Source organism: Eucalyptus grandis, chromosome 8 (genome assembly GCF_016545825.1).
Source record: "Eucalyptus grandis isolate ANBG69807.140 chromosome 8, ASM1654582v1, whole genome shotgun sequence".
Lineage (NCBI taxonomy): Eukaryota > Viridiplantae > Streptophyta > Magnoliopsida > Myrtales > Myrtaceae > Eucalyptus > Eucalyptus grandis.
The window spans coordinates 60,954,894-61,024,960 of NC_052619.1; the positions used below are offsets into that span (position 1 = coordinate 60,954,894).

Genomic DNA, 70,067 nt, shown 5'->3' on the forward strand with positions numbered 1-70,067 from the left:
GAACCATTGAGTTCTCACCACCATGAAAAGTCTTCGTGGAGATACCACTTTCATAAATCAAATATCAAAATTCTCCTCATATTGCAATTGACTAATGAATATATCTCATTACACAAAGTAAGAGAAGAAACCAAGATGAAATTTACTTACATTAAGAAATGAATATTTCATCCTTCCAATGTTTACAATTCATACTTCAACTACTAAGCTAACATGACACATGTTCGTGTTCACAAAACAAATTCCGAAAAAGAAATAAATCCAACATGTTTTATCTTGTGTAGAAGCATGACATTGGCTTGGTCTTGTTTAAAGAGAACTCTCTCAACTTTTGGCAACAGTTAGTCCTTTTTTGGGATTACAGGCCCATTTTTCTCAAGTTTTAGAGCGGTTCCAAGCAGCATTTTGCCTCACGCAGCATCTGATGAAATAAATCACTAATTGGAGAAGTGCAATTAGAAGAAAATTAGGAAAGAACACCAACTGGAACGTATAGATAAGAATATGGAACAACCCTCTATCTTATTATTCAGTTTGCCTTAGCAAGACAACAAACATGATAACATTGGAAATTGCGACCACTCTTCACTCGGTTTTCATGTACTAAGCAACTCCAGCCCTAGGACAGCAAGTGACAATTAGACATAACAGCAGGAGAAATAAGAGAAGCAAGCATCAAAGCAATGACATTTACTTGCATGAATCACAATTGTAGTACTTCATAGCTTGGCAGTTCTTATAGAGCTTGTGGTCCTTGTTGGAGCACAAAAGACAAAAGAATTCCCCGAAAAGTACAGCCCTCGCAATCTAGAAGTCAATAACTTCGTGAGTTCCCTCCAAATAATCTTTCCAGTAGCTGATTTTGGAATTGAACTAGTAAAAACTACATTCCTCACTTTGTAATAGGGAGCAACTTATAGCTCAAAGATGCATACATTGAAAAGCTTAGTTCATTTGATCATCAAGAAAGATGGATGAAGCCTGGTCAAGAACACACAACAAAAATCATTGACATACTGCTATTATTTTTTCTAAGCGACATAACTTGGGATTTGGAAATGTTTAGTTTGTGGAGGTGTGCATGCAGGATGACATCTAATTCACTTGATGAGAAACCTATGCAACTAAGTAGTCCATGACAGATTCCTTAGAAAGATCGCTTCCAATTCTCCTAACCATGAATGCCAACAGTATCTCCCTCGATTCTTCATTGAGGACACTGTATGTTACAAAGAAAATAAGTAATAGTACATCACTAGATCAACATTGCAAGAAAAATAAGATGTTAACAAAAATTTGACTAAAACATCATATGTTCAAACTTTGTTTTAGTCATGAACATAATTCATAGTAAAGATGGATTGGTTCTTTCACCTTTTTTTTTTTTTTTGGTAAAGGTTCTTTCACCTTTTTTAACTATATTATTTCTCAAAAACAAAAAATGAAGATAATTCACTTGTGAGATAACAGAGATGTTTTGAGTATGCATTTTCTTACTCTCAAATTTACATCACAGGAAAGGAATTGACTCTACTCTCGATTTTCTTGTTCAAACTAGCAAGGTTTGGTTTTTTTTTTTTTTCCTTGCTTACCATGTTACTGCATCATCAACATTGTCAGGAGGGGTACTTAATACGGCCTTTAGATCCACAGGAGCTATCTGTTGGCAGCATAAGATGTCATGTTAAGTTAGATAGTATTATAAGAAAAAACAAGTTTGTTAAAGAGCATGTAAGGACTTGTTGCAATTGATAATCTCTTAGGGTGTCCACATTTGCTGAAGAAGGCTAGGTGAAGATGATCATAGCTTGGTACCTAGCCACGACTTGTGGGGCTCTTGGGAGCAAGTGGCTTCTGGTGGCAACAATGGAGGCGGCCGAGCTCGGATGTGCTCGACGTGCTTTTGGGTGTCTGGGATCACTGAGGAGGCCAAGGCAAAGATGGTCAGAGCTTGGGACCCAGCCATGACCAGCGAGGCTCTTCGGAGCGTGTGGCTCGGGTAGGTGGCCGAGGTTGGACGCGACCGGCGAGCTTTTGGGTGTCCGCGCTCATCGAAGAGGCCGAGGCGAAGATGGTCAGAGTTCGGGAACGAGCCACGACCGACGGGGTTATTGGGAGAGAGTGGCTCTTGACAGCGACGGCAGAGGCGGCCAAGCTTGAAGGCGACTGGTAGAGGCAATCGAGCTCGATGGCAAAGCTGGCCTTTGGGTGTACACGATCGTTGAAGAGGTCAAGGCGGAAATGATTAGAGCTCAGGACCCAACCACCATCAACGGGGCTCTTCGAAGCGAGTGGCTCCTAGCAGTGATGGTAGAGGCAACCGGCGGGCTTTTGGGTGTCCGTGCTCGCCGAAGAGGCTGAGGCAGAGATGGTCAGAGTTCGTGACCCCGCCACCATGACCAATGGTGTTCTTGGGAGCGAGTGGCTCTTGACGGCAATAGTAGAGGCGGCCAAGCTTGGAGGCGACTAGCGGGCCTTCGGGTGAGAGAGATTTTTGAAAAACAGAGAGAGAGCAGGCATCACATTTTTCATGGAGAAAGATGTAGAACATAGAGAAACAATTTTGAAAGAGAAAAGGGGAGGGGAAGGACGCTTCCTTGCGTGTGAACAGGAGAAATGATGCAGAGAAGGACAAAGCATTTAATGAGAGAGAAAAGCGGCAAAAGTTTGACTGAAAAATAATGGTGGGTCCAGGCTCCAAGTGGAGCCTTGTGGCGACACATTTCGCATCCTAATTGGGAGGGCACACGATGACGTGGAGCACCCGGTGCCACGTTGTTTGTCGATGGTAGAGAGGGTGAGAATAGAGTGAGTTGAGAGTGAGACGGAAAGGACAAAGTGAATCTAGAGAGAGATGGCGTGGTTTGGCGTGGTCGAATGATGGAGGCAACGAGAAAATATTAGGTACATCTGACGCTCCAGCCTGGCAAACAAGAAGGCTGTGGGATCGCAACACGTGTCCTCGTGGGACCTACAATTTCAGGCGCCCATTTTGAAAATTTTCCTATATTGTAGCTTCTGGAGAGAGGGTTTTCTGTTGCGCGGGTTCTTTCTTTGCACCTCTCTCCCTACCCTCGCTCTCTCTCCTCGACGAACTCCCTCTCTCTGCCCTCGCTTTTTCCGACCAGCGAACCACCGCAAGCAACCGACGAACCAGGAGGATACCGGCGAGACGACCGCGAGCAACTGACCGGCGTGCGACCTCCCTCTCTCTCTGTCCTCCCTCTTTCCGACCAACCGACATGCGACCTCCCCCTCTCTCTCTCTGCCCTCCGGCGTGCGACCTCCCTCTTTTTGACCGATCGTCGTGCAACCTCCCTCTCTCTCTACCCTCCCTCTTTCCGATCGGCGAACCACCGCGAGCAAATCATACCATGGTTTTGCCGGGTTTTTTTGGGGGGGGATTTTTTTTTTTAAAGGCTAAGGGGTTGGGCTTCTTTGTTTGTGCTGGCCGGACGACGGAGAAGGCAATCATCGAAAGGAGAAGCACTGGAAGAGGAGACCGATGAGGACGAGGAAGCCATCTACGAAATCGAAGTTCCGACAAACAGGTGATTCGGCATTCGGTTAGATGTTGTGTGTTTCGGATGGGTTTGGAGCTGTTTCGCGGGTCGTGGGTGAATTTTGGTTCGGGGGTTTAAGATGCTAGTGTCCGACTTCGGATGGGTTAAAGTCTTTCGCAGACCATGTTGCTCGTAATGGCTATCGAGATGCTGTGTGGTTCGATCTTTTCTTTAATGTTACGAGAAGTGCATCGTATCACTGACTCATGTTCCTTTTCCTTTGGTCTCAGACTTTGCCACCTTCCAGTATAAGTTTCGTCCCCTTGAAGCAGGTAGTTTCATGATAAAGATTGTATTTTTCTGTTCATGAAGATCTAAGTATTTGTAAGGATTTTGTTAACTGTTCTCTAGGGGCAATTCTTAAGTAGTTGATTAAGAAATTTTTATGGTTTTCAATTGGATGCACAGATTGTTCTTGTGGTATCTGTAATTTTTTCTTTGGAAAGTGAATCATATTAAATAAGTATGCTTTATAAGTGCCCTTTTGTTAACAGTGCTCCAAGGAGACTTACTAATTAACTAAAAAGGAAATTTTGTAGTTTCCAATGCATTAGCGTGTTATTTCTAATTACTATTTTGCAAAGTGAATTATTCCAAATTAAGTATGCTTAACATGTCAATGCCACTTTTGAGTTCATGAGATTGCTTTCATTTATATATTTGTTTTGTTTTCTCTACCAACTGTGATTGATGTGTTGGCTGATTGCGCCGTAGTTTCTGTTCTAATATTAGGTGAAGAACTTCAGAGCTGATGAACTAATGGAATTTTATAATGTGGGTCCTCAATAGCTGCTCCTTTTAATGGTCTTTTTATAACTGTCATATTTGTTTTGTTACATATATCTTATGCTTGGAACTTGCTTATTCAGTGTGCTAGTTGATATCTTCCTGTAAATGAAGAATTATGTAATAGTTCCTCATTTTGGCCATGTTGTTTTACCTGTTTTTCGCTACTTTGTTGCAGTCAAATTTGAAATTGAAGAAGTTCTTGCACATAATAGAGAACTCGTCTGTGTTCCCTGTTATCTATGATTCGAAGAGGTATCTTGGTTTCTTCATACACTCTTCTTGTAATGTGAGTTCCATGTATAAATATGAAGTGTGTATATTGATGTTAAGGGAAAATAATAAATAACCACTTAAATGTAATGACATGTTGACTTAGTTTTGATTCAACCATTGCCACTTAAGTCATTAATATTGCAACCTTGAGTTATTTGGGGGTTGATCGATGCATTGGGTTCAATTTGCAAAGAGAAAATAATCTAGGCCTTCAAGCATCTTCTGCCACGTTAAGCCACTAAGTGCTTGGTCTCGTTCATGAGTTGAAGTGAGATCAATTGTTCTGTTTAGGTGTCACTAGTGTTCTCAAAAGCACTGGAGTTGCCTGGGCAAGCACCCAATGTGGCGACTTCAAAAGCACCTCAAGTAAGGCTGGTCATTCTTTGAGGCATTCCCTCAAGGAAAAAGATGAAATTAGGTCATGTTCTTTGACCCTTTTTGTTCCTTTCTCTAAACAAAACTGAGAAAGGAGGTATATTATTTTAGTAAAATGGCAAAGTTTTTAGAAAAGCAGCTAACGACTCTACATTAGCACAGTCGGAGACTTCCAGAGCCTAGTCTTATGCCTATAACATTACGTTTAAGAGAGCCAGGGAAAAAGGTGAAAATGTGTAGTCTTCTATACATCTTTGCTTTTCTTCGAACATTGTCTTTCCTATGTACACCTTTACACTAAACTTAGCAGTCCATTCTTATTTCATCTCTCTCCACCAGTTGCTAGGTCAAGTTTGCTTGTCCATGGGTGACTAAACTGACCTGATCCATTGTACTCTAACTTAAGTTGATTACGGTCAACAGAGAGAAGGTGAAGTGGGTTGGTTCATTTCATCTAATTTCGACTTGGGTGGATTTTAAAAGCGTGAAATAGGACTCTGCATATCATAGTAAGCTGTGCAGTTTTCTTTGCTTTATTTAGTGAGATTTCTGTGATGAAATGAGCTATGTTTGGTGTAGAAGTCTAGAAGAGTAGCTATATTTAGCTTTAAATGATATAAGAGGTATGCATATTTACATATTTATATCTATCTATATAAATCTTCAGTCCTTATACATATAATAGCTTAAATAAAATCATTTGGTTTGACTTGGTGATTAGTAGTGGACTTGTAAGGGTGGATTAGGTACACGACATGAGTTTGATTCTCCATGCCAACTGCAAGTGTTTCATTGTTCGGCCCAGTCACTTGGGCTTTAAGTCTCGTCTTACATGGGCCATGAGTTTAATGGACCCAAAGTTGGGGACCTCATCATTATAAAAAAAAAAAAAAAAAAGGAGCTTAAGCAAGATATATGCTTGATTCATTCATTTAAGTTTTTCTCGAACGGAGTGGATTTATTTGTTAGGTAATTTATCAATTGATTTGAATTGGGCGAATAGGTGAGATATATTTTTTCTATAAGGAAATACTCCAGGAGTCACATTTAAAGTAGTTTAAAATTTGATAAAGAGATATTTTAAATTATTGTTTTTTGTTATTTAGAGCAGATAATGAAAACAAAAATTCATCGAGAAACTACGTGACTAATGTCTTTCAACCAAGTGAAAAATTGTCATTGATATGATGTGGGAAGATCTTACATGTCTTCTTCTATGGAATCACAATTGTGATTTGATTTCTTTGCGCCTTTTTAATTGCTCTCGGTTCGTCTCCTTCCTTGCTATGCACATCATATTGAATAAGCTTATTGAGAGTAGTTTATGGTATGTCATCGGATGAATTCTCTTCTATTTTCCTCTTTCCAGTTTACTAATAGTACATGCTATTGAACTAAAAACAGTAGAAGCCAACTAGTATGGCAACTCTTTTGTTCGGTAATGCTTATGATTCTTTTCTTTTTTTGTTCTCTAGAATAAAATAGAATAGAAATCTGTTTTTGTAAAGTTTTTGTTCTCAAGAACAAATTCATTTCTAGGACTAAATTTGGAATAGAATCAAGAAGGAAAAAAAAAAATTGTTTCTTTGTTTTCAAAAACATCTTAAGAATCAAGCTTGAAACAATTTTCTCTTTTCTTTTCTTTATATTCCTCTTCCTCATCTTCTTCCCCTAGCCGGTCGTGGTCAATGACCTTTGAAGCCTCGCCGACTCTCGGCATGACCAAGCCTCGTTGGTGGCTAGGTAAGGCCAAGTCGACGTCTCCTAGCTGAGTGAGGTTGACCTCGCGATGGCTAGGTAAGGCTTCAGGCGACCTTGATGGCTCTCGTTTGGGTGGTCGCCGACTAGCCGTGGTCGAGATCGATGATTGGCTAGAGGAAGAAGAAGAAAAGAAAAAAATAAAAAGAAAAATGTAATAAAATTATTCAAAAAATAAAAGAAATTCTAAGTCACAAAAAAATTTTGGGTTCATACAAAAGACAATTCTATTCTAGAAATAGAAAGTTTGTACAATTACTAAACATGTTCCTTCTGCTCAAAAACTTGTTTAGGAAACATAAATAGAAAAAAAAAAATTTCTAAATAGAAATTGTTCTCGAGAATAGAAATGTTATTATACGCATCTTGATTATTTAGGTCTATGTTGAGCAATGATATGCTTTCTTAGAATGATTTGAAGTGCATTGTGAAGTTGTTATCTTGGAGTAGTGCTTCTGGATTTCTTTCCTTGATCTTTGCTGCTGTTTTAGAATGCACGATCAGGTTCTTCCAGCCTTTTTGTCTATGGGCCTATGGCATATTTCCTTATGTTGCAGATCATGAATGTTGGCGAGGAAACATAAGCAAGCAGATTGATTTACAATTACTTGTTATTTGGTTCCGTTTTTGCCTAAGTATGTCGGTGATGCTTGGGTTAAGAAGGTATACTCTAAAAAGAAGAGATAAACCATAATCGTATGTAAAGCGCATGTCAAACATAAAACTTTGCACATCCAATCAGAAGGGCAAAAATAAAACAGGTTATATATTTTGATGATACTAATATTTTTTCTTTAATCAAATTACATGATATAGGAAAGAAAATGTATTTTAATAACTCTTAGCTTATTCCAATAAAATTTATTTCACTTTTTGCTCTCAGTTACAAGGAAATTAAACAGAATAAATAAATCATGGTACTCTTACAAAGTAATTAATATTTACCTTGAGATTACGATTGAATCTTTAATAAAATTATTGAGAACCTCAACTTATTAAAACATAGAGCATTTTATTTTATTTTATCAGTTTTATTTCCTGCCATTGCGATGCACTTATGTCTAACAATATAGCTTTCATTGATTCAACAAATCCACTTAATATAGTTTAATAAAATTGAACTTTCAAGTTATTGGGACTAGGGAAATCCCAAGGAATTTTTTTTTTTAAATCATCTTTAGACTAGGTAACTCGCGAGTGAGTAAGTTATATCATTTGTTCTCTTTACTATTTTTACTATAAAAAGAGAAACTATTATAGATAATATTCTCAATAAAGTTGTAGTCTATCATTTTTTCAGTTTATGTTATTTTTTAATTTATTGCAACTTTATTTCAAAATGTTTAATTGATTACTTTTAATGGTGGTTAGGTCGTTTTTGCCTAATCAAATAATCGGATCACTCAAACCAAATCATTTTTCGTTCTTAGTTAAATAGATTTGATTTTATTGAATAAGCTACATTCATTTGACTATATAAATAAAATAAAAATAATTTCTTTATCCATTTTTCAGATTTAGATTTAAATTTAATAAGAGATGGAAAATTAAAGATGATTAAATCAATAAACCAATGATAATTGATCGAATATTAGCCACCTGAGGGAAAGGTTAGTGCCGCATGGTCGGATTCTGATCAAGGTGCATCACTTCACTAGAAATAAATGAATTTTAGCGACTTGGATAATTAAAAACCAATCTGATGGTCAAAACGAATTTATCTTCATGAACTCAAATCACTTTAAGTGTTTGGTCATTAATTTAGAAGAAATGATGCCAAAGTTGCTCCTTTATTTTGGGACTGGGTAGCTCTTGAGAGAGCGAGAATGAGGAGAAGGAATGATGCGAAGAATGGTGAAATTGCCCCATGCTCTTCTTTCGACCACCATCTGAAATCTCACCCTGACTCCTCCTATGTTTGCATTGATCCTTGTCTTCTTCCTCGCAATGTGATGTGTTGAGAATAATTGAGAATTTGTCATTTGGTCAAGGTAATTATTAAGTGTGATTGAAGATGAACTATTATGTCAAACTAGAAAATACGATATCATTAGAAAATGCTGATATTCAACTACCCAAAAAAGGAAAAGAACTACCCCTCTCTCTCTCTCTCTCTCTTTATCAGTATAGATATATGTTATGAAATGTGACGTGGGAAATCGAATTGATGCATAAAGAGAAGTTTAGGATATGGCATCTTTTATGTTACTAGAGAGGAGTAGAGGGGGATTCGGGCGTGCTTCACTTGAAACTATATGGCCAAAGAGGATTTAAAAAATGAAAAACTGCCGCTACCTCCGTAGGCTCCTCTCTACTTGCAGCAATCGTTTTTTTCTGCAATTTTCAGCTCATTGCAACAAGTTTTAACCCTGATTGGTCTTCTCATTGAGCTGCAATATTTAGCCCCTTGTTGTATAATTTGAGCTCCCTTCCTCTCTTCAATTCAGCTCCAACCCTACTGTAATCACCTGCTGCAACTTTCTCGTATCCTGGCTGCAGACTACTTTGTCCAGCTTTTGCAGCCAAGACAGCTTCCATTTTAGGCTTCAATTTGCAGTCCCATCCCAGCTGGCCTCCACCGAGAAATGGGCAGCTGCAAGTCCCCGGTTTTGCCTCCTATTTCCTCTCTAACTCTAGTTCATTTCCTGTTCAAGTTTCCTAGTTCCATAGGGGACTAGATTGTGGCTAGTTTAGGGGCTTAATTATGTGCAAAGGTGTGAGAAAGAATCGAGCTTAATGTGCATTCAAATAATTAATCCAGGAGCTCTGGTGCTCTCAGCGATTGAAATTTTCACAATCGGGTCCAATATCCTAAAATTATCGTACCCCCGATTACTAAGTACAAAACAAACCTGACGAACACGATCATAAGATGACGACAAATGATGTTTTTAATTGAAGCTTGAATTTTTCGATTTGACCAAAAATTCAACTTTTGATTTATACAAGAAAATTTTGAAATTAAACTCTTAAATTTATATGTAACAATAAAAGGGACATTTTTAGTTTGACTGAAAAGTCACCAAAAAAGTAATTTTTTTTTTTTTTGTTTATTTATAAAAGATACGTAAATGTTAATGAAATGCAAAGGATGCAGAATTTGATAATTTGACTTTTTTTTCTTTTTTTTTTGGGATCGAGCTTTGTCGCAACCATAAATCTCGAGCCCAAAGTGATTTTCTTTATAGATATACGATCACTTTTTGGTGAAATTGGAGTGAACATGTGCCATATTGATACTAAGTGCCAACGATAGAACTTAATTATACCAATTAGATAAATTTTATATCTTGATCGTGTTTTAAAATTTTATAATTTAATTACATCTTCTCGATAAAATTTAGAATTTTTATTACACATATCCTTAAAAAATAAAATTGAAACAGAGGGATAAACAAAAGCCTTAAAGATGTATTCCATTGTTTGGTGAATCGTAATAATAATATCAGATATTTTTATATCATATCATGTTCATTGTTAAGTATTCACGTTACCGGTGTAAATGAACTTAAATATACACAAACGGAGATAGTAAAAACTTTCATAAAAAAGTTATTTATTTATTTATTTATTTATTTATAAATGGTACATAAAGGTTAATGAAATGCAATTCTATAAATGCAATGGATGCAAAATTAGATATATTTACTATTTTTTTTTTTTTTTTAGGATCGAGCTTTTGTCGCAACCATAAATCTTGAGCCCAAAGTGATTTTCTTTATAACTATAAGCTTACTTGTTGGTTAAATTCAAGTGTCGACAAGCACCACATTGATACTTAGTGCCAACGAGAAGAACTTAATTGCACAAATTTGATAAATTTTAAATCTTGATTGCATTTTTATAATTTTATAATTTAATTACACCTTCTCTATAAAATTTAGAAATTTTAGTGCACCTACCCTTAAAAATTAAAACTCAAACAGAGCCATAAACAAAAATCTTAAATATGCGTTCAATTTTCTGTATTTCTAATTAAGATATGATTTGATTGAATAAAATACAAAATTCAGGGATTTTATTATATCATATTCATTGTTTGGTGAATCACAATAATAAAATCAAATATATTCATATCCAGAGATGTAAAGAAGAATGAGATGAAGAAAGTAGATTTATTTATTTATTTATTTATAACTTTCATTGCCCCTCTCTCTATAATAATAAAGATATCCTTTTTAAGTTTGAATTCGTTCATTTGAATTATAGGTTCTTGCACTTCATTTTCATTTACTTATTTTTATTGTTAATTTTACATCTCTTTTATTACTATTTTTATTCCATTCCATCATTCCTTGATAAAAAGTTTTATCTAATAATAAACTAAACTATTATACCTAATTGACTAGAGCAAGGGTGGCAAGCACCAACAACACACGGAAATGAAAATATGTCCTTCAATCCCCAAATTCCCCAAAATCACAAACAAATGCAAAAATTACACAATTTTTGGAGCAAATCTAAGAAAAACCGTATCTTTTGAGGCGAAGGTGGAGGCAGCAGTGTGGTACAAAGCACAGTGGAGGCGACAGCATGATTCATCATATGGTAGAGATGACAAGAACAAAGTGAACCCAGCGAGAAAACTATGAAAAGAAAAAGAAACCTTCAAAATGAGACTCATTTAACAAGACAAGAACATTGCAATTCGACCGGAGACATAACACATGCAAGGTCCATGTTTCAAAATAAACCTAAAATTATAAATCGAATGCAAAAATTACACGGTTTTTGAAGTAAATATAAGAAAATCTACACCTTTCGAGGCGGAGGCAAATACGGTGCGGTTCGTGTGAGACGACGGAGAGAGGGCGAGAATAGAGCGAGATGAGAGTGGGACGGAGAGAACATAGCGAGTCATGAGAGAGACGCCGACGGCATCATTCGGCGTGGTTCTTGGACGGCGGAGGCAACCGACGAGGTGGTCACGTGGTTCGTAAGAGGAAAGCGACGACGAGAAGTTGCTGAAGAGGAGTGATGCGAAGAATGGTGAAATTCACCTCTGCTCTTCTTCCTCCTCTCCTTCGACCACCATCCGGTAATCTCACTCTCACTCTCACTGCTCCTTTCTTTGCATCGCCTCTTCCTCTTCCTCTTCCTCTTCTTCTTCCTCGCGTTGTCGATTCCTCTCCCTCCCGTCGCTTTCGCACTTCACGCTCCACTTCTGGACTGACCGATTCCATGAGTCGAAACCAAGTTTTGGAGTTCGTCATGAACCTGTGCAAAGAAGGACAGGTTGGCAAAAGCCGAGGATGCTTTGCATTTCTTCAAGGTTATGATTCGGCTGAACCCTTTGCCTTCGACTCCCTGTTTCGTCCAACTCTTGGGAGCTGCGGTGAGGAGGAAGCATTATGCTGTTGCCATCCACATGATAGAGCGAATGGATTCCATGGGCATATCTCGCGCCATTTCCGTTCTCAACATTCTGATCAATTGCCTCTGCCGCTTGGAAAGGTCCGATCTTGGATTTTCCGTTTTGACCAAAATGTTCAAGCTTGGGCTTGAACCGGATGTGGTGACCTCCAACACTTTGCTCAACGGCCTCTGTGAAGAGGGTAAGATCGCACGAGCCTTGACCTTGGTGGAGGAAATGCGGGGCAAGGGATTTAAGGCCGATGTATTTACATACAGTGTCATCGTGAAGGGATTGTGCAGAACCGGTAAGACTTCTAAAGCCGTCCAGTTAATGAGGAATTTGGAAGAAAGGGGTTGCGAACTAAATTTGGTCACGTACAACACGATCATCGATGGCTATTGCAAGGAAGGACTGGTGGAAGAGGCATTTGGCTTATTTAATTGTATGAGCCACTGCCTCATTAAGCCGGATATCCTCACTTACAGTACCTTGATTCGTGGCTTAGGCTGCATAGGCAAATGGAAACAAGCAAAGGCCTTGTTAGAGAAGATGATTCATGATGGAATCCACCCAAATGTTATCACTTATAATTCCTTCATCCACGGTCTATGCCTTTGTGGCCAATGGGAAGAGGTTCGAGTCCAGTTGAGTGAGATGGTGCGGGGAGGAATAAGGCCAGATTATCAAACCTTCACTATTATCTTGGATGCACTCGGCAAACAGGGCATGACTGATGAGGCGAAGTGCATATTTGACCTGATGATCGAGATGGGTGTTCAGCCAAATGTAGTTACTTATAACTCGTTGATAAATGGTTACTGTCTTCAAAATCAAATGGATGATGCCGCAATTACATTTTGTTTGATGACTGCAAGGAAGTGCAATCCTGATGTAGTGACCTATAGCACGTTGATTAACGGGTATTTTGCGGTTAAAAGAGTTGATGAGGCAATGAGTCTCCTTCAGCAAATGTTGGAGAAAGGATTAGTCCCTAATGTTGCCACCTATGGTTGTCTCATGGATGGCATTTTCCTTGCTGGAAGCCCCAGGGTCGCACATCAGCTGTTTTACAAAATGCTGGCTTGCAATCATATAAATCAACAAATTTATGCCATCATGTTAGATGGCCTTTGTAAGTATCGACAAGTGGACAAGGCAATGGCATTGTTTCGACACATGGAAGATGGCATGGACGATGTTAATATAGTCCACTGCAACATCCTTATTAAGGGCTTGTGTGAGATGGGGGAATTTGGACCTGCAATGAACCTCTTCAATTCGTTGGATGCCAAAGGGTTGCAACCCGATGTCGTGACATTTGGTGCCATCATAAAAGGACTATGTAAAGCTGGCCAAATACGTGAAGCATGCAAACTACTTCATAATATGAAAGAGAAGGGATGTCCTCCAAGTGGTATCATTTTTAACATTGTTGTCCCAGCACTCCTCAAAGATGGTGAGAATGCGAAGGCAATGCTCTTTCTAGGGGAGATGGTTGAGAAAGGCTTCTCACCAAATGCTGCATCAACGGCTAAATTTTTGGGTGCACTGGCTAACAATACATTAGAATCCTGAAAATCCACACTGGGAGCATAAGCTCTCTGTTTTGTTTTTGTTTTGGGTTTTTTTTGTGGTCAGAGACGTAAGCTCTCTTGAATTGCAATTGTGTGCATATAGTAAGTGGCCAAATTTTATTTCAATGAGAGAAAATTGGGCCTGCATCATCTAACACTAGTTAGTTCTGTATAGTCTGAGATTAATTTGTTACGAGGAAGAAAACATGGCGGTGCACGGAAAGTTATCCGCATTTGATGACTTCTGCTTCTTCAGCCATACCAAGGTAGTTTCTTGCAGGGACCTTTCTGTACAGTAACAATTGACTGCTCTTGGTTCTTTTCTTCTTCATCGGTAAGCACATCATACCAAAGCAGCTTCTTGAGAGTAACTTCTGGTATGTCGTCAGATGAATTCTCTTCCTTTTTCCTATTTCCAATTTACCGATTGTACATGATATGGAACTAAAAACAGAAGCAGTTCACACGAGTGACTGATTATGTAGTCCTAGGTTGAGCAATGTTATGCTTTCTTAGAGTGATGTGAAGTATACGGTGAAGTTTTTATCTTGGAGCAATGCTCCTGGTTAACTGTCCTTGTTATTTGCTGTCGTTTTTAGAATGTGCGAGCAGGCTCATCGAGCCTTTTTGTTTACAGCATAGTTCCTTACGTTGCAGATCATGAATTTTGGTGAGGAAGCATAGGCATGCAGATTGAGCTACGGCAAGCATTTATCGAAAAGGGCTTCGAATTTGCTTGCTTGTTTTTCGGTTCTGTGTCTGCCTATATATATTGGCGATGCTTGGGCTAAGAAGACATACTCTACACATGTGGTTGATGGGTCATGGAGTTCTTGAAATAGATTTAAAAATAGAGAGGAGAGAGAGAGAGAGAGAGATAAACCATAATCGTTTGTAAAGCAAATGTCAAACGTATAACTTTGCACATCCAATCGAAAGGGCAAAAAATTAAACAGGTTATTTCATGTGCTTAGCTTGTTGATCGTCTGCCTTAGAGCCTTGTCTACTATTGAGTTTATACTTGACAAGCTGAATCAAGAGAAGTATTCTAAAAACGGTTTCCTGAATATATTTATTGATGATACAAGTTTTTCTTTAATCAAATGATATGATATAGAAAAGAAAATATACTTTTAATAACTCATAGGTCCAAGGAAATTAAACAGAATAAATAAATCATGGTACTCTCACAACTTAATTAATATTTATCTTGAGTTTTTGATAAAATTATTGAGAACCGCGATTTATGAAAACATAGAGCATTTTATGTTTTATTCAGTTTTATTTCCTGCCATTGGGATGCACTTGTTTTTTACAATATATCTTTCATGGGAGAATTACCAAAAAAGTCCTAAACCTATTGCAATTGTGCCAATTCAGTCCTAAACTTTTTTTTTGTCCAATTTAATCCTAAACCTTTCATAATTGTGCCAATTCAATCCATCCGGCCAAAATTGGCCGGCCGGCGCTGACGTGGACGCCGGTGGGGGACAGCTGGCCGGCGAAGTAATTTTTTAATATTTATTTTTTTTTTTTTCGAATTTTTAAATATTTTTAATTATTTTTTTTTTTTTTTTTTGGCTTTCTTCTCCTTCCTCGGCCGGACGCCAGCCGAGGTGAGGGCCGGTGAGGTCAGCCTTGCCAACCACCGCGAGGCTCGCCCCGCCGCCATTGGCGGCGAGCCTCGCCTAGCGACGGTCGCCTCGCCGGCCACTAGCGAGGGCAAGGGTCAACCTCGCCCGGTGGCCGACAAGGCTGCCGTCGCCATCGCCACCTCCGCCACCTCCCCCGCCCCCTCGATCGTCGGCACGATCTCCCCCTCCAAGCTCAAGCGGCCCTCCCCGGGCTGTGACCGTCACCAAAACCCTGTTCCAAAGCATCTCGGGCGATGAGGACGAGATTGAGCTCCTCCGCGAGTTCCTCGTCTACACCACGCAGCGCGGCAAGGCCTCGCCCTCGCCAGTGGCCAGTGAGGGCCGAGCTCACCCGGATGTGGTGAGGCTTGGCCTCGCCCGGCCGACGGCGAGGCCGCCGTCGCCATTTGGCGAGGCTCATCTCGCCCCCATGGCGAGGTCAAGCCTCGATCTCACCCGCCTTCCGGGTGAGGCTCGCCTCCGCTAGTGGCCGGCGGGCGAGCCTCGCCGGTGGCCGGCAAGGTCAGCCTCGCCGACCCTCACCTCGGTCGGCGTCCGGCCAAAGGAAGGAGAAGAAGGCCAAAAAAAAAAAAATTATTTAAAAATATTTAAAAATTTGAAAAAAATATTAAAAAATTACCTCGCCCCGGCCATTGTCCCCACCGGCGTCCATGTCAACGCCGGCCGGCCAATTTTGGCCGGATGGACTGAATTGGCACAATTATAAAAGGTTTAGGACTAAATTGGACAAAAAAAAAAAGTTTATGACTGAATTGGCACAATTGCAATAGGTTTATGACTTTTTTGGTAATTCTCCCTATCTTTCATTGATTCAAAAGATCCTTTTAGTATAGGATAATAAAATTGAACTTTCAAGCTATTGGAACTAAGGAATTCCCGAGTAATTCGAAACATATTCATCTTCAAACTAGGTTATTCCCAAGTAATTAAGTTAGCTCATTACTTCTTTTTATTATTTTTAATATAATATATATTATAGATAAATATTCTAAATAAAGTTGCAGTCTGTCATTTTTTTCAGTTAAGGTTATTTTTTCATTCATCGCAACTTTATTTCAATTTTATTCTAAAATTATTAATTTCTTATTTTTTTTTTTTAAATTGTGGTTAGATCTAGGTTTTGCCGAATCAAATAACTGGAACACTTAAAATAAATCATTTTGAATTCCTAGTTAAATAGATTTGATTTTATTGAATAAGCTACATCATTTGAGTATATCATTTAAACAAAAATATTATATTTATCTGTTTTTAAGATTTAAATTTAGTAAGACATGGAAGATTAAAGATGATTAAATCAAGAAACCAATGATAATTGGTTGAATATAAGCCACGTGAGGGAAAGTTTAGTGCCACATGATGGGATTCTGGTCAAAGTGCATCACTTTGCTAGATATAAATGAAATTTTAGCGACTTAGATGATTAAAAACCAATCCAATGGTCAAAACGAAATTACCTTCACGAACTCAAATCACTTGAAGTTTTTGGTCATTAATTTAGAAGAAATGATGCCGAAGTTGCTCCTTTATTTTGGGATTGGGTAGCTGTTGAGAGAGCGAGAATGAAGAGTTGCTCAAAAGGAATGATGCGAAGGATGGTGAAATTGCCCTATGCTCTCCTTCCTCCGCTTGTTCAACCCCCATCTGGTAATCTCACTCTCACTCCTCCTGTCTTTGCATTGATTCGTCGTCTTCTTCCTCGCAATGTCGATTCTTCTCTCTCTGTCTCCCTTCACTTTTGCACTCACGCTCCACTTCTGGACCGAGCGATTCCCTAAATCAAACCTAAATTTTGGAATTTGCGGTGAGCCAATGCAAAAATGGCGGATTGGCAAAACCCGATGATGCTTCGTATTTCTTCAAGGTTATGATTCGGCTGAACCCTTAGCCTTCAACTCCCTGTTTCGTCCAACTCTAGGGAGCTGCAGTGAGGATGAAGCATTATGCTGCCGCCATCCACATAATCAAGCGAATGGATTCCATGGGGATATCTCGCAACATTCGCATTCCCAGCACTTTGATAAAATTGCCTTTGCCACTTTGAATATGTCTAATCCCGGATTTTCCGTTTTGACTAAAATGTTCGAGCTTGGGCTTGAATCGAGTGGGATGACCTTGAACACTTTGCTCAACGGACTCTTGGAAGAGGGTAAGATCGCACATGCATTGACCTTGGTGGACGAAATGTGGGGCAAAGGGTTTAACGTCGATGTCTTTACGGGTGGTGTTCTCGTGAAGGGACGGTGCAGAACCGGTTATATACTTCGGAGGCTGTTTGGTTAATTAGGGCACGCGTGACAATCATTTTGTTCCAAAAATAATTTTTAGAGTAGAAATAGATTTTTATATTTCTATTTCTAGAAGAATTTCTAAGCAAAAATAACCATTTGATAACGACACAAAATTTCTACTCTAAAAATAGAAACACAAAATTTATTCCTTTCAAACGATGGTGGATCGGCGACCGGCGGCGGCGGCGGCCGGCGACCGGCTGCAGCGGCGGGTGACCGATGGACGGTGGTCGGTGGCAACGAATGAAAGACCGGTTAACAAACAATGATAAACATTTTTATTTCTTATTTCGGTCCAAAAATAGAGAAGTAGAAAATTTATACTTATGATTTCTATTCAAAATTTAGAAAAAACATTGAAAGTTTAAAAACGAAGTTTATTTCGAAACGTGCAGTGTTTAATAGAAAAATTGTTTCGGAATAGAAATTATTAGTTGTCATGCACCCTCTTAGGAATCTGGAAGAAATGGGTTGCGAGCTAAATGTCATCAGCAATTTCTGGGCACCAGTGTCCTGGGCCCGATCTCGATGGACTCGGGCATGGTTGCCAAGGTCTCAGGCCAACTTAGATGGACTTGGGCCCATCCTTGATGAACCTGGGCCCGAGCGCTGGGGATCTGGGCCGATACCCTCCATTGGCTCCTCTATGTTGTGATCACTTGCTGCAACTTTCTCGAATCCTGGCTGCAGACTACTTTGTCCAGCTTTTGCAGCCAAGACAGCTTCCGTTTTAGGCTTCATTTTGCAATCCCATCCCAGCTGGCCTCCACCGAGAAATGGGCAGCCGCAAGTCCCCCGGTTTTGCCTCCAATTTCCTCTCTAACTCTAGTTCATTTCCTGTTGAAGTTTCCTAGTTCCATCGGGACTAGATTGTGGCTAGCTTAGGGGCTCAATTATGTGCGAAGGTGTGAGAAAGAATCGAGCTTAATGTGCATTCGAATAATTAATCCAGGAGCTCTGGTGCTCCCAGCAATTGAAATTTTGCAATCGGGTCCAATATCCTAAAATTATCATACCGCTGGTTACTAAGTACAAAACAAACCTGACAAAAACTAACGTAAGATGATGAAACAATGATGTTTTCGGTTGAAGCTCAAATTTTTGATTTGACCGAAAAATTCAACTTTTGATTTAACAAGAAAATTTTGAAATTAAACTCTTAAATTTATATGAAAGGGATGTTTACACGTAATGCAATACTATGATATATTAAAGGTTGACTTTTCAGTTTGACGGAAAAGTCACCAAAAAAGTAATTTTTCTCATTTATCTATAAATGATAAGTAAATGTTAATGAAATGCAATTCTCTAAATGCAAGGGATGCAGAATTTGATAATTTGACTCTTTTTTTTTTTTTTTTTTTAGGATCAAGCTTTGTCGCAACCATAAATCTTGAGCCCAAAGTGATTTTCTTTATAGATATACACTCACTTTTTGGTGAAATTTGAGCGTTAAGAGGCGCCATATTGATAATAAGTGCCAGCAGAAGAACTTTATTATACCAATTAGATAAATTTTAAATCTTGAATGTGTTTTAAAATTTTATAATTTAATTACATCTTCTTGATAAAATTTAGAATTTTTAGTGCAAATATCCTTAAAAAATAAAATTAAAACAAAGGGATAAACCTTAAAGCTGTGTTCCATTGTTTAGTGAATCGTAATAATAATACCATATATTTTTATATCCTATCATGTTCATTGTTAAGTATTCACGATATCAATGTAAATGAACTTAAAAATACACAAATAGAGATAGTAAAAACTTCCATAACAATTCATTACCAAATCTAGTAAGGGAAAAAAATACATACAATCCTTATTTTTTTTGTAGTAACTATAAGAAAAACTGTACCTTTTGAGGCGGAGGCGGAGGTGGCGGTGTGGTACAAAGCACGACAAAGGCAGCGAGAACAAAGCTAGTAAAGAGAGAAAATTGTAAAGAAAAAAAAGAAACCTTCAAAATGAGACCCATCCAACAAGACAAAAACATTGCAATTTGTGGGAAACATGACATCCAAGTCCATGCTTCAAAATAAAGCCCTAAAATTACAAACTTAATGCAAAAATTACACAATTTTTGGAGTAAATCGAAGAAAATTTGTACCTTTTAAGTCGGAGGTGGCGGCAGCGTGGTTCATTAGATAGTGGAGGGGACAAGAATAGAGCAAGTTGAGAGTGAGATGGAGAAAACAAAGCGGGTCAAGAGAGAGATGGCGTTGTTTGGTGTGGTTCGTTGAACTATGGAGGCAACGGACGGGGTGGTGGCGTGGTTCATTAGAGGAGAGCTTAGTCACGGGTTGGAAGAGTTGCATGAGTGCATGAAGTGGGAGAAAGAGCTTGTAAAGAGTAAAGTGGAGAAATAAAATCTTTTTCATTTAAAATTGAAATTAGGAGAACTTATGACATGATGGGTCAAGCAACACATGTCATCCAATAAATGGATTCGGATTTTAACAATGTGACATTAGAGTGATATCAAATATTTTCTCATTCAACTAGTCCCTTCACCTTCACCTTCACCTTCTCCTTCTCCTTCTCCACTCCAATTCCTTCAACTTTCTCTCTGTCCATTTTGATTACCAAGAGCTCTGCAGACTCCAACAAATACCCATCATCTCCCTCATTTCCCTTGACCGAAAGTAAACCAAATTCCCAGGACAGAAAACCCAAAACCCAAAAAAAAGTAAAAATCTTGCTCTTTTGTTTTTAAACCTTTGAAGCTGTCGAGAGAAAGCAACGACGAGAAGTTGCTGAAAAGGAATGATGCGAAGAATGGTGAAATTCCCCTCTCCTCTTCTTCCTCCTCTTGTTCGACCACCGTCCGGTAGTCTCACTCTCGCTCCTCCTTTCTTTGCATCGCCTCTTCCTCTTCCTCTTCTTCTTCCTCGCGTTGTCGATTCCTCTCCCTCCCGTCGCTTTCGCACTTCACGCTCTCCTCCTGAACTGAGCGATTCCATGAGTCGATCCCAAGTTTTGGACTTTGTCATGAACCTTGCAAAAAGGCGGGTTGGCAAAAGCCGAGGATGCTTTGCATTATTTCAAGGTCATGATTCGGCTGAACCCTTTGCCTTCGACTCCCTGTTTCACCCAACTCTTGGGAGCTGCGGTGAGGATGAAGCATTATGCTGTCGCCATCCACATGATCGAGCGAATGGATTCCATGGGCATATCTCGCGACATTTACGTTCTCAGCATTCTGATCAATTGCCTCTGCCGCTTGGAAAGGTCCGATCTTGGATTTTCCGTTTTGACCAAAATGTTCAAGCTTGGGCTTGAACCGAGTGTGGTGACCTTGAACACTTTGCTCAACGGGCTCTGTGAAGAGGGTAAGATCGCACGAGCCTTGACCTTGGTGGAGGAAATGCAGGGCAAGGGGTTTAAGGCCGATGTATTTACATACAGTGTCATCGTGAAGGGATTGTGCAGAACCGGTAAAACTTCCAAAGCCGTCCAGTTAATAAGGAATTTGGAAGAAAGGGGTTGCGAACTGAATTTGGTCACGTACAACACGATCATCGATGGTTATCGCAAGGAAGGACTGGTGGAAGAGGCATTTGGCTTCTTTAACCGTATGAGTCACTGCCTAATTAAGCCGGATATCCTCACTTACAATACCTTGATTTGCGGCTTAGGCTGCATAGGCGGATGGAAACAAGCAAAGGCCTTGTTAGAGAAGATGATTCATGATGGAATCCACCCCAATGTTATCACTTATAATTCCTTCATCCACGGTCTGTGCCTTTGTGGCCAATGGGAAGAGGTTCGAGTCCAGTTGAGTGAGATGGTGCGGGGAGGAATAAGGCCAGATTGTCAAACCTTCAATATTATCTTGGATGCACTCAGCAAACAGGGCATGACCAATGAGGCGAAGTGCATATTTGACCTGATGATCGAGATGGATATTGAGCCAAATGTAGTTACTTATACTTCATTGATAAATGGTTACTGCCTTCAAAATCAAATGGATGATGCCGCAATTACATTTTGTTTGATGACCACAAGGAAGTGCAATCCTAACGTGGTGACCTATAGCACGTTGATTAACGGGTATTTTGCGGTTAAAAGAGTGGATAAGGCAATGAGTCTCCTTCGGCAAATGTTGGAGAAAGGATTAGTCCCTGATGTTGCCACCTATGGTTGTCTCATGGATGGCTTTTTCCTTGCTGGAAGCCCCAGGGTCGCACATCAGCTGTTTTACAAAATGCTGGCTTGCAATCATATAGATCGACAAATTTATGCCATCATGTTAGATGGCCTTTGTAAGTATCGACAAGTGGACAAGGCAATGGCATTGTTTCGACACATGGAAGATGGCATGAACGATGTTAATATAGTCCACTGCAACATCCTTATTAAGGGCTTGTGTGAGATGGGGGAACTTGGACCTGCAATGAACCTCTTCAATTCGTTGGATGCCAGAGGGTTGCGACCCGATGTCGTGACATTTGGTGCCATCATAAAAGGACTATGTAAAGCTGGCCAAATACATGAAGCGTGCGAGCTACTTCATAATATGAAAGAGAAGGGATGTCCTCCAAGTGGTATCATTTTTAACATTGTTGTCCAAGCACTCCTCGAAGATGGTCAGAAAGCGAGGATTGCTTCTTCTAGGGGAGATGGTTGAGAAAGGCTTCTCACCAAATGCTGCATCAACGGCTAAAATTTTGGGTGCATCAGCTAACACCACATTAGAATCCTGAAAATCTGCACTAGGGACGTAAGCTCTCTCTTTCTTTTTTGCGTCAGAGACGTACGCTCTCTTGAATTGCGATTGTGTGTATATAGTAAGTGGCCAACTTTTATCTTGATGAGAGAAGATTGAGCTTACATCATCTAAGCTTGTTAGTTCTGTATAGTCTCAGATGAATTTGTTACAAGGAAGAAAACTTGGCGGTGTACGGAAGGTTATCCGCATTTTGATGACTTCTGCTTCTTCGGCCATACCAAGGTAGTTTCTTGCAGAGATCTTTCTGTGCAGTTACAATCAACTTCAAGATGAACCTAGTCCTTCCCGATTCTGAGTTTTCGTGAGACTTATTGTCGCAGTGGTGTTGTCTTCGACATGAAAGTGAAAGATCAAGGAAACTTGGTTGGTTAAAATTTAAGGGGCCGCAGGAGAGTAGCTTCCTTTGTATTAGCGTAGAGATTATTTTCTATCTTCAAATTGTTGTTTCTGTTGTTCTAAGGGATTTATTGAGCATACCAGTTCAAAATTGTGGTCAGACCGAGGGCAAACCATGTAGTAATTAGACTCGTGATGCATGTGCACGGAATCAGTCATTCACACAATCCAACTGATTAAAATATAAGATTCGCTTTGTCATGAAAAGCACAATCACGACTATAAGCTGTGCAACCTCCAAGGACTGGAAAATTATATGCTTCAAATCCATCAACGCTACACATTAAGTACACGAACCCTTCATTTTTTTTCTCTTTTCTTTGTGTGGTTTCAATTTTATGGGATGTTTCCAAAGAGACTTTTGATTTTACTTTGCTTTCTCAATTATAGGTGAAGTTTGCTTTTCCATGGGTGACTAAACTGACCTGATCCATTGTACTCTTAACTTAAATTGATTACGGCCAACAGAGAAAAGGTGAAGTGGGTTGGTTCATTTCATCTAATTTCGATTTTGGTTGATTTTAAAAGCGTGAAATAGAACTCTGCATATCATAGTAAGTTGTGTAGTTTTCTTTGCTTTTATTTAGTGAGATTTCTGTGATGAAACGAACTATGTTTGGTAGTATATATATTCCATAGAAGTCTAGAAGAGCAGCTGTATTGAGCTTTAAATGGCATAAAAGGTATGCATATTTTCTTATCTATGTCTATATATATGCATATTTTCTTATCTATGTCTATATATATAGTTCATATACATATAATAGCTTAAACAAAATCATTTGCGCGGATTAGGTGCACAATATAAGTTTGATTCTTTATGCTGCCAATTGCAAACGTTTCATTGTTCGGCCCAGTCACCTGGGCTTTAATTGTCGTCTTACATGGGCCGTGAGTTTAATGGGCCCAAAGTTGGTGGACCTCCTTGTCCATATATATATAAAACCTTAGGCAAGATATATGTTTAACTTGTTTGATTTATTCCTTAAAGTTTTTATGGAACAATCATTACTTATGTAGTGCAATGCACTTTATTAATTGATTTGAATTGTGCGAATAGATAAGATATATTTTTCTGTAAGGAAAAACTACATAAGTCACATTGAAAGTAATTTAAAATGTGATCAGAGATATTTTGAATTATTGTTTTCTGTTATTTAGAGCAGATAATGAAAACAAAAGACTCGAGTGAAACTGTGTGACTAATGTCTTTCAACCAAGTGATAATCGTCATTGATAGGATGAGGGTAGATCTTACCTGTCTTCTTCTGTGGAATCACAAGCGTGATTTAGTTTCTTTGCTCCTTCTCTACTACTCTTGGTTCTTGTCTCCTTCATTGATAAGCACATCATACTAAAGCAGCTTCTTGAGAGTAGTTTGGGGTACGTAATCAGATAAATTCTCTTCTGTTTTTTCTCTTTTCAATTTACTGCTGATGGTACATGATATTGAACTTAAAAATAGTAGTGGTTCACACAAGCTGACTGATTAGGTAGTTCTATGTTAGGCAATTATATGCGTTCTTAGAGCAATGTGAAGTGTATGGCGAAGTTTATATATGCTCCTGGATTTCTTTTCTTGATCTATGCTGTGTTTTACATGAAGTGTCTGAACCATGTCTTCTACCAATCCGGTTCTCCGATTCCTGATTCTATCCTGAAACTATGCTCATCCCTACCGTCTACTTCAAACAAACAACATAAGAGAAAAGTTCAACTTTAGTACTGCGGTTCAGATGGAATTAACATATCTACTCATAAAGACAGCTTGGTGCTTCAATTTGGTTTCAAAATTCAGAAACCAAACACAAACCGCACCATTGCGGTGTGGTGTGGAGTTTCTAAACTATTTTTTAAAGTAATTCAGAAACTGAACCAAAACCGTTTTGGTTCGGTTTAGCATGGCGGTTTGAACGGTATGATGCTAACTCCTACTCGAAAGAAGTATTCTTTTGCTCATGGCAAGGATACCCAACGTTGGCAAATTATAAATCGCCCGCATGAGATTGTTTAATTTATGGCTGTAAACCTTGCCATGTACCACTGTCCATTGGGGTGTCAAAACTATCCTAACCAATTTGAGCCGATAATTTTCTAGTCTTTTTTCTTTTATTGGGTCTCATTCAGGTTCGAGTAATAAGTAAAAGAATTTGGGTGTGTTGATGGTTCAGTCACATACTCGAACCGACCTGGAGTGCATTAAACGGAAAAAGAATCTAAATGCTAAACAGCTCCCTTCCCTCCTTCATATCCCTTCCTCGCCTTCACCTTCACCAGTTGGTCTCCCCATCGAGTTCACCAGGTCCTCCTTACTCAGCTCGACCTCCGTGGTCGGGAGCGCCTCCCCTAGATCAACGTGAGCAGCTCGCCATCGACCTTCCGTAGCCCATTGTCCATAGTCGTTCAGCTCTTTATGGCAGTCCAGATCTCAGTGCATCCATGGACGTCCTTATCTCCAAAGCTACATCCATGGTTGTCCACACTCGAGCTCTGTTCCTCAAATCCATGGCTATCCTGTCCTCGATGGGAACGGCGGTCATGGAGCCTCATTATGAGCTGGAGGCATCCCGTTGCCAGGGAAAATTGTCTCGTTTATTATGTAACGGGCTTGTGTTGAGATTTCGTGGTCCATCCTTGGCAACGTGTTCGACTTTGGAGCAAGTTGTCGTAACAGACAGATATGAATGAGGAGTAGGAAGATGGGGAAAAAAAACGAAAAACAAAAACCCAAACCAACGTTTCGATCCAGATAAACTGACTAGGTAAACCAATCACCCCGACTCATAACGATACAAAGGGAAAGCCAAAACCAGCGATGTGCCTCAACTCGTGCCCGTCATTTACAAACTAACCCAAGTTTTGTAGGATCGAATTGAACTAGTGACCGTCAATTTGAAAAGCCTTGGATCGCTTCATCAATCTCTAGAGGGGTGGTACCTGAAGAAGCTACTTAAGCCCCAACAAAGTCTCGATGAAAATGCATTCTAGCTTCCGGTTCCATTTTTCCTATTAAGTCACACTTATTTCTTTATAGATATACGCTCCCTTTTTGGCAAAATTCGAGCATTAACAGGCACCATAATGATACTAAGTGCCAACAAGAAGAACTTAATTTTACCAATTAGATAAATTTTAAATCTTGATTGTGTTTTAAAATTTTATAATTTAATTACATCTTCTCAATAAGATTTAGAATTTTTAGTTCACATATCCTTAAAAAATAAAATTGAAACAAAGGGATAAACAAAAACCTTAAAGCTACGTTCCATTATTTAGTGAATCGTAATAATAATACCAGATATTTTTATATCATATCATGTTCATTATTAAGTATTCACGATATCAATGTAAATGAACTTAAAAATACACAAATGGAGATAGTAAAAACTTTCATAAAAATTCATTCCAAATCTAGCAAGGGAAGAAAAAAAACATACGATCCTTTTTTTTATTATTATTATTATTACAAAAAGTATAATACTTAAACTAGTAAACTATGGAGGAGTCCTCAAGTTTCAACATAAACTAGAAATATAGAGAAGGATGAGACAGAGAATGTAGGTTTTTTTAAAAATAAATTTCATTACCCGTTTGAGGATTAAAGAGATCATTTTCAAGTTTGAATTTATTCATTTAAATCTGAGATAGGATTTCGTTCGTTTAAAATTGAAATTATGAGAGCTTTTGACTCGGTGGACCCAAGCGACGCATGCCATCTGATAAATGGATTCGGATTTTGACAAGATGGCATCAAAGTGATATCCAATATTTTGTCATTCAAACTAATCCCTTCACCTTCACCTTCACCTTCCCCTTCTGCTTATCCTCCACTTCCATTCCCTCAACATTTTCTCCCTCCATTTTGATCACCGAGAGCTCTGCAGACTTCAACATATACCCATCATCTCCCTCGTTTCCCATGACCGAAAGTAAACCAAATTCCCAGGACAGAAAACCGAAAACCCAAAAAAAAAAAAAATTCATGTCGTTTTGTTTTTAAGCCTTTGAAGCTGTCGAGAGAAAGCAACGACGAGAAGTTGCTGAAAAGGAATGATGCGAAGAATGGTGAAATTCCCCTCTCCTCTTCTTCCTCCTCTCCTTCGACCACCGTCCGGTAATCTCACTCTCCCTCCTCCTTTCTTTGCATCGCCTCTTCCTCTTCCTCTTCTTCTTCCTCGCGTTGTCGATTCCTCTCCCTCCCGTCGCTTTCGCACTTCACGCTCCACTTCTGGACCGAGCGATTCCATGAGTCGATCCCAAGTTTTGGAATTTGTGATGAACCTATGCAAAAAAGGCGGGTTGGCGAAACCCGGCAATGCTTTGCATTATTTCAAGGTTATGATTCGGCTGAACCCTTTGCCTTCGACTCCCTGTTTCACCCAACTCTTGGGAGCTGCGGTGAGGATGAAGCATTATGCTGTCGCCATCCACATGATCGAGCGAATGGATTCCATGGGCATATCTCGCGACATTTACGTTCTCAGCATTCTGATCAATTGCCTCTGCCGCTTGGAAAGGTCCGACCTTGGATTTTCCGTTTTGACCAAAATGTTCAAGCTTGGGCTTGAACCGGATGTGGTGACCTTGACCACTTTGCTCAACGGGTTCTGTGAAGAGGGTAAGATCGCACAAGCCTTGACCTTGGTGGAGGAAATGCGGGGCAAGGGGCTTAAGGTCAATGTATTTACATACAGTGTCATCATGAAGGGATTGTGCAGAACCGGTAAAACTTCTAAAGCCGTCCAGTTAATAAGGAATTTGGAAGAAAGGGGTTGCGAACTAAATTTGGTCGCGTACAACACGATCGTCGATGGTTATTGCAAGGAAGGACTGGTGGAAGAGGCATTTGGCTTCTTTAACCGTATGAGCCACTGCCTTATTAAGCCGGATATCCTCACTTACAATACCTTGATTTGCGGCTTAGGCTGCATAGGCGGATGGAAACAAGCAAAGGCCTTGTTAGAGAAGATGATTCATGATGGAATCCACCCCAATGTTATCACTTATAATTCCTTCATCCACGGTCTGTGCCTTTGTGGCCAATGGGAAGAGGTTCGAGTCCAGTTGAGTGAGATGGTGCGGGGAGGAATAAGGCCAGATTGTCAAACCTTCAATATTATCTTGGATGCACTCAGCAAACAGGGCATGACCAATGAGGCGAAGTGCATATTTGACCTGATGATCGAGATGGATATTGAGCCAAATGTAGTTACTTATACTTCATTGATAAATGGTTACTGCCTTCAAAATCAAATGGATGATGCCGCAATTACATTTTGTTTGATGACTGCAAGGAAGTGCAATCCTAATGTGGTGACCTATAGCATGTTGATTAACGGGTATTTTGCGGTTAAAAGAGAGGATAAGGCAATGAATCTCCTTCGGCAAATGTTGGAGAAAGGATTAGTCCCTGATGTTGCCACCTATGGTTGTCTCATGGAAGGCTTTTTCCTTGCAGGAAGCCCCAGGGTTGCACATCAGCTGTTTTACAAAATGCTGGTTTGCAATCATATAGATCAACAAATTTATGCCATCATGTTAGATGGCCTTTGTAAGTATCGACAAATCGACAAGGCAATGGCATTGTTTCGACACATGGAAGATGGCATGGACAATGCTAATATAGTCCACTGCAACATCCTTATTAAGGGCTTGTGTGAGATGGGGGAACTTGGACCTGCAATGAACCTCTTCAATTCGTTGGATGCCAGAGGGTTGCGACCCGATGTCGTGACATTTGGTGCCATCATAAAAGGACTATGTAAAGCTGGCCAAATACGTGAAGCGTGTGAGCTACTTCATAATATGAAAGAGAAGGGATGTCCTCCAAGTGGTATCATGTTTAACATTGTTGTCTGAGCGCTCCTCAAAGATGGTCAGAAAGCGAGGGCAATGCTTCTTCTAGGGAAGATGGTTGAGAAAGGCTTCTCACCAAATGCTGCATCAACGGCTAAAATTTTGGGTGCATCGGCTCGCAATAAATTAGAATCCTGAAAATCTGCACCAGGGACGTAAGCTCTCTGTTTTGTCTCTTTTGTGGTCAGAGACGTACGCTCTTTTGAATTGCAATTGTGTGCATATAGTAAGTAGCCAAATTTTATTTCAATGAGAGAAAATTGGGCTTGCATCATCTAACACTAGTTAGTTCTGTATAGTCTGAGATTAATTTGTTACAAGGAAGAAATCATGGCGGTGCATGGAAAGTTTCTGCATTTGATGACTTCTGCTTCTTCAGCCATACCAAGGTAGTTTCTTGCAGGGACCTTTCTGTACAGTTACAATTGACTGCTCTTGGTTCTTTTCTTCTTCATCAGTAAGCACATCATACCAAAGCAGCTTCTTGAGAGTAACTTCTGGTATGTCATCAGATGAATTCTCTCCCTTTTTCCTCTTTCCAATTTACTGATTGTACATGATATTGAGCTAAAAACAGAAGCAGTTCACCCGAGTGACTGATTATGTAGTTCTATATTGAGCAATGTTATGCTTTCTTAGAGTGATGTGAAGTATATGGTGAAGTTTTTATCTTGGAGCAATACTCCTGGTTTTCTCTCCTTGTTATTTGCTGTCGTTTTTAGAATGTGCGAGCAGGCTCATCTTGCCTTTTTGTTTACAGCATAGTTCCTTACGTTGCAGATCATGAATTTTGACGAGGAAACATAAGCATGCAGATTGAGCTACGGTTGCTTATTTTTTGGTTCCATTTCTGCCCAAATATATTGGCGATGCTTGGGCTAAGAAGACATACTCTACACGTGGTTGATGTGTCATGGAGTTCTTGAAATAGATTTAAAGAGAGAGAGAGAAACCATAATCATTTGTAAAGCAAATGTCAAACGTATAACTTTGCACATCCAATCAAAAGGGCAAAAAATTAAACAAGTTATTTCATGTGCTTAGCTTGTTGATTGTCTGCCTGAGAGCCTTGTTTACTATTGAGTTTATACTTGACAAGATAAATCAAGAGAAGTATCTAAAAACGGTTTCCTGAATATATTTATTGATGATACAAGTTTTCCTTTAATCAAATGACATGATATAGAAAAGAAAAGATACTTTTAAAGACTCATAGTTCCAAGGAAATTAAACAGAATAAATAAATCATGATACTCTCACAAATTAATTAATATTTATCTTGAGATTACGATTGAGTTTTTAATAAAATTATTGAGAACCGCAACTTATTAAAACATAGAGCATTTTATGTTTTATTTAGTTTTACTCCCTGCCATTGGGATGCACTTGTTTCTATCAATATATCTTTCATTGATTCAAAAGATCCTTTTAGTACAGAATAATAAAATTGAACTTTCAACCTCTCTCGCTCTGTAGAGTTCTCTCTACCTTAATGGTAGTTTTCTGTTTGACAAAACCCCTTCTGCCCACTTTTGATGAATTTATCTTCATCAACAATCTTCACTTTCCTCAACAATCTACTTTCCAGGACACCGAAAATGGCACACGAGTATTTCCTTATCAATCTATCCCCATTCATAGTCGTACCCTCACTTTCTTCATCTCTCTCGCTTTCCTCATCAAATCCGTAATTCTCAACCTCCATTTCGCTGTAAGATCGTTAGCAATTTCCATGTTTCTTTCCTCCCATTTGCTCGCCACTTCAGCGCCTGTTGACCCATAGCTCCTCGCGGACAGGTTTGCAATGGCGAGTCTGCTTTGTGCCTTGCATGGCTCCGATTGTTCTCCTTTTGCCCTGCAATTATGAATATCTTAGTATTTGAGCGGTTATCTTTATCTACCTGCGAAGTTTTCCTCTTCAATTTGGTTCGTACTACTCTGGCCTAGCTATTGGGGCGGCATGTATGGTTTTCACTTGGCTTAGACAGTAACTGTCCCAATTTGTTTACTGGTATTACCTGAGATGGCGTCGGCAGACGACCCTACTTCTTCCCGCCTGGCAGCTCTATGTAACAGTCTAGTTCGCCTTACCACCGAACAGCTCATTGATGATTGGGATGAAGATCCTTCGCCTGAAAAATTAAAGGAGTGCCGCTTATCTCTTGTGGGCAAAATTCTATCAAACCCATCCATCAATTTTCCAGCCTTTCAAACCACAATGAAAAAAGCCTGGAGGACGGATCTAGTGGATTTTACACAAAGAGAGGAAGGAATATACATTGCTACCTTTCATTCTGAAGCTGACAAACTGAGAATTCAAGAAGGCGGTCCCTGGCTTTTCTCGGGCAATCTGGTTATCTTTAAGCCCTGGATTCCAAATACTTCTTTACATTGCTATGATTTCTCTACATGTGCATTTTGGGTGCAAGTGTTTGGCTTACCTTTATAAATGTATTCTGAACGGATGCTCCTCAGGGCAGTGCAGCAGGTTGGTCAAGTCATTACAGTTAAGGTTGACTCGAAGGATGGCACATCATCTAGAGCAAGCCGAGTGAGGGTTAAATTAGCTTTAAAGGAACCACTGAAAACAGGACAGTTGATAAGGATAGCTGGTAAACCTTTTTGGCTCAATTTTCGCTATGAACGTCTATCACATTTTTGCTATTCCTGTGGTAAGCTAGGCCACTATGCCACCTTCTGCAAAGACATACCGTATACTAAGGATAAACATGAGGGCAGAGAGAAGATGGCCTATGGCCATTGGCTTCGGGCCGAAGCAAACGCACATAGTCCATATTGGCATACATTTTATGATATTCATGACTCATCATACAAACCCGAAGATGTTATACCTGAAACTCCACCTTCCCAAATCCCGACGGTTCCCTTATTACCCCCACCACCAATGGTTATTGCCAAGTCCACAGTTCCGGCAGGTCTGGACTCCATTGATACTCCCCCTGCAAATGATCTACCCATTCCATAGCTTTCAACAGCTCATCCTTCCCCTGCTATTCCAACCCTTCTACCTGCAGACACAAAAATGAAAGGTATTCGGACTGAGTCAGAGGCTATTCCAGTAATTAAGAAGAGCAAGAACATAAGGTCACAACCCATTTTGGGTTATGCCAAGAAACAACGACGCTACAGCCCCTATGTAGCAAAAGGTGTGACGATAGATGATCATACTGATTCTGATCTCATGGATACTCCCATATTGACTGTAGATGAAGCAGAAGTCCGGGCATTGGTGGTTGGCCCTAAACAGCCACCCGTATACAAATGAAAATCCTTGCCTGGAACTGTTAGGGTCTAGGCAATCCCCTGACAGTTCAGGCTCTAAAGGCCATACTGGCCAAAGATAAGCCCGATGCCGTTTTTCTCATGGAAACAAAACAACCTGAATGGAAGCTTCAACGAGTGTAGCATAGTTTAAAGTTTCAACATGCTAGTATCCTTAATCCAGTTGGTTTTGCTGGGGGTTTAGCGCTGTTCTGGAATGAGCCGGTTAATTTTAAGGTACTATCTTCTAACCCATACTTGTTTCATACTAGTGTAAGTCAGGGGAAAAGAGGGAGATCCACTAGAATTACTTTTATTCATGCCCCTACAAATTATCAACAACGTCAGTCTTTGTGGGATGATATAAGACAAATACAAGTCAGCAATAGCATGCCATGGATGTGTGTGGGTGATTTTAATGAGATCCTTTATCCATGGGAAAAAATGGGGAGATGTCCTGCACAACAGTCTCGGATGTTTTCTTTTAGAGCCTTTATGAATGACTGTGAATTTACTCAGCTTGAAAGCCATGGTTGTAAGTATACATGGATGAATAATCGAGAGGGAGAGGAACTTGTGAAAGAGAAATTAGATAGGGTGCTATGTACTATGGACTGGCGTCTCTTATTTCCAGCGGCAGGAGTGTATGCACTTCCAGCAGTGGGGTCTGATCATAGCCCTCTACTTATTTCCACGTCAGCAGACTACCGTCGTAGTAAAAAACCCTTTCTTTTTGAAAGTTACTGGAATGAGGATGAGGAATGTCAAGAAGTTATCTCGTGTGCCTGGAATCTAACTTGTCAGTTATATCCCACTTTTCTTACCAAAGTGGATAGGGTCACAAAGGCTTTGATTGCATGGAGTCGGAACAAATTCTCTAATCGACGCAACAAGGTGCTTACTCTTCAAAATAAGTTACAGAACCTGACAAACTAGCCACATCTAAAGTATGACAGGGTAGAGGCTTCTCAAATCAAAGCTGAAATCTCTCGCACTTGGGCACAGGAAGAGCAGTATTGGGCGTCACGTTCCAGAATTCAATGGCTGAAATGGGGCAATAAAAATTCACAGTTTTTTCATGCTACTACGATTCAATGAAGGCAAAGAAACCGAATCACGATGCTGCAAACAGAGGATCAGCTATGGGTTCGTGATATCCCTACTCTTCAGGAAATGGCTACCACTTTCTTTTCAGGTCTATACATCAGATGGCTATAGGAACTATCAACCCTTACTTGATCAATGTCACCAGGTGGTCACTACGGAAATGAATGATCAATTAACTGCACCACTTACAATGGATGAGGTCAGGCTAGCTACCTTTCAAATGGGGTCAAATAAAGCCCCTGGACCTGATGGTTTGACTGGATTGTTTTATCACAAGCACTTTGTCAAAGATGATTTGTTCCTATTAGTTCAGAATTTCTTGATCTCAGGGGTATTACCTACAGGTCTGAATAATACTATTATCACGTTGATTCCCAAAATACCTCAACCCGAGAAGCTTGAGCAATACCGCCCCATTAGCCTCTGTAATTTTGCATATAAAGTCATATCCAAGGTGCTCGCGAATCGTCTCAAGCCATGTTTGCCTACTCTAATTTCTCAAGAACAATCCGCTTTTGTGCAAGGAAGACAGATCCAGGACAATATACTAATTGTCCAAGAAGTTCTTCATCATTTTAGAACAAGAAAGAGAACAAGTAGATTCAATGCACTTTTAAAAACCGACATGACAGAGGCCTATGATAGAGTGGAATGGGATTTTATCATAGACTACTTCCTAAAATTGGGCTTTCATTCTATTTGGGTGAGCTGGATTATGCAATGTATTACTACAGTTGCTTTTAGTGTGAAATTCAATGGGGAATTATTACCTTACTTCCAACCATCTCGTGGCCTTCGCCAGGGTGATCCACTATCACCATACCTTTTCATTCTGATGGCCAATGTCCTCTCGAACCTCATTACACGAGCTGTACGTATCGGACATCTCAAGGGCATTCGGTTGAATAGATAGTGTCCTACCCTATCCCATCACCTTTTTGTCGATGATGCGATCTTTTTCTTGAATGGTACCATCTCTGAAGGTCAGAACTTGGCTAACATTCTAAATCTATATTGCTCGGCAACTGGACAGCTTGTAAACCGCAATAAATCTGGCCTGATTTTCAGCAAACACTGCCCTACCACTCTTCAGGACAACATGTCTCAAGAACTGAGGACTCCTATCATGCAACGTTATGGTAAATATTTGGGTATACCATCAGAATGGGGTAGATCAAAGAAGGAAATGTTCTCTTGGCTATTGGCTAGAGTTAATGCCAAACTGGAGGGCTGGAAGGAAAAATTTATATCAAAAGGGGGTAAGGAAATTCTCATAAAGTTGTTGTCCAGGCTCTTCCACACTATGCCATGTCTATATTTAAGCTGCCTGTTTCTATTTGTAAATCTATTGAACAGCGAATTGCTCGGTTTTGGTGGAGAAATGATCAAAATAGAGTCGGTATACATTGGCTGCAATGGGACTTTATGAAAGCTCAAAAACAGCAAGGAGGTATGGGCTTTAGAGACCTACTCGCTTTTAATAAAGCGATGCTTGGTAAGCAGGCATGGCGCCTATTGCAATACCCTCATTCATTATGGAGCACACTTTTCAAAGGCTTATATTTCCATGCGACAAATTTCCTTTCAGCTAATAGAGGCACAAGGCCGTCCTGGGGATGGCAAAGCATGCTATTGGGACGAGAAGCTATTCTACCTAATCTTCGTTGGTCAGTTGGGAATGGTACCAAGATCAGAATCCGAGCAGATAGATGGTTACCGATGGGTATTCTATATGGACCTACAGCTAGGGCAGAACCTCCTATGGTGGCAGATCTTAGTGACCCCATCCACCATACTTGGAATCTGACTTTGCTTAAGCAATTCTTTGATCAAACGACAATGGCAGAGATTCTTACTATCCCAGTAAGACCTCTTATATGTGAAGATAAACTGATTTGGTCAGCTACAGCAGATGGCAACCACACGGTTCGCAGCAACTACCATTCTCTCAAACAAGAATGCACCATTCTACAGCATAGTAACCCCTCTATCTCTACTCATCATTCATCAGCATTATGGAAAAGCATATGGAAAATGCATACAGAACCAAAAATCAAATTGTTCCTCTGGTCTGCTTGCCATAATGCACTGGCATCCCGAGCAAATCTCTTTAACAGGCATATACTTACGGACTCTACATGCTATCTCTGTCACCAGAATGTTCCAGAAACCACAGTGCATATCTTCTTAAAATGTACTTGGACGTATACTATTTGGACAGACCCACAGATCAATCTATACCCAACAACACTGACAAGTGATCGGCTTGATACCTGGATTACAGCATGGGCGACTGATTCTCAGCATTCACCTCCTCTTCCTCTCGTGGCTAATATCATCTGGCAGATCTGGCGACAGAGGAACAACTTCCTCTTTCGAAATCAGTATCCGGATCCATCTATGGTTGTGCGACAGCTTTGGCTAATTTCGGGCGTATCAACTCCACTCGGCTCCCTTACGCTTTAGATCTCCCTCGGCCTCCACCGATCGGTCTCATCTATGGCGTCCCCCTGCAAAAGGAACCTTAAAATGTAACATTGATGCAAGCTATCAGCCGGGCAGCGCTGAAGGTCGAATTGCGTGTATCTACAGAGACGAGCATGGGAGACTTACCGACGTGTACACAACTCGAGTCCAGGCGCACTCCACTTTTGAAGCCGAACTCCAGGCCCTAACGTTTGCTCTACACCATCTGATCGATCGACGTCTTCACAGAGGGTCGCTAGAGTTGGAAACTGACTACTTGAATCTTGTTGAAATCATCAAAGGGCATCGACAGCCACCACCGGAGAGCGCGATCGCCGATTGACGGCGCCGCCCGCTTGTTGATTTCCCGAACCTCACGCCGCAACACCGCTACCGTGATGCTAACCTACTCCGCCGACCGGGCTGCGAGAGCCCACAACTCTTTTTCGGCCCATGATAGCTTCTCTTATATCCCGCAGACTTTACTTGATCTTGTACTCATTGACGCTTCCCTTTCAGGTTGTAATATCTCGTTATCTTAAATGCAAGTTTATTTGAGACAAAAAAAAAAAAAAAACTATTGGAACTCTTGTTCAAAAAAAAAAAAAAAAAAAGCTATTGGAACTAGGGAATTCCCAAGTAATTCGAAACATTTTCATCTTTAAACTAGGTTATTCCCAAGTAATTAAGTTATATCATTACTTCTTCTGATTATTTTTAATATAATATATATTATAGATAAATATTCTAAATAAAGTTGCAATCTGTCATTTTTTTCAGTTAAGGTTATTTTTTAATTCATCGCAACTTTATTTCAATTTTTATTTTAAAATTATTAATTTCTTATTTTTTTAATGGTGGTTAGATCTAGGTTTTGCCGAATCAAATAACCGGAACACTTAAAATAAATCATTTTTAATTCTTAGTTAAATAGATTTGATTTTATTGAATAACCTACATCATTTGACTATATCATTTAAAGAAAAATCATATCTTTATTCTTTTTTAAGATTTAAATTTAATAAGACATGGAAGATTAGAGATGATTAAATCAAGAAACCAATGATAATTGGTCGAATATAAGCCACGTGAGGGAAAGTTTGGAGCCACATGATGGGATTTTGATCAAAGTACATCACTTCGCTAGATATAAATAAGATTTTAGCGAGTTGGATGATTAAAACCAATCTGATGGTCAAAACGAATTTACCTTCACGAACTCGGATCACTTGAAGTTTTTGGTCATTAATTTAGAAGAAATGATGTCGAAGTTGCTCCTTTATTTTGGGACTGGATAGTTGTTGAGAGAGCGAGAACGACGAGTTGCTGAAAAAGAATGATGCGTAGAATGGTGAAATTGCCATCTGCTCTTCTTCCTCCGCTTGTTCAACCCCCATCTGGTAATCTCACTCCCACGCCTCCTGTCTTTGCATCGATTCATCGTCTTCTTCCTCGCAATTTAAGCTCCTTGCCCTCTTCATTTTCAGCTCCAATCGTACCGTAATCGTCTTGTTTGGTGTGACGCCTGCTGCAGCTTTCTTGGGGCTACTTTGTCCAGCTTTTGCAGCCAAGACAGCTTCCATTGTAGGCTTCATTTTGCAGTCCAATCCTAGCTGGCTTCCACCGAGAAATGGGCAGCTGCAAGGTCCACCGGTTTTGCCTCCGATTTCCTTTCTAACTCTGTCCAGTTTCCCAGTTCCATTGGGACTAGATTGTGAATAGCTTAGGGGCTTAATTATGGCGAAGGGGGAACGAATCCAGCTTAATGTGCACTCGATTAATCCAGGAGCTCTGAGCTCTCGGCGATTGAAATTTTCATAACCAGGTCCCCATACCTTTTAAAATAATGTGTCCCCCGTTACTAAGTACAAAACAAACCTAATGAAAACTAATGTAGGATGATGAAACGGCGATGTTTTTGATCGAAGGTTGAATTTCTTGATTTAATTGAAAAAGTTAACATTTGACTTACACAAGAAAATTTCGAAATTTAAATTCTTAAATTTATATGTAACCATGAAAGGGGTGTTAATATGCAATGCGATATCTTTGCTTTCAATTAAAAGTTAACTTTTCGGTTTGACTAAAAAGTCCATCAAAAAAGTAATTTTTTTATTATTTATAAATGGTACATAAATGTTAATGAAATGCAATTCTCTAAATGCAATCGATGCAGAATTCGAAAAGCATGAAGTGAGAGAAAGAGCTTGTAAAGAGAAAAGTGGAGAGATAAAACCTTTTTTTTTATTTAAAATTGAAATTAGGAGGGCTTATGACATGGTGAACCCAAGCAACACGTCATCCAATAAATAGATTCAAATTTTGATTACCAAGAGCTCTCCAGACTCCAGCAAATACCCATCTTCTCCCTCATTTGCCTTGACCGAAAGCAAACCAAATTCCCAGGACAGAAAACCGAAAACCGAAAACCGAAAACCGAAAACCGAAAAAAGTCTTGCTCTTTTGGTCTTAAACCTTTGAAGCTGTCGAGAGAAAGCAACGACGAGAAGTTGCTGAAAAGGAATGATGCGAAGAATGGTGAAATTCCCCTCTCCTCTTCTTCCTCCTCTCCTTCCACCACCGTCCGGTAATCCCACTCTCGCTCCACCTTTCTTTGCATCGCCTCTTCCTCTTCCTCTTCCTCTTCTTCTTCCTCGCGTTGTCGATTCCTCTCCCTCCCGTCGCTTTCGCACTTCACGCTCTCCTCCTGAACTGAGCGATTCCATGAGTCGATCCCAAGTTTTGGACTTTGTCATGAACCTTTGCAAAAAAGGCGGGTTGGCAAAAGCCGAGGATGCTTTGCATTATTTCAAGGTCATGATTCGGCTGAACCCTTTGCCTTCGACTCCCTGTTTCACCCAACTCTTGGGAGCTGCGGTGAGGATGAAGCATTATGCTGTCGCCATCCACATGATCGAGCGAATGGATTCCATGGGCATATCTCGCGACATTTACGTTCTCAGCATTCTGATCAATTGCCTCTGCCGCTTGGAAAGGTCCGATCTTGGATTTTCCGTTTTGACCAAAATGTTCAAGCTTGGGCTTGAACCGAGTGTGGTGACCTTGAACACTTTGCTCAACGGGCTCTGTGAAGAGGGTAAGATCGCACGAGCCTTGACCTTGGCGGAAGAAATGCGGGGCAAGGGGTTTGAGGCCGATGTATTTACATACAGTGTCATCGTGAAGGGATTGTGCAGAACCGGTAATACTTCTAAAGCCGTCCAGTTGATAAGGACTTTGGAAGAAAGGGGTTGCGAACTAAATTTGGTCACGTACAACACGATCATCGATGGTTATTGCAAGGAAGGACTGGTGGAAGAGGCATTTGGCTTCTTTAACTGTATGAGTCACTGCCTCATTAAGCCGGACATCCTCACTTACAATACCATGATTCATGGCTTAGGCTGCATAGGCAAATGGAAACAAGCAAAGACGATGTTAGAGGAGATGATTCGTGATGGAATCCACCCAGACGTTATCACTTATAATTCCTTCATCCACGGTCTGTGCCTTTGTGGCCAATGGGAAGAGGTTCGAGTCCAGTTGAGTGAGATGGTGCGGGGAGGAATAAGGCCAGATTATCAAACCTTCAATATTATCTTGGATGCACTCAGCAAACAGGGCATGACCGATGAGGCGAAGTGCATATTTGACCTGATGATCGAGATGGACATTGAGCCAAATGTATTTACTTATAACTCGTTGATAAATGGTTACTGCCTTCAAAATCAAATGGATGATGCGGCAATTACATTTTGTTTGATGACTGCAAGGAAGTGCAATCCTGATGTGGTGACCTATAGCACGTTGATTAACGGGTATTTTGCGGTTAAAAGAGTTGATAAGGCAATGAGTCTCCTTCGGCAAATGCTGGAGAAAGGACTAGTCCCTAATGTGGCCACCTATGGTTGTCTCATGGAAGGCTTTTTCCTTGCTGGAAGCCCCAGGGTCGCACATCAGCTGTTTTACAAAATGCTGGCTTGCAATCATATAAATCCACAAATTTATGCCATCATGTTAGATGGCCTTTGTAAGTATCGACAAGTGGACAAGGCAATGGCATTGTTTCGACACATGGAAGATGGCATGGACGATGTTGATATAGTCCACTGCACCATCCTTATTAACGGCTTGTGTGAGGCTGGGGAACTTGGGCATGCAATGGACCTCTTCAATTCGTTGGATGCCAAAGGGTTGCAACCGAATGCTGTGACATTTCGTGCCATCATAAAAGGACTATGTAAAGCTGGCCAAATACGTGAAGCGTGCGACCTACTTCATAATATGAAAGAGAAGAGATGTCCTCCAAGTGGTATCATGTTTAACATTGTTGTCCGAGCACTCCTTGAAGATGGTCAGAAAGCGAGGGCAATGCTTCTTCTGGGGAAGATGGTTGAGAAAGGCTTCTCACCAAATGCTGCATCAATGGCTAAAATTTTGGGTGCATCGGCTCGCAATAAATTAGAATCCTGAAAATCTGCACTGGGGACGTAAGCTCTCTGTTTTGTTTTTTTTGTGGCCAGAGATGTAAGCTCTCTTGAATTGCAATTGTGTGCATATAGTAAGTAGCCAAATTTTATTTCAATGAGAGAAAATTGGGCTTGCATCATGTAAGCTTGTTACTTCTGTATAGTCTCAGATGAATTTGTTACAAGGAAGAAAACATGGCGGTGTACGGAAGGTTATCCGCATTTTGATGACTTCTGCTTCTTCGGCCATACCAAGGTAGTTTCTTGCAGGGACCTTTCTGTGCAGTGACAACCAAATTCAAGATGAACCTAGTCCTTCCCGATTCTGAGTTTTCGTGAGACTTATTGTCGCAGTGGTGTTGTCTTCGACATGAAAGTGAAAGATCAAGGAAACTTGGTTGGTTAAAATTTAAGGGGCTGCAGGAGAGTAGCTTCCTTTGTATTAGCGTAGAGATTATTTTCTATCTTCAAATTGTTGTTTCTGTTGTTCTAAGCGATTTATTGAGCATACCAGTTCAAAATTGTGGTCAGACCGAGGGCAAACCATGTAGTAGTTAGATTCGTGATGCATGTGCACGGAATCAGTCATTCACACAATCCAACTGATTAAAATATAAAATTCGCTTTGTCATGAAAAGCACAATCACGACTATAAGCTGTGCAACCTCCAAGGACTGGAAAATTATATGCTTCAAATCCATCAACGCTACACATTAAGTACACGAACCCTTCATTTTTTTTCTCTTTTCTTTGTGTGGTTTCAATTTTATGGGATGTTTCCGAAGAGACTTTTGATTTTACTTTGCTTTCTCAATTATAGGTCAAGTTTGCTTTTCCATGGGTGACTAAACGACCCGATCCATTGTACTCTTAACTTAAATTGATTACGGCCAACAGAGAAAAGGTGAAGTGGGTTGGTTCATTTCATCTAATTTTGATTTTGGTTGATTTTAAAAGCGTGAAATAGAACTCTGCATATCATAGTAAGTTGTGTAGTTTTCTTTGCTTTTATTTAGTGAGATTTCTGTGATGAAACAAACTATGTTTGGTATTATATATATTCCATAGAAGTCTAGAAGAGCAGCTGTATTGAGCTTTAAATGACATAAAAGGTATGCACATTTCCTTATCTATGACATATGTCTTTAGTTCGTATACATATATTAGCTTAAACAAAATCATTTGCGTGGATTAGGTGCACAATATAAGTTCGATTCTTTATGCTACCAACTGCAAACGTTTTGTTGTTCAGCCCAGTCACGTGGGCTTTAATTGTCGTCTTACATGGGCCATGAGTTTAATGGGCCAAAGTTGGTGGACCTCCTCGTCATTAAATTTAAAAAAAAAAAAAACCTTAGGCAAGATATATGTTTAACTTGTTTGATTTGTTCCTTAAAAGTTTTTCTGGAACAATCATTACTTATGTAGTGCAATGCACTTTATTAATTGATTTGAATCGTGCGAATAGATAAGATATATTTTTCTGTAAGGAAAAACTACATAAGTCACATATTCACCAAAAAAAAAAAAAAAAACTGCATAAGTCACATTGATAGTAATTTAAAATGTGATAAAGAGATATTTAAATTCTTGTTTTCTGTTATTTAGAGCAGATAATGAAAACAAAAGACTCAAGTGAAACTGTGTGACTGATGTCTTTCAACCAAGTGATAATCGTCATTTATAGGATGAGGAGAGACCTTACCTGTCTTCTTCTGTGGAATCACAAGTGTGATTTAGTTTCTTTGCTCCTTCTCTACTATTTTTGGTTCTTGTCTCCTTCATTGATAAGCACATCATACTAAAGCAGCTTCTTGAGAGTAGTTTGGGGTACGTAATCAGATAAATTTTCCTGTTTTTCCTCTTTTCAATTTACTGCTGATTGTACATGATATTGAACTTAAAAATAGTAGCGGTTCACACGAGCTGACTGATCAGGTAGTTCTATGTTAGGCAATTATATGCGTTCTTAGAGCGATGTGAAGTGTATGGCGAAGTTTATATATGCTCCTGGATTTCTTTTCTTGATCTTTGCTGTGTTTTACATGCTTAGCTTGTTGATTGACTGCATCAAAGTCTGAACCATGTCTTTTGCCAGTCCGGTTATTCGATTCCTTATTCTACCCTGAAACTATGCCCATCCCTACTGTCCACTTCAAACAAACAACATAAGAGAAAAGTGCAACTTTAGCACTGTGGTTTAGATGGAATTAACATATCTACTCATAAAGACAGCTTGGTGCTTCGATTTGGTTTCAAAATTCAGAAACCAAACACAAACCGCACCACTGCGGTGTGGGGTGGAGTTTCTAAACCATTTTTGAAAGTAATTCAGAAACTAAACCAAAACCGTTTTGGTTCGGTTCAGCATGGCGATTTGAAGGGTATGATGCCGACTCCTACTCGAAAGAAGTATTCTTTTGCTCATGGCAAGGATATCCAACGTTGGCAAATTATAAATGCCTGCATGAGATTGTTTAATTTATGGCTGTAAACCTTGCCATGTACCACCATTGTCCACTGGGGTGTCAAAAACTATCCTAACCAATTTGACCCGAAAATTTTTTAGTCTTTTTTATTTTATCGGGTCTCATTCGGGTTCGAGTAATAAGTAAAAGAATTTGGGTGTCTTGATGGTTCATGTCATATACTCGAACCGACTCGAAGTGCATTAAACGGAAAAAGAATCTAAACGCTAAACAGCTCCCTTCCCTCCTTCGTATCCCTTCCTCGCCTTCACCTTCACCAGCTGGTCTCCCCATCGAGTTCACCTGGACCTCCTTACTCAGCACGACCTCCGTGGTCGAGAGCGCCTCCCCTAGATCAACGTGAGCAGCTCGCCATCGACCTTCCGTAGCCCATTGTCCATAGTCGTTCAGCTCTTTATGGCAGTCCAGATCTCAGTGCATCCATGAACGTCCTTATCTCCAAAGCTGCATCCATGGACGTCCACACTCGAGCTCTGTTCCTCAAATCCATGGCTATCCTGTCCTCGATGGGAACGGCGGTCATGGAGCCTCATTATGAGCTGGAGACGTCCCGTTGCCAGGGAAAATTGTCTCGTTTATTACGTAACAGGCTTGCGTCGCGATTTCGTGGTCCATCCTTGGCAACGTGTCCGACTTTGGAGCAAGTTGTCGTAACGGACATATGAATGAGGAGTAGGAAGATGGGGAAAAAAAAAAAACAAAAAACAAAAACCTAAACCAACGTTTCGATTCAGGTAAACTTTACTAGGTAAACCAATCACCACGACTCATAACGATACAAAGGGAAAGCCAAAACCAGCGATATGCCTCAACTCGTGCCCGTCATTTACAAACTAACCAAAGTTTTGTAGGATCGAATTGAACTAGGGACCGTCAATTTGAAAAGCCTTGGATCGCTTCATCAATCTCTAGAGAGGTGGCACCTGAAGAAACTACTTAAGCCCCAACAAAGTCTCGATGAAAATGCATTCTCGCTTCTGGTTCCATTTTTCCCATTAAGTCACACTTATTTCCAAAGGGAGCAACAAGGAAATAATAATAATTATAAAAAGTGAGTAATCATATAAAAATGGTCTCATCCTGAATAATTGAGTCGGCATGGTCCCCCATTTCCCCATCTTGTCGCCGAGCTGTGACCTTATTCCTGGGTTGGTCCACGTTCTCTTCAATCATGGAGGCTTAGCTGTTTATTTTATCTCTTAAGATGGAGCACAAGTCTTGAAAAAAAATAGAAATCATGACAAAAATATACCTAAATGGGTCATCTAGATGGCCCAAGGCACATGGCCTTGCTCCCCCCACTGTTCATGGATCTTGTCCAATTGTCAGATTTTAATTAGTAAAAAATTAAAACAAATTAGTAACATAAAATATAATAATAATTATAATAATAATATGGACAGGCAGGTACAATACAGAGACTCATAATTTTTCATCATTTAGGACAAAATACATGGCATTACAAAATGGAGGGAACAAAAACAACCAGTACAGCTACAACAGTGAAACCAAAAAAACCAAAGAGGTTACACATGAACATGTCTTATAAACATATAACCCATTTCACAGGTCCTTTTTCTTCCTTTTCCCTAACAGGTTTTTTTTCCAGTACTTTCTTCTCAGACTTAATTGAGATCAAGAGGAAAAGAAAAGAAAAGAGAATAAGGGTAGGAAAAAAAGAGAAAGAAAGGCATTGATAAAAAGAAGCATCCAAACTCCGCGCTCGATCCCTCTCGAGCCGGTCTGATTTCCTCCGTTTTGGTGACGATCACAAGCACGAGGGGGACTTTGCCATACCTAGACACGTCGGAGCCGGGGTCCTTCAGCTTCTGTTCTTGCACTTCTCTACTGCTCTAGGTGCTGCAATCGACCAGTCAAAAACATACGTAAGCCAAATTCATCCGGGTTGGCCATGAAAAGAAATAAAAACGTAATCTCGAGCACATCGCATAATAGGGGGTACTAACCAAGTCCGATCGCCTCGGATCCTTTCATGATCCTCAGGCGCTTGCACGAATCGACAAACATGCTGCGATTAGAAAGGAAACTTAAGTCAGTAATTATCATTCATGCATGGTTTGAGATCATGCACAACTTTATCTCAATCATTAGATAGATGAACTGATGAAAGAGGCACTAACTCCCAAGGCACATCTCCCACAAGCATCCAATCCCCATCCTTATCCTCATAAGTGGGGACATAGTCAGAACCATTCAAGAGGTCTATCAACTTGCTCTCATTCATGAAGTCCTTCATCCCTCCAGACCCACAGTTACCTACACCAAGGATAGAGAGAAAAATACCCAATTGAATTTCAGATCTAATCAATGAAATTTTACTCATCCTTTATTTTTCCACCTAAAGAGATAGAAAATTTAATTACCAATGGTGAAAGAGCTGAACATCTTGGCCAAGGCATCAGAGAGGTCCTGATAGCTCTTGTACAGCTTAAGGTCGACCTTGCGCAGATACGGCGCACCGTCCATGCTCACTTTCACGAACGCCGCACCGCTGGTCGCGGCACTGTTGCCACTGCTGCCACCCTTCTCGGCCTCGTCGGAGCCGCTCTTCTGGACGGCCATGATGTTCTTCCGGAACGATCGCACGGGTGGCCAACCCACCACTTGCGCCCTGTGGAAAAGTCAAAGCGCCCACGTCACATGGTTTGCAAAATATAAATATTTTTTCACCTCTATATTCGGATAAAATCCCAAACTTGAGCGGAACATCATGGATTTGTCGATTGGGCATCGGGTAAATTCGATGGAGGTGTTCCTTTTTTACTTTCGGCCTATTTGTTGGATTATTATTTGGTGGTTTAGGAGGGGAAAAGAAGTAGAAAAAGCAAAGATTCCAAATGTTTTGTACTTTTCCCGTGTCTCCCCGACAATCAGCCAAAGCCACAGATGTCAATTCTATCAGGACTGCTTTCTGTGAGGCTTGGAATTGATGCCGATTTGCAAAAAGGCAAAAAAAAAAGGAAATATCCTCGCGAAAATCAACTTCTTTCATGGAGATAATCAACGGATGTGGATGTGGAATAATCATTCAAATTCAACCAAGAAAAGGAGGGGGAAGAAGAGAGAATTTTTTCCTTGCAGCCGAGACCCGGTTCCTTAAATTTTGTCCTGATGAGGAATATGAATTAGGTTAATTGGTTCGATGTTGTCTCATGATTCAAGAAACCCGTACCAGATTGCAGGTCATGGTCATCACCAACTCCTTCTAATTATGCAAGAACAAGAGGAAACCCTCTCTCTCTCTCTCTCTCTCTCTCTCTGTGCTGCAAAACCAGATCTTCATGCAATGATGGGGCTTACAAACGAACACGACCTCTCTTCTCTCTCCCCAGAAAGCTCGCACAAATTCAGCTTAAAAATTATCTTTTGCCTTAGGATCCACCATCATAAGCGGAAAAAACTTTGAAATTGGAGTTGCTAATCAAGCAAAAAGGAAGAACTTAAAACAACTTACTTGGCAGGGGGCTTTGCCACCTCGCTGGAGCTTGAAGGAGGAGGAGGAGCCGCAGCAGCAGCAGCAGCAGCGACGCTCTTCTCCTTACCGTCACTGCTGTTCATCTTCTTCTCCGCGGGGGCCGACGCCCTGATCTTCTCGACGCTCCCGCCGTCTTCCTTCGAAGAGAGGTTGAGCTTCAGATCGACGGTCTCCAAGAACACCCGCTTCCCGCCGCTCCGCGTCGCGCCCTCGCCGTTGCTGCTAACCCCCGCGGGCCTCCCCAGCCCCAGCCTCAGCTCCGTCTCCTCGAAGTCTATAGTGAACCTCTCTGCAGTCTCTGCACTCATGGTGCCTTTCTTTTCTGCTACTATCTCTCTCTCTCACCTTCTCTGCTCGATTAATCGCTAACCCCACCCAAATCACCAAGAACCCACCAAGAAACCTCCGTTCACTCCCCCAAGAAGGCCTCAAAATCCCACCTTTCTCTCTCTACTTCTCTCTGCCTCTCCTGTCTCTCCTCGGTTCTTGTTTTTGACGGGGGCCGCTTTGTTTTCTCCTGTTCTGCTCCGTTTTTTGCTAGCGGAAGAGGACGAGGATGAGCAGTGCGTGTGCGCAATAATGTCGCAAAGCTAAAGAAAAAAGTCTGGTAGATGCTCGCGATGACCCCGAAGGAGAGAGAGAGAGAGAGGCGCAGTGGCCTTTTCGACGGATGCTTATAGCGCTGGTGGTGGGACGGCTGGACGGTCGGAGATGGGGACGCGTGGAGGCCGCGGCCGAAGCTGGACCGTCCGCGGCTTGTCGGGGGAGTGACGTCCGCAGTGACGTGAATGGGTGGGAATGATTGCGTGGAGGCAAGTGGACAGGAGCTTTAAGGTTTTGCGGGAGGGGAGGGGGGCGATGGTCGTTCGCCCTTTCCATCTTTGCCTTTTGCCTAGGCTCGGCTCCACCCAAAATTGCTAACAAATTGGTTCATCTTGTTCCCCATACTAATTATTACAATTGCCATGTTTAAAAAAAAAAAAAGCACTTTGAACACTTGCTAAAAAGAATTTTGTATTTAATTTATAATAATCTAATATATGTCTAGATAAATTTTTTCATTTTTTACTTTTTATTTAATGGCCATCTTACTACTCGTTCATTTTTAAACTTCTTAAATCCCAAATGCCTAAAACTATTATGGCACTTGTGTTGGGTGCTGACATGTGAATTAGAACGCAATTCTTTTCATAAGCTTCTGATATTTGGATAGTATAGATAATATTATCGCAAAAGTAAAAAAAAAAAAAAAAATTAGGATTTTGCTTTTGTTTAAATGCAGACAGATATGCCCTTTAGTTTTCAAAACATCAATTACAAATCTCATTGGAATAGTCGATGCATCAAGAAATTATGTGATTTATATAATTGGGTACTTAACACCTGCTAATAAAATTATTATTAGAATAGAAATGATAAATGAACTTACTTTGGAAATGTGAAAATTTTCATTTGAAAGTAAGTAAATTTCTTAACATGTGTATTTCTCCAACTCCTAAAATGTATTATTGAGTGTTATCATTAAGTTGACTTAATTGGTGCCTTATGAACATTTGTTAATAATCCCCATTATAATAATAAATAAAAAAATTAGAGCATAACTAATTTCGTGAAAAGCGTACTATCCCTTTTTTCCTTTGTCCCCCATATGTTTCCCATTAAATATATAAAAAAAGGAGATAACCCAAAACATGTTACGCAAATATCTTTATGACCAAGTCATCGTTGGCGTTCTTTTCAAGCCTCGAGTCGTTATAAAATAGGTCGTAGGTCTAAAAAATCTCTTGCTTTGTAAACCGAATTTACACCCAATATACATTATGAACAAAAAAGTAGGTAAGCATGTTTACAAGATTTGCATGCTGAGACCCCCATTTTGATGCCATACATGTTATATAAGCATTTTACACCTAACTTTCAAGCTTTTAGAAAGCGCACCGAGAATGTACATTTGTCATAATTAAGTGTATAGGGTTGGGACCATCAATCGACGCCAAGACCAATCTTTGGTAAAAGAAAGGTCTGCATCGACATAATCACATGAAGTCCCTTATTTCATTAATCATGCATTGTCATGTTAATCAACAATCTGGATGAAAATATCATATTTTTAAATGAATAAAATAGTATATATTCGTGCCTAATTTCATTAAAAAGAATCAGTGCTTTGCCTTCATTAAAAGGTGTATTTTTGGTTTAAACCCAAAGAAAAGGTGCTTTTTGAATATAAAGAATTCATAGTGTTACATGTGATTTCTCATCAATTAACTTTGATATATATTTAATTTTTTTTGCATTAATAAGATATGGTTTGCATGCTCCCCATGTTCATGATTGATGCCACACCGTGGGCGGTTTTATAATGCAATTTGCCAGGATTCTTCCCGATTCTGTGGTCAGATTGATCGTCATTACAATTGATTTAATTCTGATATTTAATTAACATGTTGCCTGAAATTTAGGAGGTTGTCCAACTACACCCCTTTATTATATGCAAGAATATTCCCTGTACCATAATGCAGTCTATAGTATATTGAAGAAATAATATATACTTTAAAAAACATATGATAATCTCTTCTTTTTCTTTTTTCTAATTTCTTTAGTCACCTTTTTAGAAAATGTCTCCGTTTGTTTAGATGAGACCTCCATTTTAGGGTTCCATATGTGTTGTGGAAGTTGACTAATGGGAAGATTAAATCTGAAGTTATGGGATGGTATCGCTCCTTTTGATGCGAAATATGTGTAAAGTAAAGCTTAGTCAATGAGTTCCACGCTTTGACTTGACATTATGTTAATTTGGAAAAATTATTCAATTCTTCGTAAATTTATTTTATAGATGCCAATTCAATTTTAGAATTTTTAATTTTGTCAATTTAATCATAAATCTTTACATGAATTATACAAGAGTCATTCTGGTCAATTTTCGCCAAAAATTAATGACGAAAGGATCCAATTATTGTCAGTTGGCCTGTGTAGCACATTGTCAATCCAGCTAGCAATTTGCGGCAAAAATTCACCATTAGAATTTCGAATAAATGTTTAAAACTAATTTGATAAAATTATAAAAAAAAAAAAAAAAAAAAAAAGAGGATTGAATAGATATTCGTTCTAAAAGGTTAAAACCGATTGAACAATTTCCCTATCAATTTCAATATTATGCAAATTTTGTAGTTCAGGATAAAATACGGAGAGAGAAAAAGGACTCATCGTCAAACAAAGCATTTGCTATTGTTGCTTCTCTCTCACATGATATATGGACATTCTTTGTGAATACGTCATTTAAGTTCCATTTATTTCGTGGAGAATAAAAGATTAAGGAAATATTTTCTTAAAAATGATTGTTTATATCATTCAATAAAAATGAATGAAAAATACTTTTATCATCTATAAATATATTTTTTTCTTGATTAATAATTAGCGATAGGAATGGTTATTTTTAGAAATCGTCCATTTTTTCTTGAAATAAAAAGAACTTTTATATTTATTCAATTATTATATAAAAAAAAAAAAAGTTAAGATCATTTTTGCCCCTAAAAACGACAAAAACAATGGTATTTGGAACTTAGAAGAAATCAAATGAAACTGTGATTAGATGTGTGCGTGTCTCTCTCTCTCTCTCTCTCTCCAAGATAGATCATGGTAATAATTATGCTCCATCATGATGATCCGATCCTTATCCTCCTTACCACTTTGGGTGGTGACCACTCAATGCTTTCACATCACGAAGCGCTCAGTGTGCCACTCCCCTGTTCGATAAAAATGGCAAAAAGCATCAATAAGCCTCTCCGAATATATATTTATCCTGTTAGATGCCCCAACAGGGGAAAAAGAGAAAAAAGAAAAGGAATCGTGGTGAGAGATTATAGAACAGCTCCAGCATAAAATATTCTCCCTCGAGGTGTTGTGGACATAAAAGGCTATAGATTCAAGCTATACATCGAAAGGAAAAGTGGAAATTGGAGAAATCGAATTAAAATAAGAAAATCAAAGAAAAATCGCCGTGATTTTTTATGAGTATTTTCAGCATATGTTTATTTGAAGACCCAACAAAGTGAATGGACAAATTCATTTAGAATTGCTGCATCTTTTTTTTCAAATTTAGCTTGAAAACGGCGCATCTTCTCAATAGGTTGATTAGAACCTTTTAATTTGATGCCCCCGTACTTATCGGAAGAAAGTTATTCCCAAGATCACGCTTTTACGCCAACAAAAATTGTCCTCCTTTATTGGTGCACTTTGTCATGCAACATAAGCACCATTTCACAATGGTCGACCATGTCAACGGTCAACATTTGACAAACATGTTTCTTTCTTCTCCAAAATAAAATATATAAACCCATATAATGTAAATACAAACATCAATCTTACTAAATCTAATCAGTAAACGTTTATGCATGCATTTATATATATATACAACACAAACTTTCTACTTGCTGAATGCAAATTGTTTGGTTTATGTTAGAGAGACCCTTTTTCTAGTTTCTTTAGGACAAATATTTGGAATAGATAGTTAAGTTTTTGTTTTGGTAATGACACCCAGACGTGCATAATTCGAACAGTTTTGGAATTGAAGAGATTTGGGAGAAGAATCGAATAGCTAGAAAAGAGGAGAAAATTAGAGAGAAAAGATGGAAAAAAAAAAAAAAAGGACTGTCGAGGCCAAACTCAAGCATTTGTCCAAGCATTGCTAAAGAATCATCCAACGTTTTGTTTTCTTAATCAACTCATTCTTTGATTATAAGTAATCTAGACAAATGTTTAACTAAGAAATAGCTCTTACGAAAAATACATATACAGATAAAAAATTTAATTCGAAGGTTTGGCAGCTTTTTCACTATATAGGATGACATTAGGCAATCTGGTTCGTGCTCAAGTGATTCATTTGTCAAATCAACGGAGTCCATAAGGCGCAAAAAGAAAAAAAAAGGAAAGAAAAAAACTAAAGAGTAAAGAATATCTTTCAAATAGAGAAAATGAAACACTAAAAAATAAAAGAGTGACACCCGACTTGGAATGAAAATGATTAAACTTTATAAAAAGTTAAAAATTATAGTATGGACAGATAAAACGAGATATTAATTCACAAAGCAAATCAATTTCTAAAAACAATAAGCAATTTAATCCATGAACGGGACATATGGAAATTGGATATGAAATGGTACTCAACCCAATTAGTCAAACCACACATATAGAGGAAGCTAATTAACTAATTCTATATCTAAAAAAGTCATATGTTAAGTAATGAATGTCGAATTTTGACACAAGGAACACTTTGAAGTTTAGTATATCGAGAAGCGTGCCCAATAAGATTGCATTGCATTTTAATGCGCGTTAAACAAATGATTTGAAATATTTTCCTAAAAATAATTACTCTCGTCGCTTATGGAGATAATGATTTACGAAAATGTTTAAATATAAATGATTATTGATAATGAAAAGTATTTTTTATTAATTAATTATTTGAAATGATACAAGTAGTTATTTGTAAGAAAAATGTTTTTTAAATCAGGCATTATATAAGGAATAGACGAAAGCTTAGTATATCCATTTTTTTTTGTTTTTGTTGAAATACATCATTATCCTAAGCCCGTGCGCGTTACCGATTCAATAATTCAAAAGTACCACGGCAAAAACCTGACCGTGGGGCGATAAATTGCCGACCCATTTTAGAGAAAACATCGACAGCAGAGTTTTTGCTACAGTAAAATCAATTAATGGTACCTTAAGAATTGCTGGCAAATGAGAAAACACAGACAGCGACGGGCGAGGAGGGCGACTCCTCCTCCTGGCCCCATCCCCTAGCTCCAGTCCAAGAAATCATTTTCGGGAGAGGGGCCCGTGCTAACCAATCAGCAGTCAGACTCGCTCGTGTGGGAGGGCAAGATGCGGGCCCCAATCTCTCTCTCTCTTCGGTCTTCACTATCGACATCGCCGACCCCACACGTGTTGACCCCTCTGAGGTGAAGATAAAACCCCTTCTCCCCGCCCCCTGTCAACATCCGAGGAGCACCGCACGTGTGGCATTCGTGAGGTCGACACTGAAAGATGTATACATATATATATTTATATAGATATGCACGTATGCAGACTAGACACAGTGTATTTACCCTTCTTGGGCTGTCTGCGTGTTCTGTCGCGGGGGGAATTAGGGTTTTGCAGGGCCGCGAATGGTGGCCACGGGACCCTGCGATTCTCGATCTTCATCTTCACCTTGCGTTGCTTTCTAAATATATATTCCGTGCCGTCCTTTGGCTGGGCCTTTCTCGTCAGAAGAGAACCTTTTCGCGTGCATGCATCCATGGAGCCGTGTTAAAAGCTGCTTGGAAACAGAAAATGCAAGATTGGAGTACGATGTTGAGTCGACCGTCAGAGTTCTTGTCTTGTTTTTCTCGCTTCATTTGAAAAAATATTCAGCCTCAATTCTATCGACCTTATCACACACCGATTTGGTGATGCAAATGCACCGTCTGATAGCTTCTTAGACTTGCCTTTACCCTGTCAAGCATAGGCTTTGGATACAATCATATAGAAGTTCAGCGATGTAAATGAAAATGAAAACAAAAAACTTATAGAGTATCTTAGTTTTGAAACTTGTAGTGGGTAAAGCGGTTTACGCAAAGTTTAGATTAATCACCTTAGATCATCATGGTCTTGAAATCTTATGATAACGATCAATGGCTTTTCAGGAGACTAAAAGACAAGCTCCTTTGCAAGTCCATACCATAGCTCCCTCTATTGCGTATATATAGCGACGCTTTAATTTAAAAGTTAAACTGTGTAGACTTAATATGATTGATGTCTAGATTGTATGCTTTTATCAAATCGCGAGTCACTCAATATAAACCTAACATGAATGATGCGACGCGAGGCGTTTATAAAAATCATATTGCACGGGCATGGGCTTTCAGTCAATTTTAGCATGGCGAAAAAGTCAACAATCACTAGTCACGTTCGAGAATAATTTAATCAATTAGGAAGTCCGGGGTCCTTGTCCCTTAACTGTTTCCGAAAGACGAAAGCGATGTGTGGATTGAATGATACATAAAGGTGCCTCGTCAAGACCCAGTCCCATCGGATGTCGTAGCAATCGATAACTTGCTGGCTACTGTGGCGGTGTAGCGTCTCACGAGTGAGATTGTCCCCCTCCCACCTTGCAGAGATTTAATGCGAGCGCGATAAGGAGAAAGACACGATCGAATGGAATTACTGTGTTCGGCGCGTTTGGACCAGGAACGTATCATCATTGGTCCATATGAATCATTAAATTGTACACCTAAGTTTCGACGTTTATTAAATCTAGCATCTCGCATTCGTTTTCCTCCTGTGTCTGTGTAGTTTATATTCTTGGATCCGCAACAACTCGATGTCCAACCATGCTGTAAATCGCCCGTGATAATGAGGTTGATGTGGGGTTCAAGTTGTCTGTGAAAAGACCGAGAACTGACCTAGGGTTTAAGTTGAAGCATATTTGATCTGAGTGTTTTTAAGCAGGTTCAAATGCATATCTGTTGTTTGGAAAGTAAAGAACTCTAGATTAAACCAAGAAGAAGTGATCAAAACCTTATGCTAAATGCATATGTTGTGAATTTCGTTTACTAACATCTAAGCTTTCAAGAAATTTTTTATCTAATATGGTATCAGAGCATTAATCATGATTTTAAAACATACCACTCTCGCCATGTTCATTGCGTGTCCTCGCTATTTTGTCCTTTTTGTTTTATCTTATCTAGTCGTTTTGTCTGATGTGATTATACTCATACTCACTATTCGAAAGAAGAGTTTGATATAGAAAAAAAGTTTGATAACCCCATAAGCTTAATTGGGTGATTAAACGTATGGATTGGACTTAATAGATTTCGTTTTAAAATCTCTACCACTTAGCATAACTGTGAGGACTCTACACCCGTCAATCCGTGAGTACATCCAAACCCAGTGAACATGAATGAGGTCGCCTGCCTACATTCATGGAGAATGGTCAAGTCGAAAGTTTCAAGTACCCAGATTATAAAAGAGAAAAAGGAAAACAAGTTCAAGAGTGGACAATAATAGCATGTGTATATACTATATATACATATATACATACATATCGATGTGTTATGGCATTGCCACATGCGCATGTACACAAGATACCTAAATAAGGGGGGTCCAAGCAAAAGCATGATGGAATAGGTAGGGTTATGAAATAGCTGGCTTTGCTAATTATTGGATGAGGAAGGGAAAAAACACAGAGACACCGAGCAGAGAGGAAGTTCTATAGCTAAGAATGAGGTGTGCACATGAGTCACCACAGGATCAAGAACCCCAAAAAATATATTCGTGTTGGGTCTTCCCTAAAACACCAAGCTTTCTTGCTTCTCTTTTGGGGTTTCCGAGGCCACCCGCTGCTTTCCACTTGTGTAAGTGCGCAGCAACAATGTCACATGCACCTTGCCCATTCGATGCCTCATTTGTAGGGCCTAGCTTTTGTATTTGTAGATGTAGATCGAGATCGCGTTCGCATCCCGAGCAGTAAATGAACCGACATGCAAATTGAAGATCACTCGAGTAGGTCTGGACTTGGATTGTGATCGACCGGACGGGGTCGGGATGCCGCCAAGGACAAAAAAACGAACGGGAAGAAGGTTAATTATGATCAAATTTGAGATAGTCTATTATGTAAGGGTAACATATCGCAACCCTCCCGTCGCTTAGCCCCGGAAAGCCAAGAGAGATGGAACGAGCACGTCTGGTTTCACTTAGGATTCTCCATAGCTCCAGGCGTGCCATTGATTCCAAGGTAAAAAAGGTGAAAGTTCAGGACCTCAGGACAAGGCCCTCGTCCATCCATATGCCCAATTTGCTTAAGCAAAATGCATGAAAATGCGGGAGGCATCATGATAAACATGATTATGTTCCGCATTGGGACAAAACAAATCCAGGAAAACCCCGATCTCCTCGATCTTGTACAGGGGCGAAAACAGTGGGAGCAGAAAGGAAAAAAGCAAAGTCTTATCCCCACGATCACGCGAGAATTAGCTTTTTTAGAGCGCCCCTCTTTTGCTAGCCACTGGGTTATTTTACTATGCACGATGATGATAGGGCCAGATTCGTGTACGCCGCCCCGTGGGTGTCGTTGTCACTATATTTCCTGTACATAATTAAACATTTCGTTATGTGTATATTTCAGAAATAATTTTTTTGGTGATCGCTCGAAATTATAACGATGGAGACCCTTTCTAAACTGCGCCTTATCTGCAAAATCCAGGAGCATTATGGCCTAACATGGTGCGTTTACTTTCTATGGTCCTAAAACATATGCTATCTCGACTTGATTCGAAGAAACCTTTATAGAAAAGAAAAGGGTTAAGGAAAAGATTAAAATATCAGTCTTGTAGTTATAGTCCAACAAGATCCTAATTTTATGCTAATATGGGAAGCAAAATAATTTCTTGTGAGAAGAAGCCGTTGGCACTTTATTTTTTATACGGATCCGGGTCGACTGTACATAATTACCTTGATTAAAGTCAAATTGTTCTTTGCAAAATAAAAATGCTCCTCATTGAGGACGAGAATAAGTACCCTCCGTTTTGAAAATTTAAACATTAAGGGAGCAAATGTTGACCGGACCGGGGCAAATAACAGCCGTCGGATTGGCATTTGTTGCAAGATCCGAAGGCCACCGTTGATCTGATCCGTGGATTCCAGGCAAGAGCTTCTCTGCCATACAATGCCTTGCCCATCAACTACAACCCATGTGGGGTTCGACCCACATGGAATCATGCACCCACTTCGCCCTTGTTCGACCCAACGGCCCCGATCCGTCCTTGAGGAGCCAGTTGGTGGATCTCGGCCGTCGGATCGGGGGCCACCAAAGGGTTTTTTTTTTCTTAATAAAAGAGTGGTTGGGAAATTGTCCCTACCTTGTCCCAAATAACGTTGACAAATTGCCTTTATTTTGCTGTTCTTGGGACAAACACCACACCTGCCCATGTCCAGATTTGGGCCTAAAATTATATTCCCCACAATAATAAAGGGAATCCAAATATGAGCCATATAAAAAAAAAATTATTGATTTTTTAAATAACTTTGTCAATTTAATGTCACAATTTAATTTCGTGTCTCTTTAATCAACGCATCCCTTCTATAAAAACACAATTCATGGCCTTAGGTAACCACTGGCCTAACACGAGTTTTTCTCTCATCCTAGAAAGAGCAAAACCACAATCAACCAAAGAGGAGAAGGAGAAGCAAGAAAACAAGTTAGGAATTGGGATTGAATTGTTTTGTGCATTTAGCAATAGAGATCTTGCAAGCTTTGAGAGTGAATCAAGTTGTATGAAACATTGTTGAGAAATTTTGTCTGAGGGAAAGGAGAGAGTATAAGATATGGCAGCTCAAGGAGAGGATCTCAACCTCGAAGCGACGGAGCTCAGATTAGGGCTACCGGGCACGGTCGAGTCGGAGAAGCAGCAAGCGCCTTTGAGTGGGCGGAGCATGAAGAGGAATTTAATTGATGTGAACAATGAGTACGGGTCCAATGAGGAGGAGTCCAATGGGTCGAGTGCCCAAAAATGCGATAAGCAAGATGTGCATCGGCCATCTAAGTAAGCAGAAACAATTTCCCATTTCTTGCTCTAGCAAAGAGAATCAAATCCCATCAAATATGATTGAACTGATCTAATGGTTTTATGGATATTCTTTCTTATTTAGGGCACAAGTCGTGGGGTGGCCGCCGGTCCGATCCTACCGAAAGAACTGCTTCCAAAAGAAGGCGGAGGGCGAGTCGACCGGGGTTTTCATCAAAGTGAGCATGGATGGGGCTCCATACCTGAGGAAGATTGATCTGAAGCCCTACAAGGGCTATTCAGATCTACTCAAGGATTTGCAGGACATGTTCAAGTTCAAAGTTGGTAAGTGTCAATAAGCTGTCAACAAGGACCCCAACTGATTTTAACTACTGAAACACAAGCAACTAGGGTGCTAATTGCTTGGCCTTTTGCATAATTTGTGCAGGTGATTACTGTGAGAGAGAAGGGTACAATGGATCAGAGTTTGTACCCACCTATGAAGATAAAGATGGTGATTGGATGCTAGTTGGAGATGTTCCATGGAAGTAAGTTTCTTTAATTTTCTTTACCTTCTCCATTGTCATTTTTCTTCAATTACAGCCCTTCCTTTTCCTCTATAATTAATAATTGACTTCTTTTTATTTTAAACCATTGCAGCATGTTCATCACTTCTTGCAAGAGGCTTAGAATCATGAAAGGGTCATCAGAGGTTTAAAAGGGCTCGAAAAATTTGATGGGCATGGCCTTGCTGCTTTAATCAAGAAGACAGGGCTTTCCAAAGCTTGGGCTATCGGAGATTTGAATCTGGGAACATGATTTTAGTTTTATGCCTCTCCCAAATGTAATTATGGGTAGTTGAGTATACTTCCCGTGATCATTGTACAGAGAAAAAAATAAAATAAAAGACTGCTTCTGTTTTTTTCCTTTATGATTAGAAGCAAGAGGTTTGAAATGTACAGATCTTGTGTGTTGTGATAATTTCAACTGTCAATTCCATCGTTCTTTCTCAAGAAAATATTCTCACGAAATCCACGCATCCTGTCCATGGCTGGCTATGATTTTGGAACATCATCTAGTCCCACAGTTTGGTCTTATTTTCTTCTCTCAGAGAATGGGATGAACGAGAATTCCAATTAGATATCGATCCTGAAGTTTAGCTTAACATCAGAGAAGTTATCTACAACTAATTTGTCAATCCGGCTTGCCTTAGCAAGACCGCGTGTTAGTTACTATCCGAGCAAATCTGAATCTAGATGTACCAGAGTAATTGTCCTAATTTCATCTTATAGTTTCCCATATGTAGATGCCATCCTGAGCTTGATCTGCATAAACTAACTCTAAGCCTACCAAAGAGTTAGAGAAACACTTAACAATAATTCATTCAAGTTTCAACTACCATTTAATTGTGGTTCTGAAGTTTGGTTAACCAATGAGTTGGGTCTTACTTGTTGTGTCATGAACTGAGTACACGGTATAATTCTGGCGAAAACGCGAAGTATCGAACTTGGTTGGACAGTACTGGTATATTTTCTTTCTCTTAAACAGAAAAAGAAAACACTGGAGTGTGCCACTTTATGTGATGAAAGCCTGTGAATACAACAGAATATGGATGTGGCTTTGATGAAGATGACATAGTCTTTATGGGCTTGCAATATAAAGAAGTTTGAAACTTCTGGTTCATGGCATGTGTATCCACTGTTGTGTATTTACTGTTTAGGCCCATGGCTTGGCAGCTCAAAGCCCTGCCAGATTCAGCCTGGTGCGCTGTTGTACATGATGATGATAGAGCTGGAAATCCAAATGGGCTGAGATGATCAACCACTAAATCTACTCCAACTTGCTCAAAAGATCTTCTCCACATAAATCATAGTATATCCGTCCATTCCTTTTATTTGGCCCTACATTAAGCACTACCAAAGAGGGGGCAAAAAGAAATAATAAAAAAGGTAGAAGTTAGGGAAGTTGCCAATCCCACCACTTAAAAGATTTCTGGTCATCAACCACTCAATTCAAGCCCCACCACTATGCATCAGAAGATAGGTTTTAATAAGCTGAATTTGGAATAAAGTTGCTTTTGACTTTTCCTTGGATGAATTGGAAAAAACATGAAACTGATGCATTTTTTTAGGTTGTAATTAAGGCATGAGAACCACAAGTTCACACCCACTCTAAGACAGCGACAGTGAACTATGAACAGAGGGCACTAAGCAACTTGGTTGGCAAAGGAGTTACGTCGACTTGGGGACAACCTCGAACCGGTCAGACCTGAGAAACCTAGGCATTGTTGCAACTATGATGTCGCCAGGAACTTGTTCAGGGTGCTTCAGGAAGGGGCGCTGGATTCGGGCTTGATGGACCGGGGCATGTCTGGTTGGCTTGTGCGGAAGATTGCGGAGGCGAGCGAAATGGGCATGATGCAGAGCGTCTTGGACTGGAGGAACTGCATTGCAGCCCCAACATCTTCTTCCATCAGCTTAGCCACTTGCTGCTCTGTGCCGTCTGTCAACCACTTCTCCCACGCCGGTTGATTGTTCCCGCCTTCGATGATCTCGCCCTTAAATTGTGGAAGGCGAAACAATAGATCACGTAAAAAGGAATCAGACATAAGTTAAGATCATCTTAGCAAGTAAATTAAGATCATTGGACGTCAGGTGACCAAGGCATGGCAAATTCATCAAGCGCCTAAACATACTACGAATATGTTCAGATCAAATGCTAATTGCTATTTCCTTTTGGTAACTACCTCAGCTGATGAGAGGGGTACATCAGCTACAAGTTGAGCCACAGCACCAGCTCCGCCCAATCTACTCATGCTTAGGACCTGTTTGAAACAGAATGGAAAAAAGCATGACAGTTAAGATTATCATAACTTAGAATGTCAATGAAATTGAGTTAAATATGCTAATTTAATGTAAATATAGGTCCTGACATAAGATAGGAAATAACACCAATCTGCTGCTTAACTTTTTAACAGAATCCTTGCCCAAAAGTGAATTCATTTGGGTCCTAGAGATTCCTCAGAAGATGTCCCTTTGATTTGACGTGGTAACTACTTCACATAGAAATGGCATAAAGCAGTTTCCGGGTGCCAAGATATTCAACAAGATGGGCCTACTAAACCTTTAAGAACTTTGATCTTTTGGACTTCAAACAAAAGACACAGCTATAAAGCCAGTAGGAATTTGGCTCAATAATGGCTCACACTCTGAACCAATCCCATCGCAGTGTGTTCAGGAACTGGAAGGGACGCACATGATTTATGAGAAAAAGTCTCATTGACAGTGATACTAGTTTCAGGGATATGGACGGGTGCCGGACACATTTGATTTATCACATTATTACCGCATGATAATTTCTTCATAGATCCTAAATATAAGTACCTTGACTTGGAGCCTCAAGAACTTCACGTAATCCACGATTTCATCAAGCATGGCTGCTCTATCCGTCTGCACACAGAGATTCAAGCAAATATTATAGCAGGAGCAGAACACTGTACTCGTTGTAATAATATTAAGTTTCTTTTCTATTATCAAGCCATATATCGAGTGGAGGGCAGCCTCGCACATGAATCTGAAGGTGACTGCTTCTTGTTCATAGAATAAAAGTTTTCAGATTGTATTAAGATATCGAAGAGACAATGACCTTGTTGCAACTGGGAACCAACTCCTGCAACGCCTTCATTCTTTCATTAATTCTTTCTCGGCGCAACTGCATCCAAAAGGCAAAACAAAGAGATGGAGAGGCATTAGCTCTATCATGAACTTGCAGAATGATGCTAATAGTACACTATATTATCAATATCGATACGCATTGTATAGGTGACTAAAATAGTGACTCTGCTTTTTTTAGTGCTAAATAGACACTGGATTAAGAATCAATGCTAGAGCAAACTCACTTCAGTTTGTTTTTAAAAGTTTTTCCTTTCAAATATGGAATTTCCAAAAAGCAAGAACAAAATGTCAGATTTACCCGCTCAGCGATGCTGTGAGGATCCGTGGCTTGCCCTCGTCTAGCTCGTGCCCTTGGGCGTATCGCCGGCTGGTTCGGCGATCCCACTGCGGGCTGATTCAAGAAGGCCTGAATCAGATTTGGTATGATACATGCAATTAAACATCAGACAGGTTAAGGAGGGAAGAAAAACCCGAATTTCATTGGACCAATATATCACAAATGCATATCACGGGCATTTTTATTGTTTAGCAGATTAACCGAAGTAACTTAGCCCAACTTGTGCCGTTCATAAGTCTTAATCTCATTCGGAAAAAGTCCCTTGGTGAAGCTCGCGATCCCACACGCAAAACTCGCACCCCGGGACGCGCATGGCCCGACTTATGGCGGGATGGTTTGGATCAAACATGGTCAACTTGCCACCGTGATTTCGATTCTCACATGTAAATTCAGGGATTGTTAAACATTATTTGCGAATTTCGTCTTCTTTCTTCCCTTGCTAGAGGAGACCATCGTCAAAAATTTATTTCCTTTCCTCACCAGACGAAAGCAACCTCTGCCTAAATTCTTTCTAGCACTCAACAGTCAACATATTACAGGAACAACCCAACAAGAAAAGAAAGGTAAAAAAAATAAAAAAAAAATAAATAGAACCCAAAAGACAATCAATCAGACTTCACGACCATAGAAGTCGTCCGGGGTATCCCAAATGTCAAAGAAACGTACGCAGTTTCTCCCGTAAATCATGCACAAAATCTGCCAGAAATTTATACAATTTAGGTCCCCGGGTCAATCGAATTGACGGTGTCAATTTTTTCTTTAGTGACTAAAAAGTCAACCGTAATTAAAGGGCTTAGAAATTAGCCGCATCATCTTGCGAAATCAATTTTTTATAAAATTCGGTCTTGAAAATCCCTGTTGTTGTTTGGAAATGAAACGCTAGACTCTCCATCTCTCCATGATCAAACTAGTTTTTTTGGGGGGGGTTCAAGAATTTATAGATAAATTCTTTCTTTTGCTCTCAAAATTTGTAAAGTAAAATGGGCAAAAACAAGCACACGTCATGCTCACGCACGTATGAGGTCACGCTCTGGCGCGTGCCTTGGAGGGGCGTTCTCAGTCGATTTTTCGTGTCATGACAATCAACTCAAGAGTCACTTTCCCTCAAAGCAGCTGGAAAATTTACAGATGCCCAGAAAGCAAAAAAGGAAAAAGTTAGAAAGAAAGAAAGAAGGAAAAAAGCCAATTATGAACACAGGTGAAGTCCCCACACAGAGGTCAACTTTTTAATACAGACATCAGAGCAACCACAACCTCAATCTCTGCTGATTAGACAGGCTAATGAGAGCTCGTTCACGTTCACTGGGAATTTCAGTGATTTTCTTGAAATTTTTCTGATTTTATTTTGTGGGAAGTGATTGTTTTGGTATGTGGGTTGGTTGAATTGAAGTTAAAGGAGGGATTTTTACCGGGTGAAGTTGAGGAGGGGGTGGATGGGGAGGAGGTGGCTGGACTGACTGATGAGTCTGGAACTGTCCAAATGCTGGAAACAAGCAGCTTGTCATGTTGTTGCCGTGGTGGACTCCTGCTTCTCTCTCCATCTGCCCAAAATTCACCAGAATCAAACCCCCAGAATATAAAAAGACTACAAAACATTCATCATCACCACCACCCAACCAAAAAAAGCAAAAAAAAAAAAAAAAGAAATTTTGACCATCCTGTCTTGACCCTTCTCCCCCCTCACTGTTCTCTTCCCTACTAAAATTAGCTTTGAAGCAAGGACTTCTTGAAACATCTGAAGCCAAAGAAAAATGGTTGCCAAAAGCCCATTTTTTCTCCTTTCTTAGAAGCGTAGGGAAGTGCAATAGAGTAGGTGACAGCAACAAGTCCATTAGAGAAAAAGAGGGGGTGAGAATTGAGTAGCAAATGATTTAAAATATTGAAAAAGAGAGAATGATGAAGACTTTACATTGATGGCAGAAGTGGTGGAAGATGCACTAGTACTGTTCTCAACATCCTCGTGCCTAAACAATCCACCTTGCTCCAAATTCAGCCCCAGGGGCATCATCACCCCCATGCCCCTCAGCCCCCCGCCGCCTCCTCTGCCGCCGCCATCTTCCACGCCGCCGCGGCCGGAGCCGAGTTGCAAGACCATGGGCGTGGAGCCACCGGAGTAAGCTCCGGGCGGCACGGCCAAGATCTGCTCAAAGAACTCATCCCCCAGTCCTTCCTGCGGATTTGAGCCTGCCATAAGCCGATGATTATAAACTCTCTCTCTCTCTCTCCACTCTATCTCCCTTTCTCTATAGAAGTGTCAACTGGAGATCAAAGTCTACGATGGGTTTTCTGCTCTATGCGAAACCCAGCAAAAAGTTGGTTTCTTTCTAAGTGGAAAGATAGAGTGGCAGAGAGAGAGAGAGAGAGAGAGCCTAAGGTTGGTGGGACTCGGGGAGGGGATGATGAATAAGAAATTGGTTGCCAATGTGGAAATTATTGGTGGGAGAGAATGTTTAAGGGAAGGGGAGGGAGGAAGTGGAGGTGAGATGTGCTCATTGGGAAACCCAAAAAGGAGGGGGGGAAGGAAGGTGGTGGTGTTGGTGAACTGGGTGGCAGATCCGAAACCCGATGACCCGGTAACGTGATTCGGGAATTCCGATGGGAGGTTTTATGGGTCTCGGGTTTTATAAGCTGGTATTGTCTCTCAGCTCAGAGAGAGAGAGAGAGAGAGAGAGAGGGCAAGAGGGTGTCTGAAAAAACCTCTTTTCTTTGAAGTGTTCAGGGGGTTTTGCTTTCGGTCTCTGATAAGTGAAAGTGCTTCTTTTTTTTTTCTCTACGGAGACATGGGCTTGCCAAAGAAAAGGGACTGTGAATGGCAGGAGATATGTCGTTCCTGTTTTGCCAGATTATGTCGTTTCAGTGCGCGCTATTTTTCTCGTGTTATCTGTAATCACTATATTAAAAATACAAGAATTCTTCATTAAAGCTATTGTTATGTTATTTTATTCTTTTGCTTTTGGAATAGAAATAAAAATAAAAATCTATTCAGTAACGTTAATTTTTTCATTTCCCAGAATAAAAAAGTGGTCAGAAATAAATTTAGAACAAAAATAAGAAGTAGAAAAAAGTACATTCTTATTATCGAGATTAATTTTTAAAAATAAGTCGTTTTATTTCTTTTTCTTTTTTTTTCTTCTTCCTCATTGCTCATCAGCCCCCATTGTCCGCTGCTTGCTGCTGTTGCCCACCGCTACCACCTACCAACCCATAAGAGCCGACGGCAGACGATTGTGGGTGACCATGGTAGGCGAAGGAAGTAGAAGAGAGGAAAAATAAGGGAAAAAGCCACCAAAAACCCTCAACTTTGCCTCGAGTGACAGATTTACCCCGAACTTTATTTTGTGACGTGAAAAATCCCAAGGTTTGCTAACTGTGACACATTTACCCCAAATTTTTATTTGTGACACAAAAAACCCCGAACTTTTATTTATGTGACATATTTACCCTAAATCATAAGGGCATTTTGGTATTTTTACTTTTAAAAACTTTTTTTTTTTTTTTTTCTTCTTCTTCTTCTTCCTTCCCTCCGCCGGCCATGGCGGAGCCGGCGGAGGGAAGCCGGCGTCGGGTGAGGGTGCCCTCGCCCGACGCAGCGAGGGCACCCCTCGCCCGACGCAGCGGGCGGGCGGCCCTCGTTGACGTCGGGCGAGGGCCTCCCTCGCCGGATCGGCCGAGGAAACCCTCGCCGACGCCGGCGAGGGCACCCCTCGCCGAGATCTGCCGAGGGGTGCCCTCGCCGGCCGGCGAGGGCGGCCCTCATCGACGTCGGATGAGGGCCTCCCTCGCCGGATCCGGCGAGGGCACTCGCCGGGGTCGGGCGAGGGAGGCCCTCATCCGATCCGGTCGAGGCCTCCTCGCCCAACGCCGGCGAGGGCGGCCCTCGTCGACGCCGGACGAGGGCCTCCCTCGCCGGATCCGGGCGAGGGCACCCTTGCCGGCGTCGGGCGAGGAGGCCCTCGTCCGATCCGGTCGAGGGCCTCCCTCGCCCGACGCCGGCGAGGGCGGCCCTAGCCAGCCCAGGCGAGGGTGACCCTCGCTCGACGCCGGCGAGGGCTGCCCTCGCCGGACGCCAGCTTCCCTCCGCCGGCGGAGGGAAGAAGAGAAGAAGAAAAAAATAAAAATAATAAGACGAAAACACCCTTAATGGGGTAAATGTGTCACAATTAGCAAACTTCGGGTTTTTTACGTCACAAAACAAAGTTCGGGTAAATCTATCACTCAAGACAAAGTTTGGGATTTTTGGTGACTTTTTCTCAAAAAATAAAAAAATCTCAATAATTAAAAGAAATTCTACTTTACAAAAAAAAAAAAAAAAAAACTTATGATCGTACCAAACGCATTCTCATTCTTTTTCTATTATAAAAATAAAATTTTTATACATTTATTAAATGTGTTGTTTTACTTAGAAACTATTCTAGAGAGTAGTTGTAGAAAAGAACTAATTCTTAAAAAAAAATTGTTCTCGGGAATATAAATTTTACCGAACACACCCTAAGTATCTTCAATAAGTAACTTGATAACAGCTGCAATCTATCAGCAATTAGGGAGTGATGTTATAAGGTTCAATTGGAAGTGTTGCGATGTCAACAAAAGGAAAGAGAAGTTATTTGGGTGATAGAAGGATGATGATCGTCGGCTTCAAGTCTTCGTTGCGATTCTTTATATGACTCTGGTTGACATTTTCGTGAGCAGAGGACGCTCCTTCCACATCAGAACCTAACGGGACTTTAGGAGGATGTTTCTTGAGTTCATGCATGCTTATATTGCGTATTGCTTTGACAAGTGAACCCACGAAGGAGAAAATTATCAATTCAGTCAAGAACTTATTATATGAATGCCAATTGAATCTTAAACTTTCTAACGCTATCAATATAGTTTAGAAGATTTGCGCAAAATTTCAATGTAATGCTTTCGGCCAATTGCTACACAAAATTTATTGATGCGGCGGGAGTAAATAGTTCACATTACTATGCAACATCAACAATTTCTGATAATAGTTGGTTGGAATGATTATTTTGGAATTTCGAGTAAATATTTAATATTACATTGGCCAAATTAAGAAGGTAGACTAGATCAATATCTTTACAATAGGTTCATGACTAATTAGATATTTTATTCCACCCACAAAAATATTTACTATTGTAAGACTAAGTTATGAACTCATTAAAGCTGCTATATGTTGCTTTTAGTTTTCTTAAACATATTATACTTTTGCCAATTTTGATTTTAAACCATTTAGTTATATTAATTGAATCCTATATACTTACATTTGATCAATTAAGTCAATTCGGCCAATTTTGGTTGGAAATCGCCAACATGAGTGTCGGCCGTCCTACGTGGCGCCTCTAGCTAGTTTTCAGCCATTTCTAAGGCCCTGCAACCGGCCATAGGAAGGAAAAAAAAGAGAGAGGATAGAATAGAGAAGGAAAGGAAAAAGTAAATAAATAAATAATTTTTAAAAAATATTATAATGTTATTAAAAATTGTTCACATTAGCATCAGTCGCGCTACATAGACAACCAACACCCATGTTAATGATTTCTGACACAAAATGGCTAAATGGACTCAATTGGTAAAAGATAAAAAAAGTTTAAGACTCTATTGATATAATTATTTTGGAACATATCGACAAAATTACAATAGGTTTTAACAATTTTTGCACAATTTTTCGTTAACTTTTCTTCCTTTGCCATTTTTCTCTTGTTTCATTGATTTAAGAAAAAATTTCAAATAAGAGTCTAATGTACATTTGTTTTCTCAAATAAGGGCATGAGATAGATTTTATTTCAAATAAAAATATGAAATAACTATGTCTGTTTCAAATAAAGACTTAACTTTTCGGTTAGTAATGAACATTTTAGTAATTTACCTTCTTTTTTTCTAATTTTTCCTTCTTCTTCTTTTTTTGGTTTTTCTTTCCCTCGTTGGTGGTGGACAATTGCCCGACAATGCTGAAAAGGGCTAGGCAAGAGTTGCCTTGCTAGCAGTCAATGAGAGACAACCTTGCCTTGGGTGAGGCCCCCCCTTGTGGCCATCAATGAGGTCAACCCTCACCAAATATGGGCAAAGGTTGCCTCACCAGCGACCAACGAGGGTTGTCAAGCCTTCGTTAGCATCAGGCAATGTCAACCTTCTAGCAAGGGTGGTCTTGCCAACCCTTACTAGTAGGGCTGAGCGCGGTTCTCGGGTTACCGGGAACCGGAACCAGCTGGAGGAGGGTCCGGTTCGGTTCCCGGTTCCAAGGGGACGGTTCGGTTCCGGTTCCTTTTTCTAGGAACCGGGAGTTCCGGTTCTGGAATCGGAACCGGTCCTGGAACCGAACCGAACCGAACCGATTTCGGAACCGGAACCTGTTTCGGAACCGGAACCGGAACCGGTTACTTAGGGCAGAAAAAACTCGACCTTGGATGTTCTAGTGACTTGTATTGTATGTGATGTTCTAGTTGAAGTTTGGCTTTGGCCTCTAAATGAAAGTTGTAAAGGACTTCTTGGAGTATAACATACTCAAATTTGGGACAAAAAAAACAAGTATAAGTGGGTGAAATCGTTATTCTTTGGAAAGACTGGATCTGGAGATTTTGGGACCGACCCTTGATGAATGCATGGACTGTAAGGCAACCTTTTTGTCGAAATTTCACTTCGGTTTCTTAACAAAATTTGTAAAGGACATCCTGAGGTACCACATATCAAAAATTTAGAGAAAACAAACAAGAATAGGTAGGTGAAATCGTGGTCCTTTGGAGATGGTTAGATCTGGAATTACGGTACTACGAACAGGAATTTTAATCGTCCATATTTAATTATCTAGGACGAATTTGACTTCGATGTTTTCATGAAGTATCTACCTTATGGTCTTGGATATCACATATTCAAATTTCATAATTTTTTAAGGTCATTTGGGTATTTAATCGGAAATGTTTCTAAAACTGTGCAATCTGATGTGTTCGGATCTTGTAAGTTGCAATGCGTGGACTATATCATTTTGTATGAGGTTCTTTTGGAAATATGTTCTGCATGAAATATCTCTCTTCATGTCTTCCCTACAACATATTTAAATTTCGTAATTTTTGTAGTTCATTTGCCTATTTAACCAAAAAAATTTCAAAAACTGTGCAAGTAGAGAATAGGAAAAGTAAATCGATTTTATCTTTTAATCCAGAACGAATTGAACTACGATTTCTTCATGAAACTTGTACCTCTAGGTCTTAAATACAACGTGTCCAAATTTCAGAATTTTCTGAGTTCATTTAAGGGTTTAATCGAAATTGTTTTCAAAACTTGTACCTCTAGACATTCTTGTTCTAGTGGTGTTTTATTTCTACTTTCTAGTTTGCTATTTGTTTTGAAATTTCTAATTATATTCTATTATTGTTGTGCAGTGCGAAGTCAATGGGAAGTTACCGTGTAGTATACACGTACATTATAGTTTTTTTTTGGTAACGTGCGCATACGTTATATTTTTTTTTAGTAACGTGCGTGCACGTTATAGTTTTTTTGGTAACGTGCGCATACGTTATATTTTTTTTTGGTAACGTGCGCATATGTTATAGTTTTTTTTTTTTTGGTAACGTGCGCGTACGTTATAGTTTTGGGTAACGTGCGCATATGTTATAGTTCAAATATGAAAATAAAAAAAAAAAAAAAAAAAAAAACCTGTTGGAACTCAAACCGACCCGGGAACCCGTGATGGGGTAGGTTCCGTGTTCTCGGTTCCCACGGGTAGGTTCCGGGTTCCTCATTTTGAGGAACTGTACCAGGGTAGGTTCCAGTTCCAGACGAACCGAACCGAACCCGGAACCGCTCACCCCTACTTACTAGCGGCTAGTGAAGGTCGCCGAGCCTTTGTTGGTGGCCATTGGCCCTAGCTTGGCAAAAAGAAAAGAAAAGTGAAAAAAGAAAAAGAAAAGAAACGTGAAAAATAATTTATAATTAAAATTATAAATGGACGAAAATGTCCTTAACCAATTGCTAGGTGAGGCCCTTAATTGAAACAACCATTGTCACTTTAAGCCCTTATTTGGAACACTAATGGCTATTTCGAATCTTTCTTTAACACAATGTCCACGTTAGGCCCTTATTTGAGAAAATAAAGATACTTTAGGCTCTTATTTGAAATTTTTCCTTAATTTAACATACTTACATACTTCTAGCTTGTATGGAGAAGAACAAATGATGCTTTCGATGTCATCCAGACCACGTTATGTTACCTAGGAGCGAACGTTAGAATTTCACAGCTTTAAGCGAGATTGCTGTTTTAACGCAGAGAATGCTGAAAAATTATAGCAGAGTTGGAGCTAATTAAAATTTTCTATCCAATCTTTGCCTAGAAGTTGCATCAGTTAACAGAGAAACCACGAATAAAAGCCTCCAACCAAATTCTGTAGCGAAAATAATATTAAGCAAAAGAACCACAAGCTAAGGATTGTTGATACTACAAAACAGTTACTTGAATTGTTGCAAGTGAGCATAAAATGAAAGCATTGATGATCACAAGACCAGAAAACTAGAATCTTGCAATAAAGTACTGGATAATTGAAGAGCTGGTACCTATTACCATGAGAATGTTGTACTGCCTGCATGATACTTCCTATGGGGACACAATAAGCATATATCCTGGAAACAGAAACTCAATACAAGAATGTTAAACTACTAGCTAAAAACTTAAGAGGCCTACAACAGTTGCACGATCCAATATCAACACTATTAGATGTTTTTGAAAACTTTTTTGCTTAAGTTTCTGAAATCCACAATTGAATATTGTCATTGAAATTAACATGCAGACCTGCTGTACTTTTCATGAGCCAAGAGAAGTTACACTGAGACTGATATTCACTCAGAACTAGATAAAAATCAAAATTCTGAATAAAGTACATCAACAAATTGTTCGACATCTAAACTAGCAGTTGCTTGTACTAAACAAGCATGACGATCTCACTCATGCAAGTGAAAATTTCTCATATACTAAATCTACATAAATCTTCAATAACTCGTTGTTGCACGGTACAGTATTTCAAAGAAAAAGTTCCAAACCAAACAACATTCTCCTGATCCATCTGCTCATGCACTCTCTTTTGAGGTTGAATCTACTTTTTCCTCCTGGGCCACTTCTTCTGGCTTCTCTATAGAGGGTTCTGTTAAAGACTCGGGTTCTTTCTTTATCTCTGATTCAAATTCTTTAGCTGCCTGCAATAATTGCAGAACATGAGCATTATCATAGAGGCACAGCACCAAGACTGAAAACAGGTCTAATTGCGAGATTGGTCAAATGATCTCATAATTGAACTTGCTAAGGGCAAAGCTACCCCGAAGAGAACTGAACTACTACACTGCATCACAACCATCTAGTGCTTGTAGGATTGGAAATAACCTTCCTTTGGTTTATGAAGGTTTTTAACAGCATCTCTCCTGCGAAAGAACTCCCAAATTTACTAACTGAATTCATCTGGTACCGCGGGAGTCAGCAATTGGATTCTCTTTATTTTGCTCTTCAAACTTCCCTCCAACTTTCTTGGTGGAAAAAAGTTGGAAATGATAGATGTACATAAAGCAAAACCTCAGCCTGTTCAAAGTACAATAATATTTCTCTCTGT

The 70,067-nt window shown here is 39.9% G+C and overlaps 8 protein-coding genes across 10 annotated transcripts in view; 5 read left to right on the forward strand and 3 right to left on the reverse strand.

The window, feature by feature from the left end:
- The first annotated feature begins 12,021 nt into the window (after window positions 1-12,021).
- On the forward strand, window positions 12,022-14,099 carry LOC104417649 (pentatricopeptide repeat-containing protein At1g62930, chloroplastic). The gene has a single exon (XM_010028889.3). The coding sequence runs from the start codon at window positions 12,034-12,036 to the stop codon at window positions 13,687-13,689; it is 1,656 nt and encodes a 551-aa protein (XP_010027191.2). The 5' UTR covers window positions 12,022-12,033; the 3' UTR covers window positions 13,690-14,099.
- Window positions 14,100-20,657: 6,558 nt separating this feature from the next.
- On the forward strand, window positions 20,658-22,561 carry LOC104417648 (pentatricopeptide repeat-containing protein At1g63150-like). The gene has a single exon (XM_010028888.3). The coding sequence runs from the start codon at window positions 20,685-20,687 to the stop codon at window positions 22,260-22,262; it is 1,578 nt and encodes a 525-aa protein (XP_010027190.3). The 5' UTR covers window positions 20,658-20,684; the 3' UTR covers window positions 22,263-22,561.
- A 4,023-nt stretch (window positions 22,562-26,584) lies between these two features.
- Window positions 26,585-29,208, forward strand: LOC120287814 (pentatricopeptide repeat-containing protein At1g63330-like). The gene has a single exon (XM_039301226.1). It carries the CDS (start codon window positions 26,811-26,813, stop codon window positions 28,617-28,619), a length of 1,809 nt encoding a protein of 602 aa, XP_039157160.1. The 5' UTR covers window positions 26,585-26,810; the 3' UTR covers window positions 28,620-29,208.
- Window positions 29,209-37,894: 8,686 nt separating this feature from the next.
- Window positions 37,895-39,944, forward strand: LOC104417651 (pentatricopeptide repeat-containing protein At1g63330-like). Its single transcript, XM_039300211.1, has one exon. It carries the CDS (start codon window positions 37,995-37,997, stop codon window positions 39,942-39,944), a length of 1,950 nt encoding a protein of 649 aa, XP_039156145.1. The 5' UTR covers window positions 37,895-37,994.
- Window positions 39,945-43,802: 3,858 nt separating this feature from the next.
- On the reverse strand, window positions 43,803-46,582 carry LOC104415430 (auxin-responsive protein IAA16). The gene is made up of 5 exons (XM_010026712.3): window positions 45,905-46,582; window positions 44,814-45,061; window positions 44,571-44,706; window positions 44,397-44,458; window positions 43,803-44,289 (listed from the first exon to the last, which is right to left on the reverse strand). The coding sequence occupies exons 1-5, from the start codon at window positions 46,231-46,233 to the stop codon at window positions 44,252-44,254; spliced, it is 813 nt and encodes a 270-aa protein (XP_010025014.2). The 5' UTR covers window positions 46,234-46,582; the 3' UTR covers window positions 43,803-44,251.
- A 9,475-nt stretch (window positions 46,583-56,057) lies between these two features.
- LOC104415431 (auxin-induced protein 22D) lies at window positions 56,058-57,323 on the forward strand. The gene is made up of 4 exons (XM_010026713.3): window positions 56,058-56,508; window positions 56,615-56,814; window positions 56,918-57,017; window positions 57,130-57,323. Exons 1-4 carry the CDS (start codon window positions 56,291-56,293, stop codon window positions 57,185-57,187), a joined length of 576 nt encoding a protein of 191 aa, XP_010025015.1. The 5' UTR covers window positions 56,058-56,290; the 3' UTR covers window positions 57,188-57,323.
- A 1,102-nt stretch (window positions 57,324-58,425) lies between these two features.
- On the reverse strand, window positions 58,426-63,234 carry LOC104415432 (transcription factor UNE12). 3 transcript variants are annotated; one of them, XM_010026715.3, is made up of 7 exons: window positions 62,390-63,234; window positions 61,890-62,021; window positions 60,442-60,534; window positions 60,115-60,180; window positions 59,853-59,918; window positions 59,216-59,293; window positions 58,426-59,026 (listed from the first exon to the last, which is right to left on the reverse strand). In XM_010026715.3, the coding sequence occupies exons 1-7, from the start codon at window positions 62,669-62,671 to the stop codon at window positions 58,796-58,798; spliced, it is 948 nt and encodes a 315-aa protein (XP_010025017.2). In that variant the 5' UTR covers window positions 62,672-63,234; the 3' UTR covers window positions 58,426-58,795. The 3 variants fall into 3 exon arrangements, with proteins under 3 accessions (XP_010025017.2, XP_010025016.2, XP_039156433.1); XM_010026714.3 differs by having other exon boundaries at window positions 60,442-60,549; window positions 62,390-63,233; XM_039300499.1 differs by lacking the exon at window positions 62,390-63,234 and adding an exon at window positions 62,135-62,321 and having other exon boundaries at window positions 60,442-60,549.
- A 5,998-nt stretch (window positions 63,235-69,232) lies between these two features.
- LOC108954928 (sec-independent protein translocase protein TATA, chloroplastic) overlaps window positions 69,233-70,067 on the reverse strand; it is a 2,017-nt gene continuing 1,182 nt past the window's right edge. The window contains exon 2 of the mRNA XM_018861639.2: window positions 69,233-69,660. Coding sequence (XP_018717184.2) covers window positions 69,535-69,660 — 126 coding nt within the window. The 3' untranslated portion in view covers window positions 69,233-69,534. The remainder of the gene's footprint in view (window positions 69,661-70,067) is intronic.

Excerpts from the sequence above, each read along its gene's own strand:
- LOC120287814 (XM_039301226.1), top strand. The coding sequence starts at position 26,811 with ATGATGCGAAGAATGGTGAAATTCCCCTCTCCTCTTCTTCCTCCTCTC.
- LOC104415432 (XM_010026714.3), bottom strand. The coding sequence starts at position 62,671 with ATGGCAGGCTCAAATCCGCAGGAAGGACTGGGGGATGAGTTCTTTGAG. Across the intron at positions 62,022-62,389 it reads CCACCACTTCTGCCATCAAT|ATGGAGAGAGAAGCAGGAGT; the intron begins GTAAAGTCTTCA and ends AATTTTGGGCAG. Across the intron at positions 60,181-60,441 it reads CTCACAGCATCGCTGAGCGG|TTGCGCCGAGAAAGAATTAA; the intron begins GTAAATCTGACA and ends TTTTGGATGCAG.
- LOC104417649 (XM_010028889.3), top strand. The coding sequence starts at position 12,034 with ATGATTCGGCTGAACCCTTTGCCTTCGACTCCCTGTTTCGTCCAACTC.
- LOC104417648 (XM_010028888.3), top strand. The coding sequence starts at position 20,685 with ATGATTCGGCTGAACCCTTTGCCTTCGACTCCCTGTTTCACCCAACTC.
- LOC104415430 (XM_010026712.3), bottom strand. The coding sequence starts at position 46,233 with ATGAGTGCAGAGACTGCAGAGAGGTTCACTATAGACTTCGAGGAGACG. Across the intron at positions 44,707-44,813 it reads GTTCAGCTCTTTCACCATTG|GTAACTGTGGGTCTGGAGGG; the intron begins GTAATTAAATTT and ends TCCTTGGTGTAG. Across the intron at positions 44,290-44,396 it reads ATCCGAGGCGATCGGACTTG|CACCTAGAGCAGTAGAGAAG; the intron begins GTTAGTACCCCC and ends GGTCGATTGCAG.
- LOC104417651 (XM_039300211.1), top strand. The coding sequence starts at position 37,995 with ATGATGCGAAGAATGGTGAAATTCCCCTCTCCTCTTCTTCCTCCTCTC.
- LOC104415431 (XM_010026713.3), top strand. The coding sequence starts at position 56,291 with ATGGCAGCTCAAGGAGAGGATCTCAACCTCGAAGCGACGGAGCTCAGA. Across the intron at positions 56,509-56,614 it reads GATGTGCATCGGCCATCTAA|GGCACAAGTCGTGGGGTGGC; the intron begins GTAAGCAGAAAC and ends TTTCTTATTTAG. Across the intron at positions 56,815-56,917 it reads CATGTTCAAGTTCAAAGTTG|GTGATTACTGTGAGAGAGAA; the intron begins GTAAGTGTCAAT and ends TAATTTGTGCAG.